Genomic DNA, 72,089 nt, shown 5'->3' with positions numbered 1-72,089 from the left:
ACTGTCAGTCTGGAGCAGACACACCACCACTCCGCACTTGCAGCTTTAACACTATCCTAACCACTGGTCCTTGTCTGTACCCAGACCCGTGATTAAAGGCTGGCTTGGATAAAGAAGCATATCAATTTTCACTGAAGTTTAAAGTGCCCTAAGCATTTTTAAACTCCAGGTACTGAACGTGACTGATGAGAAATTTCACTTTAAGATGGAGTGAAAACAAACAGATGAGAGGAAATTTGCCATGAATCTTTTGTCCGTATAAATTATCCCCAAATTTCCCTGTTGGCTGGGAAGGTGACACAGTTTAGGATTTTCCATTGTCATTGAAAACACTTCAGAACTGATCAGGACCCGAAGAAAGGTCTTGGCCTGAAACGTCGACTGTTTATTCATTCCTACAGATGCTGAGTTCCTTCAGCATTTTGTGTGTCTTGCTCAGGATTTCCATCATCTTGCGTTTATGATAATATACCCAATTCTGATTCTGTGCAGTTTTTACATTTGGTATGGAGAAAAGAAGGGCAAATTCCACTTAGAACACAAAGAAAGCAAGTGAGAATATAAGAATCCAGGCCTGATTAAAACTTCTTAAATGAAAATTCTGCTGTGGTTTTCAGTTTCATTGCCAAAATGAGGTGTGGCTAATTAGTGAGGCTAATTCCCTGTAAACTTCACGTTGCCTCAGCTGGATTGAATTGTTCAAATTTAATCAAAGCATAATTTTGGGGCACAAATTGGCACTAATCCCTCTCTACACCTGACGATCCTTCCTTCTCTGCCCCAAGGAAGGCTCTGTCGCTTCAGCACGAGGCACCCTGCCCAGCGCTCCAGCTGGGCGAGGAGCCAGACGTCCTCATGTGAGGTTGGAGGATTTTACGTGCGAGACGGCATGGGGATCTCAGGACCACAGGGGTGTGAAGTGAATACTCTGACTGCTATGTGTTGACTTGTATTATCTAGTTCTCTCTGCCATGCCAAAATAGACCCACAAAGCAGCCGTCATTGAATTCCCTCAGGTAACAATCAGACGGGTTTCAAACAGTAATTAAATGCTTACATTTTTGCAAGCAAATATAAGTAATTCCCAGCACTGCATTTCTGTAAAATACTTCTTTCTTAATGTAAGATATTTTGACATAATTTAATTACCATCAGCAACAGAAACTTGGTCTGTTTGATTCAATGAGTAGGAAATTTTAAAGGATTTTCGTCTTTGAGGACATAACTGGCAGGATAGACAAAGGGGCCTCAGTGGATGTTGCTTATTTGGATTTTCAGAAGGCCTCTGACAAGGTATTGTACATAAGGCTGCTGAACAAATTCTTCCTCATCTCTTTTCTGAAGGTTGAGTTGCTGCTGAGAAAGGCAAATTAAATGTTAGCATTCATTTACTTGCTGGAGTTCAGAAGAATGAGGGGAAGACCTCACTGAAATTTATCAACTATTGAAATTATCAAATAGAGTGGACGTGGAGAGGATGTTTCCTATAGTGGGGGCATCTAGCAACAGAAGACACAGCTGCAGAATACAAGGACCTCCCTTTAGAACAGAGATGAGGAGGAATTTCTTTAGCCAGAGGGAGGTGAATATGAGGAATTCTTTGCCACAGCTGGCTGCGGAAGCCATTGGGTATATTTAAACTGGAGGTAGACAGGTTCTTGACCAATAAGAGCTGAAAAATAAATCTTGCATAGCGCAGGGCGTTCAATTCCTGGTGTCCAAGCCACATGGGTCATGTACCTGCTTAAATTCTCCATCTGTTTTTTGGAATATAGCCTTGTGGTCACAATATTTTAAGTGCATGGCCATTTTTCAGTTTTCTCATGTCACAGAATGAAGCTATTCACTCCATTGATTCCATGTAACACACAAAATGCTGGAGGAACTCAGCAGCATCTATGGAAATGAATAAACAGATGATGTTTTGACACTTGTATGTCCTCAGAGCAACCATTTCCCCACGTAATTCCCTTAAGCCACCCTCACATGCCCATTTATGCTGTCCTAATTATCCTACACTCAAACCACACCAGGGCAATTGGCAACCAATTAATCTGCTAACCAGCATACCTTCTATAAAGAGTGCTACCAAAAGAAAGCAGCATCCATCATTAAAGACCCCCACCATCCAGGCCACGCTCTCTTCTCGCAGAAGGTACAGGAGCCACAGGTTCTTACACCTCAGCCACCAGGCTCTTGACCCAGTCAATCACAACACTCAGCTGATCGTTGAACACAACCTACCGACTCACTTTAAAAGATTCTGTGATCCGTGTTGTCAGAATTATTTATTTACTTATTATTTTTATTTGTTTTTTTTTAAATCTGCAGGGTTTATCTTCTTTTGCTCCATGGTTGCTAGTCTGCCTTTGTTTCTGTGTAGCTTTTCAGTGATTCCATTGTATTTCTTTGTTCTCCTGTGAATGCCTGCAGGAAAATGAATTTTGGGGTAGTATATGGTGACATTGGATATAAAGGAACTTTGAAGTTTGTGATGCGGAAGGAAACGTGGTCGCAGGAAAACCACGCGGAGGTGGCATTGATCAGGCTGGCATCCGGGGGGCTGCGGGCACAAGGATGGCAAATGCTGGGACCTGGAGCTTCAGTACATCGACAGTTCCTTACCTCTCACAGATCTTGCTTGACCACTGTGTTTTTCTTGTAGAGCACACTTGGAATATTAAAATTAATTTATTATTTAGAGACACAGTGCAGAAAAGCCCTTCCTGCCTAGCAAGTCGTGCCACCCAACAACCCATCTATTTAACCCTTAGTCACAGGCCAATTTATAATGGCCGGTTAACCTACTAACCGGAAAGTCTTTGGGATGTAGAGGAAACAGGAGTACCCAAAGGAGACCCACATGTTCACAGGGAGAAATGTAGAAACTCCTATAGATGGCATCATAAATGCACTCTGAACTCCAATACTAATTCCAATTTTAAGGTGATTCCTCTTGAAGTCATCACCCTTCCTGGGGCACAGGCCGCTAAGAGCAGCTCACCGGAGTCTTCATTCCTGGGCCGATCAGTCGATCAGTCCTGTAGCTTCCACTTTCACAGTTGACTTCGTACGTCCTCTAGGCCGAGATCCTCCTCCTCCCAGAGGTGAGGTGGTTGGAGCTTTCTGTAGCTCTGGGCTTTTATGCAATGGGATTGCAAGCCTCATGTGCAATGCTCCTCCTTTCAAAGCCAGGCCTGGGACTCTCTATGCTGGAGTTAATTTTAAAGTGGTTGGGGGAAAGTATAGAGGGGTTGTGAGAGGTAAGTTCTTTACACAGGGTTTGATGAGTGCATGAAACTTGCTGCTAGGGTTGAGGTATTGAAGAGATCCTTAGACAGGTACGTGGATGACTGGGGTATGGAGGAGGGAAGGGTTAGATTGATCTTAGAATAGATTAAAGGGTTGGCACAACACTGTGGGCTGAAGGGCCTGTACTGTGCTGTAATGTTTTATGTTCTATAAATCCAGGTGGCTGGGAACACAAGACCTTAAATACTGGACTCCAGAGAAACAGAACATCTGCTGGAGCCTAGACACAGGGTCTTGACCTGAAACCTCGACAATTCCTTTCCTCTCACAGATGATGCTCTACCCATTGAGTTTTCCTGGCAGACTGTTTGTGTCCAGTAAGCTGGAGCTGTGAGTTAGTAGCTTCTGGGCAGCCATTTCAAGCCTGTTTTAAGTGAGATTCGGCTTTCTGCATGTTCCATGTTTTAAAGCAATGAGATCCTGTCTTCTGGGCTGAACAAGGCCATTTTGCTGCACGTGCTTTCTTAGGATGCCAAGAATACAGGTAGACTTGAAAGGAGAAACCGAAGAAAATACAAGTTGTACAACGCATGAAATAGAAACATTAGGGATGATTTTCGGGACCAGATGGGGGAGTTAAAGGTCAGTTTAAGGTTAATGGACAATGTTGTGGGGGAGCTGGAGGTCAGGCCAGAGTCTAGGCGTCTGATCCACTCTTGGCGTCTCATACTCAAGGGACAGTGACGTGGAAAAAGGTCATCCATGGTCGGATGTTGGGCCAACAGATCAGCAAGGATGAGGATGAGGACTGGTGCTCCCTCTCACCTCCCACCAGTCTGTGAGTCATTGGTGGGTTCCAGGTTTGGAATTCTGTGCAGGCAGGAGAAAGGAGGTGGACGATCCCCTGGGTATATGAGTTACACCTACATGGAGTGCTTTCACTGGAAGGCAGCATCCATCATCAGGGACTCCACCAGCCAGGACATGCTCTCTTCTTGCTGCTGCCGTCAGGAAGGAGGTACAGGAGCCTCAGGTCCCACACCACCAGGTTCAGGAACAGTTATTAACCCTCAACCATCAGGCTTCTGAACCAAAGAGATTAACTTACTCATCCCGTCACTGAAATGTTCCCACAACCTATGGACTCTCTTTCAATGACTCTTCATCTCATGTTCTCGATATTTATTGCTTATTTATTTATTACAATTCTTTTTTCTGGTTTTATTCTTTTTGTATTTGCGCAGTTTGTTGTTTTTTTCACACTGGTTGTCGCCTTGTTGGTGTGGTCTTTCATTAGAACATAAGGACATAAGAAATAGGAGCAGGAGTCGGCCATCCGGCCCATCGAGCCTGCCCTGCCATTCAATAGGATCATGGTTGATATGTCTGTAACCTCAGCTCCATCTACCTGCCTTTTCCCCCATAACCCTTAATTCCCCTTAATTCATTGATTCTATTATTGAGAATACCTGCAAGAAAATAAGTCTCAGGGTTCAATATGGTGACACACTGTCTATGTACTTTGATAATAAATTTACATTGAACTTTGAATATTGTTCCGAGTAGAATGTATAAAGGCAATCCAGATGTACCTGTGAATAAGAGAACAATTTAAACCATTTATAATAGGTTTATGATTGTTTTTTAAGCAAAGCTTATTAAGGGAGACAGAACCAAACATGCTGAATGTTTGAAATAAGTTCCTTTTTCAACTGTCCTCTACTTTCAGAAAAATCAATTCTGTGTGCACCAGATTTCAAAGTTCAAAATAAATTTGTTACCAAACTACATTTGGATGAAAAGTCCCTGAAAGTGAGTCCATAGGTTGTGGAATCAGTTCAGTGTTGGGGCAAGTGAAGTTCAGTGAATTTTTCCCCTCTGGGTCAAGAGCCTGATGGTTGAGGGGTAATAACTGTTGCCAATGGAAGATTAATTTGTTACATGACCAGAGTTAAAAAAGGATCTAATGCTTTCTTGGTGTAACTGACGAATAAACACTTCTAGGGCTTCCTGCCAGTTACAGGTAGCAGCTTTAACCAACATTTCAATGACAAACTCTGCCATCTTCATCAGGAATGATGTCTGGGAGTGTCTAGTCCGATGGTGTTTATACCCCTGTAGTCCATCCTTCCTGATTGGTTAGTCATCATCCAATCAGGATTCTGCTGTCCCACCTTGCTTACAATTGAATTCCTGTTCTTACTTAGAGTGAGACCTTTGCCTTTGTTAAAATTATTTTCCACTAGTTTTATTTCAATGGCTTCCTTCAACCAGCAGTCCCAAAAGCCATTGGTGTGCCATTGAAGTCAATCCCATGGCCATTTGCGAATGCAATGTTCTACTACTGCTGGTTTTTCTGGATAACCCAAATGGATACAGGTCCTGTGCTCCTTGATGCGGGTTTCCACTGTGTGCCCCATCCAGTGGATATGTACTGCTCCACATTCACAGGGAATCCTGTAAACACCGGCCATCCTGAGTCCCAGGTCTCGCTCGAAGTAAGAACAAGATGGAACAGTGGAATCCTGATCAAGGATCCTAACAAATCAGGAGGGATGGACAATGGGGATATAAACACCACCGGACTAGACACGCCCAGGCATCATCCCTGATGAAGATGGCAGGGTTTGTCATTGAAACATCTGTTAAAATTGATATGTACCCAGTTGGAAGCCCAAGAAAAGTTTATTCATGAAGAGAGTTGTTATTAGCTGTTGGGGCCTTGGAAAATGTGATTATTATGTAAATGGACTGCAGTAGCTTTCAGTCAGATGAACAGGAAAGTAGCACTTCTTCAGAATCTGCACCTGTTTCTGGTCGTGGAATCCTACTGCCCTTCTCTTTCCCTTCCCTGCCCTCATCATCTGCCCATCGCCTCCCTCTAGTTCCCTCTCCTTCCCTTTATTCCAACTGTCCTCTCCTATTGGATTTCTTCTTCTTCTCGTGGTCGTGCTCTGTTAACGCCGGTTGTGTGGCAACCATTGTGGGCTATCCCCAGCACATCTTCAGGCTGTGTTGGTTGTTGACACAATTGATGCATTCACTTTGATGTGCGTGTGATCAATAAATGTACCTAAAGCAGCCCTTTGCCATTTCCACCTACCCCTCCCAGGTGTTTACCTTATCCTCCCTCCCCCATCATCACCTTCCCCCTCACCTGGTCTCACCTATCATCTGCCAGCTTGTACTCACTCCCCTCCCTCTACCTTCTTATTCTGGCTTTTTCCTCCTGCCTTTTCAGTCCTGATGATGGATCTGGTTTGAACCATCGGCTGTTTAGTTATTTCCACAGACGCTGCCTGACCTGTTGAGTTCCTCCAGCATTTTGTGTGTGTTGCTCCAGTATCCGGTGTGTGTGGTCGGAATGTTAGTCAGCAGGTCGAGTTTCTCTAGCAGACTGTGTGTTGCTCCAGTATCTGGTGTGTGTGGTCAGTTGAGTTCCCACTGCACAGGTTTAACATGGGAAGTAATACATAATCTGATTTGGTGATGTCTGCCACACTAAATGTTGGTCAGATTATTGAGGGCAATGTCCTTGCTGTTCTTTGTTGTTATGAAAATTTTACCTCCACCTGACGAATAGATACAATCCGTTAATGAGAATAGACATGATCTGTTTAACGTTTCATCCAAACGACTGCATATGTGAGCATATACTTGATCCTGCATGGTAACGTCGCCAGAACACTTGTCCACAGATTCCTTTTAGGGACTTCAAGTTCAAGTTTATTGTCATCTGACTACATGTGTACAACCAAACAAAACGATATTTCTCCTGACCATGGTGCACCCACTAAACATAGCAGCACATAAAACAAAAATATTATCACAAATAAGATAATAAAATATATTTCAAAGTGCATATAGTGCACAGCACAGATAAACAGTAAACAGTAAACATCTTGCTGTCCTGACGAGACCTTGGTGGTGGCAGAGTAGTCATTAATTTCACAAACTGAGGGAAGAAGCTGTTTCCCTGTCTGTTTGTCCTAGTCCTGATGCTCCTGTACCTCCTCCCTGATGGTTGTGAGTCGAGGAGATTGTGGGAAGGGTGGTAGAGATCCTCAACAGTGTGCTGGGCCCTTTGTTGACAATGCTCCTGGCAAATGTCACAAATGGGTGGTCCTCTTGGCTATTTGTATTTTTCACTGAACTCCCATTTCTCTCAGACTGAGCCACAATGGATGACCAAGAACTACCGTGAGGTCTAGGACAGGGTAGAGGAGAATGCTTTTATACCAGGTATTGCCAAGGATAAGAAATGTGCAGAAGGTACCACCTGTAGGGGAGATCATGTGGTGTGGCCCCTGAAACGTAAAGATGTCTGGGTTAGGGTTAGTAAATTCTGGGCATGCTATAGTGACGTCAGAAGCATGGTGACGCTTGTGGGCTGCCCCCAGCGCATCCTCGGACTGTGTTAATCATTGACATATACAACATGTGTATGGTTCAATGTGCAAGTGACAAATAAAGCTAATCTTTCATTCCATTGTTTTTGCAAGCAAATGCATGTGCTTAGATTATGTAAGAAAAACAAGAGTATGATTTGAGTCCATCAAGAAGGGCTCACATCACCCAGGACATTTCCTCATTTCTACCATTAGGGAAGAGGTACAGAGAGCTGAAGACACACCCTCAACATCTTAGGAACATGTTCTTCCCCTCTGCCATCGGATTTCTGAGCAGACGATGAAGCCATGTACGCTACCTTACTATTTTCGTTCTCTTTGTGCACGACTTACTTAATTATACAAATAAAGTTGTTAGCTCATGTAGGAGAAGGAAAACTCCGATATCAAACCTCTGCTGCCTTAAGGCCATACCCATTCATTGGGAAGGCCTTGGGAGTAAACAGCGAGGACAAATTCAGAGCTGGAGCCCTAAGGCAGTCAATGAGTTCATTGAGTTCAATGCTGACTGACTGACCGGTGCCAATCTGTATGGGTGTCTGCTGTTCCTTTGGACTCGTCAGCTGTATGGAGAGGGGGAGCCTGCTACACTGGGGAACAGATCAGATTGCTCTCCATATCGTACTGCCCAGGCTTGCATATCACGTAGACAGCAGGGACACAACATTAATGGTTGATCTCGACCAATGGAGGCCTCATTTTATATATATATTTCTATACTGTGCAAAGTCTTAGGCTCTGTGCCTAAATTTTTGCACAGTATGGATATTTGCTATTGCCATTTATGTTATATTTTATATGTTACACTGTACTGTTGCTGCAAAAAAACCCAAATTTTATGATGTGTCAATGATAATGAACCTGATTCTGATTGTGAGTCAAGGTAACTTTTGAGCCAAGTGTGAAAGAGCCTGCAATCCTGGTTTGGTTCTGGTATTGTTCAGCAAAGCGGCGTCTCTGGCACGTTGAGGTGGCATTGACCTATTGAACAGGGTCCCATTAGGGCTGTAAGGCACATCATTTCATTAGAAGAGGATTTCAGAGCGGTGTCTCTGGGGTGTGGGAGGGGGAGGGGAGAGGAGAATTGCTTTATGATGGACTGATTACCCTTGTGGGTCAATCCACTTTTATTTTTCCTCAGCTGATGGAGAGATTATAAGTAAACACCCAGACAAGACTTTGAAAATAGTCTGCGAGCCGTGTGCCGTGCTTTCGGTTGCCAAAGATTTCCACTGTAGAAATAATTCACAGTGCGTTACGAAAGAGTGATAAGTTTCGTGTCATCAGGCTGATGCTGAACAATGTGCAAATAATGAGTTGCCAGCACGTTAATAGATCTAAAGCTGAATTAAAGCTTACAACACGAATAAACCTAAGTTAAATTATGCAAGATGCTTTTTCTTTTTGGTAGAAGAAACCAGGGAATCTTCGTTTTAAATAGTCACCATAACAGGAATTTTTAGAAATAATGCCAAGGCGTTATTAAACATTTAGTGCCTCTCTGTCTCTTTTTCTTCCTCTCCCTTTCTTCCTCCATCTCTTCCCCCACCCTCTCTCTCTCTTACCCTTCCACCCCTCTCTGACACATTTCTCCAGCTGCAGTTCACTTGTAACACTTGAGGTGATAACTGCGGGATGGATGAGGATGAAATCAAAAAGTTAGTATCTGTCTGTTTCTCTGTCTCCCTCCTTCTCCATCTCTCTATCTCTCACTCTGTCTCTCAGTCATCCTCTGTCTGTCTCTCTCCCCTTCTCCCTCTGTGTCTCTTTCCCTTCCACCCACTCCCTCTTTATCTCTTTCTGTCTCTCCCTCCTTCTCCCATCTGCCTTTTTCTGTCTCTCTCTGTCCTTCTCCCATCTCTGTCTGTCTCTCTCACTTCATCTCCCTCTCTCTGTCTTTCTCCCTCTGTTTTTCTATCTATCCGTCTGTCTGTCTCTTTCCCTCCCACTTCCTCTGTCTCTCTCTCTTTCCTTCCTTCTCCCTCTCTGTCTCTCTCTCTTTCTCTTACACACACTCATGCAGACACACACACACTTGTGCACACACGTGAGCATCACAAACAGTACATGCGTCTTTCTGACTTGGTGCTCAGGCCCTTTTGAGGAGGTGTACACCAGATTGGGTCAATTCAATATTGCTTCCTCACTGGAGAATCAGCTCCAGGATTGTGTTAAAAACCTCCGGGTTGTAACAGGCACTTTTCTCCAATTGCAGTTTACTTGTAACCGGGAAGTGAAAACAAATCTCTGCGTGATGGGTGAAATCAAAAAGTTGGGCTCTCCCTTAGAGGACCTGCATCAAAAGGCTATAGGAAATCCCCACGCAGAGTGGATGTCGTGCACACAGCCCGAGTGTCAGGCGCTGCCTTTTGTTTGTTTAGATAAGAAAGGGTTTTCTCTTTTCTCTGCAACTGAGCAATTTCAAAATCAGTTTCCAACAGGGTTTTTCTAGCTGCCAATGCACCATGCCTCAGGTTCTAGGAAAAGGGAAACAAAATTACCTTTCTCTTGCTCGCTCTTCTGTAGAATAAAATTGAAAATAATCTTCCCTGGACAGTGATATCAGTGCTGTAATACACTCAGTGGTCACTCTAAGTGTGGACTTCTTGCTGCTGTGGCCCTGTGGCCCATCAACTTCAAGGTTCGATGTGTTGTGCGTTCAGAGATGCTCTTCTGCACATCACTGTTCTAACACCTGGTTATTTGAGTTACTGTCGCCTTCCTGTCAGCTTGAACCACTCCGGCCATTCTCCTCTGACCTCTCTCATTAACAAGGTGTTTTCACCCACAGAACTGCCACTCACTGGATTTTTTTTTGTTTTTCACACCATTCTCTGTAAACTCTAGAGAGTGTTGTGTGGTTGTGTGTGAAAATCCCAGGAGATCAGCAGTTTCTGAGATACTCAAACCACCCCGTGTGGCACCAACAATCATTCCGCTGTCAAAGTCACCGATCACACTTCTTCCTCATTCTGATGTTTGATCTGAACAACGACTGAACCTTCTGATGTTTCGGCATGTTTTTATGCACTGAGTTTCTGCCACATGATTGGCTGATTAGATATTCGCATTAATGAGCTGCTATACCGGTGTACCTAATAAAGTGGCCACCGAGTGTAATGACGTGCAAACCAAATTTTAATGCATGAAAACAATAATAACTCTTGACAGAAGAAAGTCTGCAGATGCTGGAAATCCAGAGTAAAACACACAAAATACTGGAGGAGCACAGCTGGTCGGGCAGCGTCCATGGAAAAGAGTAAACATTCAAAGTTTTGGGTTGAGACTCTTCTTCAGGATTGCTACAAAAACACTGGGAAGGTTTAATAAAAACGGGGTTGGATAGGGGTTCCCAAACTTTTTTATGCCTTAGACCCCATTAAGCAAGGGGTGTGTGGACTCCAGGTTGGGAACCCCTGGGTGTGGGGATCACAAGGCCTTTTCCTGTCCTGTCTTCACCTGCCTAGCTCTGAGCACAGCAAACATGGAGAACAAATGTGATCCAAGTGACTTCGACCATGGAATCATTGACGGTGCCAGACGGGGTGGTTTGAGTAGCTCAGGAACTGCTGATCTCCTGCGATTTTTGCACACAGCAGTCTCTAAAGCAGTCTCTACAGAGAATGATGCAAAAAACAGAAGCAATCCAGTGAGTGGCAGTGTGGTGGGCAAAAATGCCTTGCTACTGAGAGAGGCCAGAGGAGAATGGCCAAACTGGTTCAAACTGACGGGAAGGTTGCAGCAACTTAGGCAAACATGTGTTACAACAGTGGTATGTAGAAGAGCACAGTCGTTGCTATTTCTCTCTGGGAGTGTTAGCTTTCATATAACCCCCCATTTGCTTGCCTCGGTCCTGATTGGCTAACCCAAAGGGGTAAATTAATTGAAGCCATTGTGTTTCTTTCATATACTGTGAATGCTCACAAGAAAATGAATCTCAGGGTTGTAAAAGGTGACATATATGTATTTCAATAATACCTTTACTTTGAACTGTGAACTTTTGATATGAGAATTGGAGTGAAGTGTATGTTAACATCTGTAGTCAAATGGAACAAAATTCTTGTTCTAGTTGTAATTGGGACAATGATGATGAAACTGTTACTTTACAGTTCATTCTTTTGAAAAGCCCTTCAGGAGCAATCTTTATAAAGCTGCTTACTCTTTATGTAACTCCTTCTGAGGAGACAGTGTCTTTTTAAAGCACTTTGTGTTCATAACAAAACACAACCACCTCTATTATCCATTTGTACAGAATCTCCCTTGATCAACTGCAGAGATAATTTTAATGATCTAATACAATTACGGCTCAGCTGATGACAATACTGGAATGGGAATGCATTGCCTTTCATTCAACGAGAAGCAAATATCACATTTCACAAGAGCAGTCTTTTTAACTCGAGTGTGTGAATCATTGTATTGGAACGGCAAAAATTATCCAAGTATCTTTGGAGCTATTGCTCAAAGATAATTACACTCAGTGGCCAGTTTATTACGTACACCTGTCATTAATGCAAATATCTAATCAGCCAATCATGTGGCAGCAACTCAATGCACAAAAGCATGCAGATATGGTCAAGATGCTTTTAAATTGTGGAGTCCAGCAAGCAAGCACCAAAATTGGCTGATAATTCTGACCAATTTACATGGGAAGGCAAGTAAATCCCGAATTTGATGGCATGTTGTTTGTTAACCTATAAAATTCAACCTGTAGGCTCATCAAGGACTCTACAACTCTGTATTATTTATTTACTTTTAAAATTATTTGCATGATTTGTCTTCTTTTGCACATTGTTGTTTTTCATAAATTATATTGCATTTCTTTATTTTCCTCTGAATGCCTGCAAGAACACAGATCTCAAATGGTATATGGTATCAAAAACCTGCTTCGATAATAATTATACTTTAAACTTTGTACTGTTTTCCTTTAACTGAGTGCCAATGCTACAACTACCAGTGGGGGCAGTAATGAGCTACAAAGCCTCTTGCACTTAGCTGAGGCACGTTATTGGTATGTTCTAATGTGTTATATGTTTTCAAGGTCAAAATACATTTAATATTCTGACAAAATGAGCCAGCACACACCAATGAAAATAATAAATTCTGCTTAATTACACTCAGTGGCCACTTTATTCTGTATCTCCCGTTCCTAATAAAGTGGCCACTGCGTGTATGTTCATGGTCTTCTGCTGCTATAGCCCATCCAGTTCAAGGTTTGATATGTTATGCATTCAGAGATGCTCTTCTGCACACCATTGTTGTAACAAGTTACTGTCACTTTCCTGTCAGCTTGAACCAGTTTGACCAGTCTCCTCTGGCCTCTCTCAGTAGCAAGGCATTTTTGCTCACAGAACAGCCACTTACTGGATTGATTTTGTTTTATTGCATCATTCTCTGTAAACTTTAAAGACTGTTGTACGTGAAAATCCCAGATCAGCAGTTTCTGAGATACTGAAACCACCCTGTCTGGCACCATCAATGATTCCATGGTCAAAGTCGTTCAGATCACATTTCTTTCTCATTCTGATGTTGCTGCCGCGTGATTGGTTGATTAGTGAGCAGATGTTCAGGGGTACCTAATAAAGTGGCCACTGAGTGTATTGAAGCCATTTTCAGTGATTTAAAATCAGGTTCCACACAGGTGGTTGACTGGATTATTAAGGATGTTTAATCTTTGCAATAAATCTACTTGCAGCTGTAATAATAAGGCTGCTCCAGGTTACATTTTATAATATAATCAATGAATCTCTTTAAGTGCCTGGGAAAGATGAAAAAAATCACATTGCTCTGCTTTTTAGGAGATTTTACACATGATTATGTAAATAATTTTTTGGCAGAATCTTGAACCACTCACTTTGGAAAATCGGTACAACTTCGATTAGAATTTGTGAATAGGTTGCCAATTGTATCCAAAGAGAAAACTACCTTGTGTTGAGTCACACAGTGGCTTGCAGCTCTGCCAAACAATGCTTTGTCATACCAGCAGAGTCTGCAGTATTTTATATAATTATTTATAATCGTTGAATGTTTTTTATTGCATGTAGCGCCAACACACCACAGTAAATTCCTGACGCATGTCAATGTAAATGGTGAATAAGGTTGATCCTTGATCCCATGGGCAATAAGATTTATATTTTTTATTTGTCTAAAGAGTGTGTGGAACAGGCCCTTCCAGTTCAATGAGCCACACTGTCCAACAACCCACCGACTGAACTCTAGCCTATTCACAGGACAATTTATAGTCACCAATTACCCCGCAGACTAGTAAGCCTTTGGACTGTGGGAGGAAACTGGAGCACCTGGAGGAAACACACATGGTCACAGGGAAAATGTACAAATTCCTTCCAGCTGTCACTGGAATTGAACCCCGAACTCCACCTCCCAAGTTGTAATAGCATCATACTAAATGCTACACTACCGTGGCTGGCCTATTACTTCCTCAGCTGTGTAACAGACAGTCCTGTAAATAACTAAATAACTACCACTGATACACCTCTCCAGCATTCAGAAGGAAAACTGAGCAATGCTTGTGGTGCCAGTCAGGCAAGTTTTTGGGTCTTTGTAACGTGACAGTTTTGATAAACCTGCTTGATCAAGGTCCAAGGCAATGTCAACTTAATATCAAAATATGTATATCTCACCATTTACTGCCCTGAGATTCATTTTCTTGCAGGCATTCACAGATGAACAAATAAACACAATAGAATCAATTAAAAAAACTGCACACAAACCCAGAAAGACAAACTGTGCAAACAGAGAGAAAAAAATTAGTAAAAAAATGTTGTAGAGTCATTGAAAGTGAGTCCGTAGGTTGTGGAATCAGTTCAGTGTTGAGTTGAGTGAAGTTATCTCCACTGGTTCAGGAGACTGATGATTGAGGGGTAGTGACTGTTCTCGAATCGGGTGGTGTAGGACTTCCTTCCAGGGGACCCTTGCTGATGGGTGCTGTTCTCTTCCAGCAGTGCTTCTTGTGGATATGGCCAGTTGTGGGGACTGCTTTTCCTGTGATAGGCTGGGCAGTGTCCACTACTTCTCCGTTCTTGGACATTGAGCTGCTGGGTGTTGTCCTACAATGAAAGCAAAAAAAAACCCAAATACCTTATCAGGTTTCTTTAAAAAGTTAAAATTTCGAAGTTCAAATTACACTTATTGTCAGAGTATGTATACCATATACAAGCTTGAGCTTCATCTGCTTGCAGGCAGCCACAGGGAAACAAAGAAACACAACAGGATCTGCAAAAAACACACACAATAAAGACTGACAAACACCCAATGAGCAAAAAAAAAGAACAAATTGTGCAAACAGTAAAAAAGTAAACAAATAACACAGAGCATAAACATCCCTGAGCAAGTCCACGTCCGCAGAAATGGAGCCAGTTCAGCACTGAAGCCGGTCCAGGAGCCCAGTGACTACAGGCCACGGCTGTGGACCCCGTCATTCAATGCTGAGGCGGGTGAAGATGGTCCAGGAGCCCGATGGCTGTAGGATAACAACTGCTCTTGATCCTGGTGATTGGGCCCAGGACTCCACCATCTCCTGCCCAAGAAGCGAGGGAGATGGGTCAAACACAGGCAGATGGATTACCAGCAAATAACGTTCAAAGAGATGGAAAAAAATTACCTAACCTAGTCAGGACCAGAATTGGAATCAGATAAAGTTTATTATCACTGATAGATATCATGTAATTGGTTGTTTTGTGGCAGCAGAACAGTGCAGAATGTAAGAAATCACTATAATTGTCTCCAGTTCATATATATGAGACACTCTGGTTTCCTTGGCAGCGTAACTGTGTGAGATTGAGGTGCGAGCCCACCCCAACCCTCTGCTTGTGTGGATGCTGTGTGATTCGTTACCCTGTTACAAATGAGTGCCACGAAATTACGGACAGTACTCCACATACAATTAAGCGATTTAGCTTTATAATTCTTAATTTGACTAAAAGGTTAGAAAAGAAAGAACAAAAAGAAAAGGCCCATTTTAATGAAACAGTCTGATCTGCACAAATTGGAGCTCACAGATTCCCCTTCACTGATCCTCCATTGATCACCCCGGCTTCCTTGAGTTACGGACCCACTCTGGGTCCAATCCTACGACCTGTTCTCTCTGGCGTCTTCTCTCTTCATCTCTCTCTCTAACAAAATCCCCAAGCCCAACCTTAGTGTCCCTCACCAGAGAAATCTCCCCTCAATCTGACCATCTGGATGGTAGACAATTCCCCACTCTCTTATCCTCAACAGTAACCCAAACAGCAGTGGAAAACCAGCAGCTTACACAGAACAGCACAAAATGAAATCCAGAACAGCTGAAAAGTAAAAAAGTATGAACGAGGGCATTACATATACTTTCTATATTCTGTGTTCCAAGTTATAATACGAAATACAGTAGATTATAAATAAGTAGTGCAAAAAGAGAGAAAGATGATGAGGTCGTGGACCATCCAGAAATGCAACGGCCCCTTCTGAATTAGTCCATTTGAACTGGTGATTTATTTATCAGTAACATCGAGATGAGTGCCCATGAGGAGTAATTTCAAACCGAGACTAACTATACATATATGTAACGACAAAGAGGATGGAAGTGATGGGAAGAAAGCTGAGGTTGGCCTATAAACCTCTCAAGCTATACATACTGCACCACTGAAAGCAGCATTGTACGGCGTACGTTCTCCTCATCACTGAACGTAGTTTCCTACAGTCTACATTCGCTGCATCACCAAACATAGTTTTGTACAGTCTACATTCACCACATCACTGAACATAGATATGTACAGTCTACATTGATTGTATCACTGAACGTAGTATTGTACACTGTACATTCAACACATCTCTGAACGCAGTTTTGTACAGCATTCATTCAGTCAGGTTTTCTCTGAAGTTTGTTAATTGTCTGTGGTTAGAATCACTGATGTTGTGAAATTTGCTTTTTTGCTGCTCTTTGTAACGGCACTTGGTACTGTCAGCACCAAAGCAAAATGACATGCAAATGCAAGGCAGTGGATCTGGCAGCTTCAGCATTTTGAGGGAATAAGTGACAAAGTTATTAAACAGAGAAATAATCAATTTGTTAATTGTGCTGGTGTATAGGAAAGCAGTCTGACCGTGGAAATCAGGGCCAAATTAAAAACTACCCTTGCCTGACCAAAGCCATGCTCATGAATGCATATGTTAAGAGTGAGACGTACTGTATAGGAGTTATGCTGTTTGTGCAATTTGTCCTTTTTTTGCATGTTGAGTGTTTGATGTTTTCTTTGTACAGTTTCCATGGTGGGTTTTTGTTTTGTGTCTGTCTGTGGGAAGACGAATCTGAGGGTTGTATACTGCATACATTCTTTGATAAAAATGTACGTTGAATATCTGGATTTCCCTCTGATTATTCCCTCACTAACCTAAAACCTCAGCCAAAATATTTATGAACAGGGCTGTGAGGAAGAGCCTCTTCCCCACCGCCATCAGATTTCTGAATGGACGATGAATTCATGTACACTACCTCGCTTGTTTTTCTTTTTTTCCTCTCTTTTTGCATTACTTATGGAATTAAATTTTTAATACAAGTATTTCTTGTCATAATTTATAGTTTTTTAAATTATGTACTGCAAACAACAAGTTTCACGACAACACACACAAAATGCCGGAGGAACTCAACAGGTCAAGCTGCATCTATGGAAATGAATGAACAGACAACGTTTCAGGGTGAGGCCCTTCGCCAGGACTGAGAAGGAAGGGGAAGACACCAAAATTGAAAAAGTGGAGGGAGGGGAAGGAAGAGAGCTGGAAGGTGAAGCCAGGTGGATTGAAAATTTAAAGGGCTAGAGAGGGGACCCAGGGAGAGTGATAGGCAGCTGAGAAGAGGTAAGATAGCCAAGTGTGGAATAGAAAAAGATGGGAGGGGGTGGGAATATTTTTTTACCTGAAGGACAAATCATAGTCATGCCATCAGATGGAATATGAGGTGTTGATCCTATGGCAAAAGCGGAGGCCATGGACCAACAAATTTTAGGATGTATACCGGTGATAATAAGCCTGATTCTGATTCTGATTCTGACATGACAGAATGGGAATGGAAAATGGAAATAAAATGTTTGGCCATTGGGAAGTCCCACTTTTGGCAGATGGAGTGGAAGTGCTCGACGAAATGGTCCACCAATTTACGATGGGTCTCACCAATGTAGAGGAGGCCGCATCGGGAGCACCAGATATAGCAGATTTGCAGGTGAAGTGTTGACTCACCTGGGAGGACTGTTTGGGAACCTGAATGGAAGAGGTGAATGGGCAGGTGTAGAACTTCGGCCACTTGCAGTGATAAGTGCCATGAGGGAGATTAGTGGGGAGGGACGAATGGACAAGGGAATCACGGAGGGAGCGATCCCTGCAGAAAGTGTAGTGTGGCGGAGGGAGGTAAAGATGTGTTTGGAAGCAGGATCCCTTGGAGATGGTGAAATTTACAGAAAATGATACGTTGGATATGGAGGCTTATAGGGTGGTAGGTAAGGATAAGAGGAACTCTATACCATTAAGGTGGTGGGAAGGTGGAGTGATGATGGATGTCCAAGAAATGGAGATGCAGGTGAAGGCAGCATCGATGGTGGAATAAGGGAAACCCCGTTCTCTGAAGAAGGAGGACATCTCTGGTGTCCTGGAAAGGAAAGCTGCATCCTAGGAACAGATATGGTGGAAACGAAGGAACTGAGAAAGGGAATAACATTTTGACAGGAGACAGGGTAGGGAGAGGTATAGTATAGTCAAGATAGCCGTGGGAATTGGTAGGTTTATAAAAAATGTTGGTTGACAGTTTGACTCCAGAAATGGAGACCAAGAGATCAGGAAAGGGGAGGAAGGTGTTGGAGATGGACCAAGTGAATTTAAGGGCAGGATGAAAGTTGGAGGAAAAGTTGATAAAATTGGCGAGCTCAGTAAGGGTGCATGAAGCAGCATCAATGCAATTATCAGTGTAGCGTAGGAAGAGTTGGGGATCATTACCGGGGAAGCTTTGAACATAGACTGTAGTACATAACCAACAAAAAGGCAGGTGTAGCTTGGGCCTACGCGAGTGCTGATGGCAACCCCTCAAGTCTAGAGAAAGTGGGAGGAACTGAAGGAGAAATTTTTATGGTGGGGACCAGTTCTGACAGACAGAAGAGGCTTGTGGCAGAGGGGACTGGTTGATTCTCCTATTGGGAAAGAAGTGGAAAGTGTTACATCCTGAAGACAGCGTCAGCCTGAAATGTCAACTATCTATTCATTTCCATAGATGCTGTCTGACCTGCTGAGTTCCTCCAGCATTTTGTGTGGGAGAGCTTTATGGCTTTCCTGATGAGGGATAGAAGTGTATAGGGACTGGACGTCCATGGTGAAACTGAGGTTTCAGTGCCAGGAATTGAAAGGTGGTAAGGAGAATGGGAGCTTGGGAAGTGTCATGGATGTAGGTGGGAAGGGACTGAACCAACAGGGATCAAATAGAGTTGAGGTATAGGGACACGAGTTCCATAGGGCATGTGCAGGCAGAGACAAAGGGCCTACCTGGACAGTCAGAGACAATGGGCCTACCTGGATAGTCAGAGACAATGGGCCTACCTGGACAGTCAGAGACAATGGGCCTACCTGGACAGTCAGAGACAAAGGGTCTACCTGGACAGTCAGAGACAATGTACCTGGATAGTCAGAGACAATGGGCCTACCTGGACAGTCAGAGACAAAGGGCCTACCTGGACAGTCAGACTTGTGACTATGAAGCTTAATTTGAAATTTGTTATTTCACGACACAAGGCAGTGATTCTGAATTCATTTAATCGATCAAAGATGTGATATTTGGAAGTGTATGCCTTATCATAGTGATGTGTGCAAGGGAAGCTGTGATACATTCTTTACAGTAGAAACCAATAAACTGTGGAAGATTCCTGCAGCCAGCAGATGCTTCTTGCTTAGAAGTTGACTTTTCACGTCATTTCTGGCTAGGAGATTGTGTCAAGAAAATGAAACCCGTTGTCTCCTGTTGTCCACAGCCTTCTCTTATTAGATTCATTCTTCTTCATTTCTTTGCCTCTTCCACCTATCAACTTCCAGCTTCTTACCTTAACCCCCGCCCCTCCCCCACCCACCTAGCTTTCCCCTCACCTGTCACCTTCTAGCTGTATTCCCTCCTGTCCCCCCACCTTCTTATTCACCTTCTCCCTTCCTTTCCAGTCCTCATGAAGGGTCTTGGCCCATAACATCAACTGTTCGTTTAACACAGAGCCATGGACCACTGCACACAGAAACAGGTCCTTTGGCCCATCTATCCATGCCGAACCATTGCTCTGCCTAGTCATCGCCCGGTACTCAGACCACAGTCTTCCAGACACCTCTCATCCATGTACCAATCCAAATTTATCTTAAATATTGAAATCAATCTTGGGTGCACCACTTCTGTAGGCTGCTCATTTCACGTGCTCACGACCCTCTGAGTGAAGAAGATTCCGCTTAAACATTTCACCTTTCACCCCTAACCCATGACTTCTAGTTCTGGTCTCACCCAACCCCAGCGGAAAACGTCTGCTTGCATTTCACCTATCTATGCCCCTCGTAATCTTGTACACCTAAACAGACAAGGACTGACAACAACCCATGTGCAAAAGAAGACAAATAAAAATAATAGTGAGAACATGAATTCTGATAGTGAACCTGTGGGTCAGAGAATTGGTTCAGAGTAATGGTGAGCGAGGTTATCCACATTGGTTCAAGAACTCGATGGTTGTCAGATAATAACTGTTCCTGAACCCGGTGCTGTGGAAACTGTTCCAGAACCCCATGTGGTGTGGGAACTGTTCCTGAACCCTGTGATGCGGGAACTGTTCCTGAACCCGATGCTGTGGGAACTGTTCTTGAACCCTGTGTTGTGGGAACTGTTCTTGAACCCCGTGTGGTGTGGGAACTGTTCGTGAACCCGATGCTGTGGGAACTGTTCCTGAACCCTGTGGCATGAGAACTGTTAGTCATAGTCATAGTCATACTTTATTGATCCTGGGGGAAATTGGTTTTCGTGACAGTTGCACCATAAATAATAAATAGTGATAGAAATAGTAATGGTAATATTACTATTAGTAAATAGTAAATAGTAATATTACTATTAGTAAATAGTAATAGTCATAGAAATAATAAATAGTAATAGAATAGTAATAGAAAATAGTAGTAAATAGTTAAATAGTAATATGTAAATTATGCTAGTTCCTGAACCGTGTGGTGCGGGAACTGTTCCAGAACCCGGTTGGTGTGTGAACTGTTCCTGAACCCGGTGGTGTGGGAACTGTTTCTGGACAAAGTGGGGTGGGAACTGTTCCTGAACCTTGTGGTGTGGAAACTTTTTCAGAACCCCATGTGGTGTAGGAACTGTTCCTGAACCCTGTGATGCGGGAACTGTTCCAGAAACCCTGTGGTGTGGGAACTGTTCTTGAACCCTGTGACGTGAGAACTGTTCCTGAACTGCGTGTGGTGTGGGAACTGTTCTTGAACCCTGTGGCGTGAGAACTGTTCCTGAACCGTGTGGTGTGGGAACTGTTCCAGAACCCGGTTGGTGTGGGAACTGTTCTTGAACCCTGTGGCGCGGGAACTGTTCCTGAACCCTGTGGTGTGGGAACTGTTTCTGGACCCGGTGGTGTGGGAATTGTTTCTGGACCCAGTGGGGAGGGAACTGTTCCTGAATCCGGTGGTGTGTGAACTGTTTCTGGACCCAGTGGGGTGGGAACTGTTCCTGAACCCTGTGGTGTGGGAACTGTTCTTGAACCCTGTGGTGTGAGAACTGTTCCTAAACCATGTGGTGCGGGAACTGTTCCAGAACCCGATTGGTGTGGGAACTGTTCTTGAACCCTGTGGTGCTGGAACTGTTCCTGAACCCTGTGGTGTGGGAACTGTTTCTGGACCCGGTGGTGTGGGAATTGTTTCTGGACCCAGTGGGGTGGGAACTGTTCCTGAACCCGGTGGTGTGGAAACTGTTCCTGAACCCGGTTGGTATGGGAACTGCTCCTGAACTCGGTAGTGTGGAAACTGTTCCTGAACACGGTTGGTATGGGAACTGTTCCTGAACCCAGGTGGTATGGGAACTATTCCTGAGCCCTGTGGGGTGGGAACTGTTCCTGGACCTTGTGTGGTGTGGGAACTGTTCCTGAACCTGGTGGTGTGGGAACTGTTCCTGAACCTGATGCTGTGGGAACTGTTCCTGAACCCTGTGGTGTGGGAACTGTTCCTGAACCTGGTGGTGTGGGAACTGTTCCTGAACCCGGTGGTGTGGGAACTGTTCCTGAACCCGGTGTTGTGGGAACTGTTCCAGAACCCGGTGGTGTGGGAACTGTTCCTGAACCTGTAATATTAAAGGAAAAGCATGAATAATATCCAAGAAGAAAGGTGTGGTAACACAACACTTTAGAGTACCAGTGACCTGGTTTCAGTTCCTGTGGCTGTCTGTAAGGAGTTTGTACATTCTCCCCGTGACCACGTGGGTTTCTACCACATGCCGCAGTTTCCTTTCACAGTACAAAGACATATTAGCTGTAAGTTAATTGGTCAGTGTAAACTGTCCCCTGATTAGGCTTGGATTAAATCGATGGTTGATGGGTTGCATGGCTCGAAGGGCTGGAAGGGTCGATTTCACACCGTATCTCAATAAACAATAAATAAATAAACAAATACACATTTAGCCGTCAGTTGGTGTCATTGCATCAGCATCGGCCTTCGAGGCGAGTGCTCCCAGGTTCGAATCTGACTGGCTCCTCGCACGCTTTCCATCCGTGCTGAGCAGAGCATCGAGCTAGCACCTCAGCCTCATAAAAAACACACAAAATACTGGTTAAATTTAGGGAGAGGGATGTAGGGGAGTTGGCGGTCAGGCTACAGACTAAGCCTCCGGTGATAATGAAGGAATATCCTTCTTCTCCCTCAGACATATATAGCCATACCTCAAGCGATTAACTTAATTTGACCTGGCTATATTTTCCAAAAGTGCTTATTTTCCAAAGAATCCCTGACACACTTTCTTGAGACACATGAGATTCTGCAGATGCTGCTAATCTTGAGCAACATACACAAAATGCTGGAGGAACTCAGCAGGTCAGGCAGTACCTGTGAAGGGAAAGGAATTGTCAAGTCAATTTACATAACACCTTGCCACAGAATGTTCCAAGGTGCTTTGTCTCAAAGTAATCACTTTTGACATCTGATGACTGCTGCATGTTCTCCACAGTGTAATAACAGACCAATCCATCAATGGTATTGAATCATATTTACCTGCAGAGTAATCTGAAACTGATTATCAGACAGTACCTCCGACAACATACCCTTTACTATACATTACATTGATGGATTCCTTCACATTTTAGTTCTTTAGTTAGAGAGACAACTCAGTAATGGGCCCTTCTGTCTGAATGAGCCCAGGCCAACCAATTCCACCGTGTGACCAATTAACCCACAAACCCCGCGTCTCGTTGAAAGGTGGGAGGACACCAGAGGGTGGACATTGGGGAAAACGTGCAGACTCCTCACAGACAGCATCAGGAGTCGAATCTGGACCGCTGGTGCTGTAATGGCGTTACACTAGCGGCGATGGTACCAGCACTGCAACGTTGCAGTGAGCCTAACTTCATTACAGTGCTCCGTTTCTATAAAGTATCAGATCAAGAACTACAAAGAACAGAAAAAGGAACATTGGAAAGGAACCTGATGGCATGAACATTGACTTCTCTAACTTCCGCTAGGCCCCACCTCCCCCTCGTACCCCATCTGTTACTCATTTTTATGCACACATTCTTTCTCTCACTCTCCTTTTTCTCCTTCTGTCCCTCTGAATATACCTCTTGCCCATCCTCTGGGTCACCCCCCCCCTTGTCTTTCTTCCCGGACCTCCTGTCCCATGATCCTCTTGTATCCCCTTTTGCCTATCACCTGTCCAGCTCTTGGCTCTATCCCTCCCCCTCCTGTCTTCTCCTATCATTTTGGATCTCCCCCTCCAACTTTCAAATCCCTTACTCACTCTTCCTTCAGTTAGTCCTGACGAAGGGTCTTGGCCTGAAATGTCGACTGCGCCTCTTCCTATAGATGCTGCTTGGCCTGCTGCGTTCACCAGCAACTTTGATGTATGTTACATTGGAAACTAATTTTGTTTTCAGATTCAGAATATTTCAATTATTAACTGAAAAAGAAAGCAGAGCCACCACCTGGGTGAGAGTGAAAGACGGGCTAAAAGCTGATACCATGTCTATCTGTGAAGACTCAAACAAAAGATATTTCGATGCCGAGGCTGGCGACGGGGAGGGTGGGGTCTGTGTCTGGAGAGTGTCAGTGTTTGTCATTTGCAATGACAATGTAACAAGTCAGTTAACAAACATGGATTGCTGTTTACACCAGCACGGTGTTTCTAATGTCTGACTCCCGGTCACTGATTTGGGAAATTAGCCTCACAGTAATTAGTGCATGGATATCAGACACAAAATGCTGGAGGAACAAAGCAGATCAGGGACCGTCTCTGGCCATGAATAATTGTGGCTGAATGGTAGCTTGGTGCCACTTGGAAGATTCAGGATTGAAGATTGTTTATTGTCATTCTTCAATATACAAGTGTAAAAAGAACAAAATGATTGTTACTCTGGATCCAATGCACAATAAGTGTAACTAGAACACAGAACAGCACACGAACCGGCCTTTTGGCACACAATACAGTGAAAAACCAATTAGATTGGTAACCAAATGGCCAACTAAACTAATCCCTTCTGCTTACACATGTGCCTAAACATCTCTTAAAAATCTATTGTATCTGTCTTGACCACCAGCCCAGGCAGCACATTCTGGGCACCCTACACGTTCTGTGTAAAGATCATAAGACAATAAGATATAGGAGCAGAATTAGGCCATTTGGCCCATCAAGTCTGCTCTGCCATTTCATTATGGCCAATTCAATTTTCCTCTCAGCCCCAGTCTCCTGCCTTCTCTCCGTATCCCTTCGTGCCCTGACCAATCAAGAATCGATCAACATCTGTCTTGAATATACATAGAGACTTGGCCTCCACAGCTGCCTGTGCCAAAGATTCCACAGATTCACCACTTTCTGGCTAAAAAAAAATCCTCTTCAAATCTATTCTAAAAGGACGTCCCACTATTCTGAGGCTGCGTCCGCTAGTCTTAGATTCCCCCACCATAGGAAGCATCCTCTCCACATCCACTCTATCAAGACTTTTCACTATTCAGTAGGTTTCAGTGAGGTCACCCTTCATTCTTCTGAATTCTCGTGAATACAGGCCAAGAGCCATCAAACACTCCTCATATGACAAGCCATTCAATCCTGGAATAATTTTTGTGGATCTCCTTTGAACTCTCTCCAGTTTCAGCACAACCTTTCAAAGATAAGGGGCCCAAAACAGCTCACAATACTCCAAGTGAGGCCTCACCAGTGTTTTATCAAGTCTCAGCATTACATCCATGCTTTTATATCCTAGTCCGCTTGAAATGAATGCTAACATTGCATTTGCCTGCCTCACCACAGACTCAATCTACAAATTAACCTTTAGGGATCCTGCCCAAGGGCTCCTAAGTTCTTTTGCATCTCAGGTTTTTGTATTTTTCTCTCCATTTAGAAATTAGTCAACCCTTTAATTTCTTCTACCAAAGTGCATGACCATACACTTCCCAACACTATATTCCACCTGCCACTTCTTTGCCCATCCTCCTAATCTGCCTGCCCTTTTGTAGCCTCTCTACTTCCTCAAGACTACTTGCTCCTACACCTGTCTTCATATCATCTGCAAACTTTGTGACAAAGCCATCAATTCCGCCATCCAAATCATTAACACATGATGTAAAAAGAATCGGTCCCAACACAGACCCCTGTGAAAAACTACTAGTGACCGGCAGCCAACCAGAAAAAGGCTTCCTTTATTTCCACTCTTTGCCTCCTGCCAATCAGCCACTGCTTTATCCATGCTAGAATCTTTCCTGTAATAGCATGGAGCCTAGCTTGTTAAGCAGCCTCATGTGTGACACTTGTCAAAGGCCTTCTGAAAATCCAAGTACACAACATCATCCAATTCTCCTGCTTTTCAAAGAGTTCCAACAGATTTATCAGGCAAGATTTTCCCTTGAGGAGACCATACTGATTATGGCCTATTTTATCATGAGCCTTTATGTACCCTGAGACCTCATCCTTAATAATCGACTCCAACACCTTCTCAACCACTGAGGTCAGACTAGCTGGCCGATAGTTTCCTTTCTTTTGCCTCTCTCACTTCTTGAAGAGTGGATTGACATTTGCAATTTTCTAGTCTTCCGGAGCCATTCCAGAATATAGTGATTCTTGCAAGATCATTATTAATGCCTCCATAATCTCCTCAGCCACCTCTTTCAGAACCCTGGGCTATACACCATCTGGTCCAGGCGACTTATTTACCTTCAGACCTTTCAGTTTCCCAAGAAACTTCTCTCTAGTTATAGTAACTTCGCACATTTCATGCCCTTGATACCTGCATCTTCCACCATACTGCTGGTGTCTTCCACAGTGAAGACTGATGTAAAATACTTATTCATTTCATCTGCTATTTTGTTGTCCCCCATTACTACCTTTCCAGCATTGTTTTCCAGTGGTATGATATCCTCTTTCATATCTTTTACACTTCTTCCTCTTTGGAATATATATATCCTGTGTCTTCCGAATTGTGTCTAGAAATTGCAGCCATTGCTGCTCTGCCGTCATCCCTGCCAGTGTTCTTTACCAATGAATACAGGCCAGCTCCTCTCTCAAGCCTCTGTAATTTCCTTTACTCCACTGCAATACTGATACATCTGAATTTAGCTTCTCCTTCTCAAATTTCGGGGTGAATTCGATCGTATTATGATCACTTGCTCTTAAGGATTATTTTACCTTAAGCTCTCTAATCAATTCTCGTTCATTGCACAACACCCAATTCAGAATAGCTGATCCCCTAGTGGGCTCAACCACAAGCAGCTCTAAAAAAAACTCCAGAAATTCCCCTCCTGGAATCCAGCACCAACCTGATTTTCCCAATCTACCTGCATATTGAAATCCCCCATGACTATAGTAAAATTGCCCTTTTGGCATGGATTTTCTATCTTTCATTGTAATTTGCGGACCACATCCTTACTACTGTTCGGGGATCTGTATATAATTCCTATCAGGGTCTTTTTACCCTTGCAGTTCCTTAGCCCTATCCACAATGAGTCAACACCTTCCTACCCAATGTCACCTCTTTCTGATTTGATTTCATTTTTTAAACCAACAGAGCAATACCATCCCCTCTGCCTTCCTGCTTGTCCTTTTGATACAATGTGTATCCTTGGACATTAAGCTTCCAGCCATAATCTTTCAGCCATGATTCAGTGATGCCTATAACATCATGCCTGTCAATCTGCAACTGTGCTGCAAGTTCATCTACCTTATTCCATATAGGAGAGGGAAGGGGAAGAGTCAGGTACTGGAGAGTACTGCTGTGACTGTATCCCTTGACAATAAGTACTCCTGCTTGAGTACTGTTGGGGAGTACAGCCTGCCTGGGGGAAGCAACAGTGGCCGTGCTTCTGGCACGGAGTCCGGCCCTGTGGCTCAGAAGGGTAGGGAAAGGAAGAAGGCGGCAGTAGTGATAGGGGACTCTATAGTTAGGGGGTCAGACAGGTGATTCTGTGGACGCAGGAAAGAAACTTGGATGGTAGTTTGCCTCCCAGGTGCCAGGGTCCGGGATGTTTCAGATCGCGTCCAAGATATCCTGCAGTGGGAGGGAGAACAGCCAGAGGTCATGGTACATATTGGTACCAATGACATAGGTAGGAAAAGGGAAGAGGTCCTGAAAACAGACTACAGGGAGTTAGGAAGGAAGTTGAGAAGCAGGACCACAAAGGTAGTAATCTCGGGATTACTGTCTGTGCCACACGACAGTGAGTATGGGAATAGAGTGAGGTGGAGGATAAATACGTGGCTGAGGGATTGGAGCAGGGGGCAGGGATTCAGATTTCTGGATCATTGGGACCTCTTTTGGGGCAGGAGTGACCTGTACAAAAAGGACAGGTTGCACTTGGATCCCAGGGGGACCAATATCCTGGTGGGGAGGTTTGCTAAGGCTATTGGGGAGAGTTTAAACTAGAATTGCTGGGGGGTGGGAACCAAACTGAAGAGACGGAGGAAAGGGAGGTTGGCTCACAAATAGAGAAAACTTGAAGACAGTGTGTGAGGGAAGATAGGCAGTTGATAGAGAAGGGATGTGCTCAGACGGACGGTTTGAGATGTGTCTATTTTAACGCAAGGAGTATTGTTAACAAAGTGGATGAGTTTAGAGTGTGGATCAGTACTTGGAGCTATGATGTTGTGGCCATTACAGAGACTTGGATGGCTCAGGGGCAGGAATGGTTACTTCAAGTGCCGGGTTTTAGATGTTTCAGAAAGGACAGGGAGGGAGGCAAAAGAGGTGGGGGCGTGGCACTGTTGATCAGAGATAGGGTCATGGCTGCAGAAAAGGTGGACGTCATGGAGGGATTGTCTATGGAGTCTCTGTGGGTGGGAGCTAGGAACAGGAAGGGGTCAATAACTCTACTGGGTGTTTTTTATAGGCTGCCCAATAGTAACAGGGACATCGAGGAGCAGATAGGGAAACAGATCCTGGAAAGGTGTAATAATAACAGGGTTGACATGATGGGAGATTTTAATTTCCAAATATCGATTGGCATCTCCCTAGAGCAAGGGGTATAGATGGGGTGAAGTTTGTTAGGTGTGTTCAGGAAGATTTCTTGACACAATATGTAGATAAGCCTACAAGAGGAGAGACTGTACATGATCTGGTATTGGGAAATGAACCTGGTCAGGTGTCAGATCTCTCAGTGGAAGAGCATTTTGAATTTAGTGATCACAATTCTATCTCCTTTACGATAGCATTGGAGAGGGATAGGAACAGACAGGTTAGAAAAGTGTAAGGGGAATTATGAATTATGGTAGGGTATAGGAACCGTGGTATACAAAGGGTGTAATAAATCTAGTCAAGAAGAAAAGAAAAGCTTACAAAAGGTTCAGAGATCTAGGTAATGTTAGAGATCTAGAAGATTGTAAGGCTAACAGGAAGGAGCTTAAAAAGGAAATTAGGAGAGCCAGAAGCGGCCATGAGAAGGCTTTGGCGGGCAGGATTAAGGAAAACCCCAAGGCATTCTACAAGTATGTGAAGAGCAAGAGGGTAAGACGTGAAAGAATAGGACCTATCAAGTGTGACAGTGGGAAAGTCTGTATGGAACCGTAGGAAATAGCAGAGGTACTTAATGAATACTTCAGTATTCACTATGGAAAAGGATCTTGGTGATTGTCGTGATGACTTACAGCGGACTGAAAAGCTTGAGCATGTAGATATTAAGAAAGAGGATGTGCTGGAGCTTTTGGAAAGCATCAAGTTGGAAAAGTCGCCGGGATAGGATGAAATGTACCCTCGTCTACTGTGGGAAGCGAGGGAAGAGATTGCTGAGCCTCTGGCAATGATCTTTGCATCATCAATGGGGATGGGAGAGGTTGCAGAGGATTGGAGAGTTGCAGATGTAGTTCCTATATTCAAGAAAGGGAGTAGAGATAGCCCAGGAAATTATAGACCAGTGAATCTTACTTCAGTGGTTGGTAAGCTGATGGAGAAGATCCTGAGAGGCAGGATTTATGAACATCTGGAGAGGCATAATATGATTAGGAATAGTAAGCATGGCTTTGTTAAGGACAGGTCGTGCCTTACGAGCCCGACTAAATTTTTTGAGGATGTGACTAAACACGTTGATGAAGGATGTGGTACCCCATGCAAGGCTTATTGAGAAAGTAAGGAGGCATGGGATCCAAGGGGACATTGCATTGTGAATCCAGAACTGGCTTGCCCACAGAAGGCAAAGAGTGGTTGTAGACGGGTCATATTCTGCATGGAGATCTGTGACCAGTGGTGTGCCTCAGGGATCTGTTCTGTTCTGGGACCCTTACTCTTCGTGATTTTTATAAATGACCAGAATGAGGAAGTGGAGGGATGGGTTTGCATGTTTGCTGATGACACAAAGGTTGGAGGTGTTGTGGATAGTGTGAAGGGCTGTCAGACATTACAGCGGGACATTGATAGGATGGAAAACTGGGCTGAGAAGTGGCAGATGGAGTTCAACCCAGATAAGCGTGAAGTGGTTCATTTTAGTAGGTCAAATATGATGGCAGAATATAGTATTAATGGTAAGACTCTTGGCAATGTGGAGGATCAGAGGGATCTTGGGGTCTGAGTCCATAGGACGCTCAAAGCAGCTGCGCAGGTTGACTCTGTGGTTAAGAAGGCATACGGTGTATTGGCCTTCATCAATCATGGGATTGAGTTTAGGACCTGAGAGGTAATGTTGCAGCTATATAGGACCCTGGTCAGACCCACTTGGAGCACTGTGCTCAGTTCTGGACACCTCACTACAGGAAGGATGTGGAAACCACAGAAAGGGTGTAGAGGAGATTTACACGGATGTTGTCTGGATTGGGGAGCATGCCTTATGAGAATAGGTTGAGTGAACTCGGCCTTTTCTCCTTGGAGCGATGGATGATAAGAGGTGACCTGATAGAGGAGTATAAGATGATGAGAGGCATTGATCGTGTGGATAGTCAGAGGCTTCTTCCCAGGGCTGAAATAGTTGTCACAAGAGGACACATGTTTAAGTTGCTGGGGAGTAGGTACAGAGGAGATGTCAGGGGTAATTTTTTTATGCACAGAGTGGTGAGTGCGTCGAATGGGCTGCTGGCAATGGTGGTGGAGGCGGATACAATAGGCTCTTTTAAGAGACTTTTGGATAGGTACATGGAGCTAGAAAAATAGAGGGCTATGGGTAAGCCTAGTAATTTCTAAGGTCGGCAGAAGTTTGTGGGCCGAAGGGCCTGTATTGTGCTGTAGGTTTTCTGTTTCTGTGTTTCTATACTGTGCACCTTTAGTCCTGTATTCACCCTTTTTGATTTTGTTTGCCTTTTACATTGCATCTCATGTTATTGACTGCAATTTTGCCCTATCAACAGCCTCTCCTCACTACACATTGCCTCTGTTTGTAAACCAGCTACCTCATCTTCAGCACTATTATCTGCTTTTCCCACGATACTTCTTCTATTTAAGTATATGCAGGTCAGGACACTAGTCGCACCATACTCAACCTTTTGATTCCTGACTTTATCTGAGGTCTTACCAACATCTGCCTTCACAACCTCTTCCCCAACTGTTCTGGTACCCTGGTTCCCAACCCCCTGCAACTCTAGTTTAAACCCCACCGTGCAGTATTAACAACCCTTCCCGCTAGGATTTTAGTCCCCTCCAGTTCAGGTATAAACGTTCCTTCTGTACATGTCCCACCTTCCCTGGAAGAGAGACCAATGATCCAAAAAGCTTATGCCCTCCCTCCTGCACCATCTCCTTACCCACATATTAAACTGTATAATCTTCCTAGTTCTGGCCTCACCAGCACGTGGAACGGGTAGCAATCCTGAAATCACAACCCTGGAGGTCCTGCCCTTTAACTTAGCACCTAACTTCCTGAACTCCCTATGCGGAACCACATCACTCATCCTACCTACATGGACCACGACTTCTGGCTGTTCACCATCTCACTTCAGAATGCTGAGGACTCAATCCCTCAGAACTTGCCCCTCACATCTCCTTTGAAGTTACCACCTCTCAGCTTAAATGCATGCCCTCTGGTATTAGATATTTCAATCCTGTGAAAACGATACGGTCTATATCTGACTGAGTAGTGTCACTACATCCTCTCACTCAAAGTCAGCTGGACCAAGGAGCTGATTATTGACCTCAGGAGGAGGAAGCTGAAGGTCCAGGAGCTTCCCACAGTTGCTGTTTGCACAACCAGTGGATTCACTTTCAAAGACTCTTCATCCCACGTTCTCGATATTTGTTGTTTATTTATTTATTATTATTGTTTTATTTTGTTTTGTACTTGCACAGTTTTGCACAGTCTTTTGTGCATCGGTTGTGTGTCCGCTCTGTTGGGGGTGCTCTTTCACTGATTATATTGCGTTTCTTACTACGTACTGTGAATGCCCACACGAAAATGAATTTCAGGCACATATGTACTTTGATAATAAAGTTACTTTGAACTTTTGAACACGGTGATGCAGCTGGTTCAATGCTCTCTAATGCAAAACAATAGAAATAACATTTAATTATTTCTTTAAAAATCCCACGAGGCACAAACTTTTGATTTGTCATGTGCAGCGGGAAACCACTTAATCTGATCACTTATTATATCGCTCATCCATTCCAGCCTTCCACTCAGTTTGTGCTTGGCTGTTTGTTGACCACATTCTGAATGACATCATTAAACAGCTAGCGGCTGTTCCTGAACCAAGCTGACTTCCTTGTGACAACACCATTGCAATCTGTCTGTTTTGCTAAACTAATACATTACTTTCTGTGTCGTTTAGAGTCAGTAGTTTCTTTGGATTATATTTTATTAAGCAATGTTAGAGAAAATCTTATGATGTCACCATGATTGTTACCATGACAACTTCCACAGGTATACATTCAAATGATGCATATTAAAAGATACTTGCATGCTTTATACTCTTAAATTTATGTGCTACTTGACAATAACACACAGTTCACAGGATGCATTTAGTACCTCAGTGACAACTGCTTTAGTCTTGAGTTCAGTCTCCCCTTTTTAGTGCAATATTTTTGCAATAATTTTGTGTTCTTCAATGACATATTTATTTTCAATTTCTTGTTTAATGCTGAAGAGAAAGGTTTCATGATTGTTTCCTTTCCTGGATTTTATACATTTTTCCAGAGAGTTCCTTTTTTAACGATGGCAACATGTTACATTCCCAATTTCTTCTTTCTCCAGAGCTGTTAACCATTGCTGATGTACGATTAGAATGATGCCGCCATAGAAAACTACAGCACAGAAGGGTCCTCAGTCCCATCTACTCTGTATCAAACTATAACCTGTCTATTCATCGACCTGCACCTGACCAGAGCCCTCCGTACCCCTCCTGTGTCTCTCTGTTATTGATGGTAAAACTATCTCATTGAGGCCAATATTCTCATTCAGCAACTGTGCAAGTATCACTTACAAGGATTCGAACTTGATTCTGGGGATGAAAGGGTTAACATATGAGGAGTGTTTTTTGGCTCTGGGAATGCAGAGGAATGGCGGGGGGTGGGGTGGGGTGCAGAATCTCATTGAAACCGATCATATTTTGAAAGGCCTTGATAGAGTAGATGTAGAGAGAATGCTTCCTAGGGCCGGAGGGGACAGAGGGTGGTGAAATGGTGGAATTTATTGTCACAGATGGCAGTGGAGGCCATGTCACAGAGTATATTTAAAGCAGAGGTCGATAGGCTCTTGATATTAGTCAGGGTGTCAAAAGTTATGGAGAGAAGGCAGAAGAATGGGGTTGAGAGGGGTAATAAATCAGCCATGATGGAATGGGGAAACAGACTTGATGGGCTGAAAAGCTTAAAGTGCGATGCTGCCGAGCTAACCCCCAGAACAATAGTGCTTATTAAGACCATAAGACCATAAGATATAGGAGCAGAAGTAGGCCATTCGGCCCATCAAGTCTGCTTCCCCATTCCATCATGGTCTGATCCAATTCTTTCAGTCATCCCCACTCCCCAGCTTTCTCGCCATACCTTTTGATGCCCTGGCTAATCAAGGATCTATCTATCTCTGCCTTAAATACACCCAATGACTTGGCCTCCACAGTCGCTCATAGCAACAAATTCCATAGATTTACCACTCTCTCACTAAAGTAATTTCTCCGCATCTCTGTTCTGAATGGACATCCTTCAATCCTGAAGTCATGCCTTCTTGTCCTAGACTCCCCTACCATGGTAAATAACCTTGCCATATCTAATGTGTCAGTCCTTTTAACATTCGGAATGTTTCAATGAGATCCCCCCTTATTCTCCTGAAACCCATGGAATACAGCCCAAGAGCTGCCAGACGTTCCTCATACGGTAACCCTTTCATTCCTGGATTCATTCTTGTGAACCTTCTCTGAATCCCCTCCAATGTCAGTGTACCCTTTCGAAAATAAGGAGCCCAAAACTGCACACAATACTCCCAAGTGTGGTCTCATGAGTGCCTTATAGAGCCTCAACATAACATCCCTGCTCTTATATTCTATACTTCTAAGAATGAATCTCAACATTGCATTCACTTTCTGCACCTTGTATTATTGAAATATCTGCAAGGATCTCCAGGATCCTGAGGAAATTCCAGATTAATACCACCCAGAAACCCATAAGGAAGGTCAAAGCTGGAGGTTCATGGCAGGGAGTTTCTCCCTTTGCTGCCTGCTATCGGGGACTCGGGAGTTGATCGATTCGGGACTTTGAGACTTTTTTTTTACCGTTCCCCTGGTCTGTTCTTTATCAAATTACAGTATTGCTTTGCACTGTTGTAACTATATGTTATAATTATGTGGATCTGTCAGTGTTAGTCTTTGGTTTGTCCTGTTTTCTGTGATATCACTCTGGAGGAACATTGTATCATTTCTTAATGCATGCATGCATTTTTAAATGACAATAAACGAGGACTGAGTGTTCTCATAATCTAAAAAATCGCAGCATATGCGGGTCAAATATGACCTGGGACTCAAGTCGGTGATTGTTTACAGGATTCCCTGTGAATGCGGGTAGCGTTAATCGGCCATACAGGATGCACAGTGGAAACCCGCATCAAGGAGCACAGGAAGTGTATTCATTTGGGTTACACAGAGAAATCAGCAGAAGTGGAATATTGCATACGCAATGACCAAAGGTTGACTTCGATGGCACAAAACCATTGTGCCGCGCCAATGGCTTTTGGGACTGCCTGGTAAAGGAGCCATTGAAATAAAACTGGAAGAAAAGAATTTTGAAGAAAGACAAAGGTCTCGCTCTCAGTAAGAACAGGAATTTGATTGTAAACAAGGTGGGACAGTGGAAATCTTATTGGATGAGGACTGAGCAATCAGGAGGGCAGATGACAGGGGTACATATGCCACACTACTGGATGTCTAGGCATCAGCCCTGATGAAGATGGCAGAGTTTGTCATCGAAACATCCGAATGGTGCTCATTGTTGTGATCAAAGCTGCCTTGTGATACACACTCAGTGGCCATTTTATCGGGCATACTGTATACCTGCTCATTAATGCAAATAACTAATTAGCCAACACGTAGCAGGAACTCAATGCAGAAAAGCATGCAGACATGGTCAAGAGGTTCAGGTGTTCAGATCAAAAGTGTGATCTAAGTGACTCTGACTGTGGAAAGTTTGTTGGTGCCAAACAGGTCGTGATGAAAGGTCTCAGCCTGAAACATCAACTGTTTACTCTGGTCCAATAGGTGCTGCCTGGCCTTCCGAGTTCCTCCAGCATTTTGTGTGTGTTGCTCTGATTTCCAGCAATCAGCAGATTTTCTTTTGTTGGAGGTGCCAAGCAGAGTGGTTTGAGTGTCTCAGAAATTGAATTTCATGCACAACAGTCTCTAGAGTTTACAGAGAATGGTGCACAAAACACGAACACCCAGTTAGTGGCAGTTCTGTGGCTGAAAATACCTTGTTAATGAGAGAAGTCAGAGGAGGATAGCCAGACTGATTCAAGCTGACAGGAAGGTGACAGTAACTCAAATAACCACACATTACGACAGTGGTGTGCAGAAGAGCATCTCTGAATGCACAACACATCAAACCTTGAAGTGGGTGGGCTACGGCAACAGAAGACCAGGAACATATACTCTATTACATACAGGAGTTACTGAATAAAGTCGCCTGAATTTAAGTACTCATTTTTTTTTTGTGAAAGCATAAGTTGAGAAATCTTTGTCTGATTCATTTCACTGTGCTTCAGTGATCTTGATAGCAGCTGAATTTGCAGAGAACTGCAATGCCTACATGGTACAGAGATCACCTGAATGACACAGCAGGCAATGTATTTTGCCATCTTTATTCTGGCTAATTTCACTCTCTTCCTTTCAGTTATCTTTTCTTCCTTGCCTTGCATGCGAAAAACATTTTCCAGTCTTTCTTGAGTTGTTTTTTTTTAATCTACTTTGATCTCTGTGAAGATGTTTTGAGTTCCACATATTACAATGGTGCATTCATCTGTTCAACAGTAGTTTTGTTTTCTTTCTACATCTGACCGCCCTCTGAATATTAACAAACCCATTTCACCATCCACTCCTCCTTGAAAATCAATTGCTGTAAAACTCTCTTTTGTTTCAATAACGATCTCGGTGAGATGGGTGGGGTGGGGGAAATGTGTATTGTGCAGAAGGTACAGAGGACAGTAGGATTTTACAGGCTGAATCTTGGAAGATTGCTGAGATCCTCACTGTGTGGGTCCAAATCAGAATAGAAAACACCAGATCCTCACTGTGTGGGCCCAAATCAGCATAGAAAACACCAGATCCTCACTGTGTGGGCCCAAATCAGAATAGAAAACACCAGATCCTCACTGTGTGAGTTCAAATCAGAATAGAAAACACTAGATCCTACTGTGTGGGTCCAAAACAGAATAGAAAACACCAGATCCTCATTGTGTGGGCCCAAATCACAACAGAAAACACTAGTTCGCTCTTGCTCTACAGTATCAGCAATCAGGGTTTGACTCCTGCGTCTCTCCGTAAGGAGCTTGTACACTTATTTGAGGGCCGAGACTCAGAATATAAGGACATCCCTTTAGAATAGAGGTGAGGAGGAATTTCTTTAGCCAGAAGGTGGTGAGTATATCGAACTCATTGCCAAAACCGGCTGTGGAGAGCAAGTCATTGGGTATATTTAGAGTGGAGGTTGATAGGTACTTGATTAGTTAGGGTTGTCAAAGGATGCAGGGAGAAGGCAGGAGAGTGGGGTTGAGAAGGATAATGAGTCAGGATGAGGGAATGCGGAGGAGACTCGATGGGCCGAAATGCCTAATTCTGCTTATATGAGTCCATAAGTCTTATATTTAAGATAGATTATTTATTGTGGCGTGATTTTGACTGCTTTTAATTTTACTATAGAAACTAGCAAATTAACTATCTCAGACTGAAAAGATAATTTTACCTTCATGTAAGGCAGAGAAACATATCAAAGGTTTTAGAGACTATACTATTCAGACTGTTAGAACTCCATTTATTCATATATATTCTAATGGTCTGTGCAGTTATTCATTCATGTTGCTTTTGATTTTATCAGTTTTTTGTTTCATTATATTCTTACATCGTTTTGCCTTCATCAAAGGTGAAAGATGTTAAAAGACTGAGCTCCCTTCCTCTGCTCTGGCAAGTGAAAGCCAAGCACAGTGCATTATGTAGTTCCCTGGACTCACCCCAGAAGTGTTCCTTGGAGGACCCCACAAAGCACCAATGTGCCTTTCTCTCCCCTCATTTCCCACACCAGCCACCCTGTGGCCTCACGGAATGAGCAGACCAATTAGGGACAGTTTTGTGCTGTAGGCACCGTGCCGATTAGAAAGTGGATTGAGACTGCCCAAACTTATTTCACGCAAGGGCCTTTCCAATGAGCAGGCACACAGGAGACTTTCATCCTATCAATCTAGGCTGGATTTGAACTCAGTTCCCAGAGGTGAAAGGCAAACGTATCCCCATCACTGCAGTATTTTAATTCATCTCCATCATGCAGGCAGGCTGATACACTCCTCCCAGCTGGAAAGCTATTCAAATGAGCTGACCTTCTCTTATCGGCAGGGTCACCTCATCTGTGCACTGGTGCACTGACTGCCTGAGCTGGGACGGCAGAGAGACCATCTTAGTGGCCTCACAGTTAAAACAAATATATTCAGACAGAATAAGACAACTTTCGTAGATTTCTTTTGTAATTGCTATCAGATTTCCCCTGCTGTTTTAACGTGATGGAAGTATTATAATGTGCTTTCCATGCACCGGTACTGTGTGTGAACAGAGGGAGAGAGAACTCAATGTTTCTCTGCTATTGAACTCAGTTGGAAAATGAGGGTTAGTGGGTGAGAAAGGTAATGGTTGTGAGAACTGTCTCTCCATACAGCTTCCCCTTGACCAAGCTAACAAATTCCCCTTCAACCTAACAGTATTACCCTTCAGCCACCAGCCTCCTGAACCAGCAGAGACAATTTCACTGAAATTGAACTATTGAACACCAAACTATTCCACAACCTACGGACTCACTTTCAAGCCCTCCCCTCCATTGAATACATCTACATTGAGAGCTGTCGCAGGAAAGCAGCAGCCACAGAAGTTCAAAGTAAATTTATATTACCAAAATACATCTGTCACAGTATAAATCCGGAAATTTGTTTACTTGCAGGCATACTCAATAAATTCATAGTAGAATAATAATAATAATAGAATCAAAGAAAGACTACGTTAACCAGAGTGCAAAAGACATCAAACTGTGCAAAGACACAAAGAAAGAATTAATAATAATAAATAACTAAGTAGTAAATGTCAGGGCTTCCAATCTGTGCCTTGTAAGGCAAGGCCTCGCATGGTCTGAGTCGACGTTCCCCCCCCAAATGTCGAGAGCATGATATGAAGAGTGCTTGGAAGTGAATCCATTGGTTGTGGGAATACTTCAGTGATGGGGCAAGTGAAATTGAGTTGAGTTTCAAGAGCCTGATCATTGAGGGGTAATAGCTGTTCCTGAACCAGGTAGTGTGAGTCCTGAGGCTCTTGCACCTTCTTCCTGATGGCAACAGCAAGAAGAGAGCACCACCTGGGTGGTGGGTGTCTCTGTTGATGGATGCTGTTTCCTGTGACAGTGCTTCATGTCAATGTGCTGAATGGTGGGGAGAGCTTTACCTGTGATGGTCTATCATCAAGGACCCCATCAGGGCATTCCCTCTTCTTGCTCCTGCCATCAGGAAGGAGATACAGGAGCTGCAGGATTCACAGCACCAGGTTCAGGAACAGTTATTACCCCTCAATCATCAGGCTGTTGAATCAAAAGGGATAACTTCACTCAATTTCACTGAAATGTTCCCACCACCTACGGACTCACTTTCAAGGACTCTGCAACTCATGTTTTCAGTATTATTTATTTGCTATTTATTTATTGTTATTAATTGATATTTTTTCTGTAATTCCACAGTTTGTCTTCCTTTGCACGTTGGTTGTTTGCCTGTCTTTGTGTGTAAGTTTTTTATTCAGCTCTTGTATTTCTTTGTTATACTATGAATGCCTGCAAGAAAATAACTCTCAAGGTTATATATGGTGACATGTATGTACTTCGCTGATAAATTTAGTTTGAACTTTGATGTCATTCTCTCTAGTATTTACAGGTGCACATTGCTGAGGTGTCAAATAAGCGTTTCACACAGCTAGGAAAGATCTGAAGCCATCTTGCCGATGAACTAAGATGTTGTTATGGAGGCAGTATGATTTACACTAATTTTGCTAGAATGCTTTTGTGGAAATGGAACAAAAATGATTTTATTTTCTCCCACCATGCACTGACACTGAAATAAAATGATACAGTCTGTAGTAAATTAGATATGGATAAAATAGGAGAATGGCTGAAGAAGATACAATTATGTCAGGATGGCATTTATAATGTATTCTTTGTGTAAATCAGCACAGAAGCCTTGTGAAGAAGTATTGAATAACAATTATTATACTCATTCTTAGCTGCTTAAGTATTGGATCTTTGCACCGGAGGGTGCCATAGTGTTCGTGTGACTCAGGGCATTCTGGCATCCACAGTTCAGCTCCAGTGCCGTCTCTGAGGAGTTTGCACGTTCTCTGTGACCACGTGGGTTTCCTCCAGGAGCTCTGGTTTCCTCCCACACTCCAACACTGTACTGGTTAGTAGGTTACTTGGTCAGTGTAAATTGTCCTGTGAGTGGACTAGGATGCTCACTTGTCCTGTGAGTGGACCGAGGCGGGTGCTGGGTGGTGTCACTCGTTAGGCCGGAAGGCACTGTTCTGTGCTGTATCTTCAAATAGATAAATTAAATAAACTAAGAACCGTTGATTGATAGAACCAAAAGTTTCACAAGTTCTCCAAGCTAGCTGGTAAATACTTCTGACCCTGCTTCCCGCGATTTTCCTCAGAATCAGGCATACGTCGTGCAATTTGTTAACTTTGCGGCAGCAGTACAGTGTAATATATGATAAATAAACAGAAATACTGAATTACAGTAAGTATATATGTACTAGATAGTTAATTTAAGATAGGTAGTGCAAAAAACTCATTTAAAAAATAGTGAGGTTGTATGTATGGTTCTTTGTCCATTCAGGAATTGACTAGCGGAGGGGAAGAAGCGGTTCCTGAAACGCTGAGTTTGTGTCTTCAGGCTTCTGTACCTCCTTCCTGACGGTAAACTGTGAGAAGAGAGCACTGGGTGGTGGGGGCCCTTGATGATGGAAGCCGCTTTTCTGAGGCACCGCTCCTTGAAGATATCTTGGATATTACAGAGTCCTGACAACTTTATGGAAATCCCTGGGCTTAAATTGCCTGTCAATGCCTGTCAATGCCCAGTGTTTTTCTTTAATGCATCAGCTTTTTATTGTCGTAGCTGGATAATTGAGGACACCCTCAAAAGACAGCATCCATTATTAAGGACCCCCACCAACCAGGACATGCCCTCTCCTCATTGCTACCATCAAGGAGGAAGTGTAGGAGTCTGAAGACACATACTTAACATTTCAGGAACAGCTTCTTCCCCTCTGCCATCAGATTTCTGAATGGACAATGAACCCACGTATAATACCTCACTAATTTTTTTCTTTTTTTGCTCTCTTTTTGCACTATTTATTTTAGATATACACACAATATACTTCTTATTGTAATTTATGTATTGCAATGAACAACAAATTTCATGACTAATGCCAGTGATATTAAAACTGATTCTGAATTTCTGATTGCAGACTTGTTAATGATTTGAACATGTCACTGAACCATCTAACAATTTATGAATTTGCTGATGTTATTCATTCTCATTCACAATGGTATCTGCACTTATTTAACCGACGAATAAACAGAACATAGCCCTTTCTCACAACTGTGCTTATGTGCATTAAAACTTAACTGCCTTTTGTGACCCACAAAGTCTTCGTTCTCCATCATTCCATGAAATGGCAGGAATAGCATCTACTGTGATATGTCTGAGTGAACAAGAAGATTGATTAGCCTCCCGTCCTCCACAGGCTCCCTGAACCCCAGGAACTATAATTCTTCTAGTGCTTTGTCAAGCTGTGGTACCCTGCTGTGATGCTAGAGACCGTATAACTTCAGCTGCAGGGCTGAGGGCTAAATCTACTGATCAGGCCTCTGTAAACCATGAAGGGTATCAGAAGTTAAAATTCTGCACAAATTCAGCAGGAAGGAAGCAAAGTTCTAAACCACGTGTCACCAGGTGACAATAAAAAGTCGCCCCAACATATTTTTTGTAGACAACTCAATTTTGATGGATAATCCTGGGAAAATATGCTATTTCTCTCTTCTCAGCAAATATGTTTTCTAACACAAACAGCCTGAAAGGCTCAGGAACATAACATGTAAACAAGTGCTGTATTATGTTATCCCCTTTCTGTTGTATTTTTGGATTGGGAAAATAAATTTTTGGAATTCATCAAACCATCTGTCAAAAACTCTCGTGGTTTTCATATCAAGCAGGATATAAGAAAGGATTATCTTTTCATATTTCTGCGAACATACAAAATGAGAAAATACTGAAATGCAGAAAGTTATATTGGTGCTGTGAAGACCAAAATCTTAAACTTTCTGGGCTTTGCCCATGCTAATCACATCAGGTGAGTGTCAACACTGACAGGTAGATCCAAAATTATAGCTGTCACTATACTTTGAAGTTTGAAGAAAATTTATTATCAAAATACGTACTGCATGTGTAACCACATACTACCCTGAGATTCATTTTCTTGCAGGCATTCACAGTAGAATGAAGAAATAGAATAGAATCATTAACAAGCTACACACGAAGTCCCGCAGCCACTGTGCAAAAGAAGCCAAACTGTGCAGTACAAAACATAACAATAATAAAAACAAATATAAGCCTGGTTCAGGATTAGAATTAAAGTCCTACACATTATATTTTGACCTATCCATTAGTACAGACAGGATCATCCATAATAACTGTCCGGATATCATAATACAAGATAAACAAGCAAGAACAACTTACTTAATAGACATAGCCATTCCAAGCACACATAACATACAGAAATCAATCGGTGAAAAATCACAGAAATATGATGAATTAAAAGAGGAAACTGAAAGACTTTGGAACATGAACAGGGTATACATTGTCACGATAGTAAAATATACAACTAGTGTCATCCCAAAGGCACTTCACAATAGTATTAAACAATTAGGCCTACACAGTAATATCTATGTAAATCTTCAGAAAGCCATAGTACTAAACAGCAGGAGAATAGACTGAAAGTTCCTAGAAGTTATATGAGTGTGCTTGGCTATACCCATACCTCAGGTGTTATCAGCTTGAGCTGAGATAAATAAATCAATCAATCAATAGAGAGAGGTTGATAAATGAATAAATAAATAATTCAGAGAACATGAGTCATAGAGTCCTTAAAAGTGAGTCCATAGGTTTTGTTCAGTGACCAGTTCAGGTTGTGGTGAGTGAAGTTATCCATGCTGGTTCAGGAGCCTGATGATTGAAGGGTAATAATTGGTCCTAAACCTGGGGGTGTGGGACCTAAGGCTCTGTACCTCCTTCCTGATGGTAAGAACGAAGATAGAGCATGACCTGGATGGTGGTGTGGTTGATAGCACTTTGTTTTCTACTTAGTATATAGATGCACTTTGAAAGAGACAGAAATAATTCTTTATATTTTTTCTTAATTAGCAACAAATTTGTGCAACTTTTGAAGACTTTTGATAAGGCATCTGTACCTTTTGTGTGTAGAATGCACGGACTGTTTTATGTGGTGTGGCCAGAACACTTGAGAAAAGTAACTGCGTATTTAAAATATTACATGTCATTTCTGATGTTAATGTACTGTAAATGCACAGGCATTGTCAGCAATGTCTCTGCTACTGAAAATCGACAGCCTTCCTTTGAGATGTTTGCAACTCAGCCTTCGATTATCTGTTCATTTAGAAAAGAATGTCTTGCATTCGTATAAATCTATCTAATGACTCTAAGGCATTCCAAAGTACATTATAGCTAATAAATACTTTTGCAGTTTTGTCACTCTGGTGATATAGAGAAGTCTCTGGCTAATTTTCTCAAAAACAAATCTGATAAAGAACTGTGATAGAAATGACCCAATCTGTTCTAGTCATCAGATTTAATGGATAAATAAATACTGGGGTGTACATCTTCATGTTGGGTGGAGATATGTCTCCACCAAAGGAGGTGTAAGGTGCTCTTTCCCTCCACTAGCCTGCAGCCTGCAGGTCACCCTTGGGCAAAGTGTAGCAGCTGCTTCGCCCCCTCCCCACCCGATCATGGTCATGTTAAGCCATGAGAGCAGCTGGTGCAGATCACAAGTTCTGGTTATGCAACTACTGACACCAGGCGGACAACCTTTGAAGATACTGATAATGGCTGGGTCACCCGTCTTGTAAAGACACTGCCCAGAAGGAGGTGATGTCAAACTACTTCTGTGCGAAGAGCAATCATGGTCAAAGACCATGATCAGCAATTTCATATGACATGGCACATAATGATGATGTCATATGACACAACACATAATGATGATGATGACACCCTCATGATCTTCAGGTGAAGCTATGGAATACTTTTAGACATGTCTTAGAGGGAAAAGAGACCTTGTTTTAGATTCAGATTCAGATTTATTCATTTACCACAACAACCTTTAAGAAAGGCTCTAAAGATAAGCAGGGAAATTATAGGCTGGTGAGCTGGACATCAGTCATGTTAAAATTATTGGAAAGTATTCTAAGGGACTGGATATATAAGTATTTAGATAGACAGGAACTGATTAAGGATAGTCAACATGGATTTGTGAGTGGTAGGATATGCGTAACCAATCTTATAGCATTTTTTGAGGAAGCTAGCAGGTAGGTTGATGAAGGCAAGGCAGTGAATTTGGTTTATATGGATTTCAGCAAGGCCTTTGACAAGGTCCTTATGGGAGGTTCATCAAGAAAGTTCAGCCACTTGACATTCAGGATGAGGTAGTAAATTGGATTAGACATTGGCTTTGTGGAAGAAGCCAGAGAGAGGTAGTAGATGATTGCCTCTCTGACTGGAGGCCTGTGACTAGTGTTGTGCCACATTGGTCCCGGTTCCGCTGTTGTTTGTCATTGATGCCAATGATCTAGATGATCATGTAGTAAATTGGATCTGCAAATTTGCAGATGACACCAAGATTGGAGGTGTAGTGGACAGCGAGGAAGACTATCACAAAGCTTGCAGCAGGATTCGGACCATCTGGAAATATGGGCTGCAAAATGGCAGATGGACTTTAATATAAACAAGTGTGAGGCATTGCACTTTGGTAGGACCAACTGGGGTAGAACTTACACAGTGAGCAGTAGAGTACTGAGGAGTGAGGTAGAACAAAGAGGTCTGGGAATACAGGTCCATAATTCCTTGAAGGTGGTGTCACAGGTAGATAGGGTCATTAGGAGAGCTTTCGGCATATTGGCCTTCATAAATCAAAGTATCAAGTACAGGAGTTGGGATGATATATTGGAGTTATATAAGATGTTGGTGAAGCCTAATTTGGAGTATTGTATGCAGTTTTGGTCACTTCCCCACAGGAAAGATAACAATAAGATGAAAAAGTGCGGAGAAAATTTACAATGATGTTGCCAGGACTTGTGAACTTGAGTTATAGGGAAGTGTTGAATAGGTTAGGACTTTATTTGCTAGAATGTAGAAGATTTGGAGGAGATTTGATAGAGGTATGCACAAACTTTTGAGAGGTATAGGTCAGGGTAAATGCAAGCAGGCTTTTTCCACTGAGATTGGATGAGACTAGAAGTAGAAGTCATTGGTTAAGGGTGAAAGTTGAAATGTTGAAGGAAAACATAAGGGGGAACTTCTTCACTCAGAGAGTGGTGAGAGTATGGAATGAGCTGTTGGAAGAAGTAGTGGATTTAAGTTCAAGTTGATTGCCATCTGACTGTACATGTATGCAACCAAACAAAGCAAAGTTCCTCTGGACCACAGTGCACCCACAAGACATATATCACACACTGCACATAAAACAAGATATTACCATAAATAAGTTAATAAAATACAATTCAAAATGCATGCATAAACTGTGAATAGTAAACTGCAAGCAACTCGCTATCCTAGAGGCAAAATCTTGATGGTGGCAGGGTATTTCATCAGTCTCACAGCCTGAGGGAAGAATATAGAACATAGAACATAGAACATAGAATAGTACAGCGCAGTACAGACCCTTCGGCCCACAATGTTGTGCCGACCCTCAAATCCCGCCTCCCATATAAGCCCCCACCTTAGATTCCTCCATATACCTGTCTAGTAGTCTCTTAAACTTCACTAGTGTATCTGCCTCCACCACTGACTCAGGCAGTGCATTCCACGCACCAACCACTCTCTGAGTAAAAAACCTTCCTCTAATATCCCCCTTGAACTTCCCACCCCTTACCTTAAAGCCATGTCCTCTTGTATTGAGCAGTGGTGCCCTGGGGAAGAGGCACTGGCTATCCACTCTATCTATTCCTCTTATTATCTTGTACACCTCTATCATGTCTCCTCTCATCCTCCTTCTCTCCAAAGAGTAAAGCCCTATCTCCCCTAATCTCTGATCATAATGCATACTTTCTAAACCAGGCAGCATCCTGGTAAATCTCCTCTGTACCCTTTCCAATACTTCCACATCCTTCCTATAGTGAGGCGACAGAACTGAACACAGTACTCCAAGTGTGGCCGAACCAGAGTTTTATAGAGCTGCATCATTACATCGCGACTACACAATCAAAGAGGTTGTGAGATGGGTGGTAGGGATCATCAACAATGCTTTGGGCCCTTTGTCTACGATGCTCCTGCTAAATAGGAGGGAGGGAGACCCTGGTGGTCTTCTTGGCAGTTTTTACTGTCCTCTGTAGAGTCTTGCGGTGCGATGCCTTACAGCTTCCGTCTCACACAACGATGTGGCCAGACTGGATGCTCTTGATGGTGCTCCTGTAGAAAGTTGTTAGAGTAGGAGTGGGGAGCCTTGCACGCCTCAGTGTTCTCTGGAGGTGTAGATGCTGCTGTGCCTTCTTGACTAGTGAGGAAGTGTTGTGGGTCCCAGTTCGATTCCCCATTATGTGCACGCCAAAGAACTTTGTGCTCTTCCCTCTCGCCACAGCAGATCCATTGATGGTCAACCTGTGACTTCCTGAAGTCCGCAACTGGGTTCACAGGAGTCTACACCTTTATCTCGTCAACGTTGTCACAGGATTCAGGGTTGATTTCAACAGCTAAGAGAAGTTTGGATTGGTACATAGAGGGGAGGGGTATGGAGGGCTGTGTTCTGGTGCAGGTCGATGGGTGTAGGCAGATAAATAGTTTGGCACAGACAAGATGGGCCAAAGTGTCCTATGACTCTGATGGCAGCCTGCAAGTGTTGCCACAAATTCCAGCACCAACATAACATGCCCACAATGCTTGGCAGAACAACACAGAACACAGAAAACCAGAACATGACAGGTAACAAAACAATACCAGAAAAACAAGCACCTTACCTCCCATACAGATAGTCCTTCAAGTCCAGGTCAGATCCCTTGGCCTCCAAGCCCAGCACAGGCCTCCGGGTCTCCAAGCCCAGGACAGGCCCCTGGGCCTCCAGTCTCCAGTCTATAAGATTCAACTTCTGGACGTGTGACGAACCTTTGGGCTTCGATCTTTGTATGGAACACGTGAGCAATCAATGACAGAATCCCGAACTCCAGACCTCAAACTCCACGCTTACTGACGCACCACCCCTCGTGCCTCCTGCATGCATGGACATCCGGTCCCGAGCAGCAGCCTTCAGCCGGAACAGCAGCACCATTGAGGGTATTCTAAGCAGCTGGTCCAGGAATTGCAAGGCTTCTGACTGCAAGACCCTAGAAAGGGTTGCGAGGGCTGCTCAGAGGAACATCAGGGTCTTTCCTCCACCCATCCGAGACGTCTATCAGGAGGGCCCTTAGCATGGTCAATGATCCCTTCCATCCATCCCACCATCTCTCTGACCCCCTACCATCAGGCAGGAGGTACTGTAGCATTAGGACAAGGACTGTTAGGATGGGAAACAGCTTCTTTCCCCAGGCCGTGTGATTACTGAACCCCCTGTCACCTCCCATGCTTCATCATGTATGAAGAGTGTTATCCTGTTTACTTTTTAACTTGTGTCTTAAATGCACTTTATGGTAAATGTAAACGTTCTGGAATATTGTAGTTGCGCTGATACTCTATGAGTGAAAACAAGACACTGACTCGGGCAGGGTCGGGTTGAACCGTTTACTGTTTGAATTAGCGTGCGCTTAAGTACCCGCTCCTGGCAACCCCCCCTCTCTGTGGGGTGGAAGCGACGTTGGCCTCTGGGGCGAGGTCTGCCCCGCACTCAGATTCCTCTCGGTTGCCGCTGGCTGTGGGTTCATCGGCGACTGCTGGAGCCGGTTCGCTTGCTGCGTGGGTGAGCCACCACAATATATTTTATTATTTGTTCATTTATTTTTGTTAATAGTACTTCATATGTTGTGTGTGAGTTACATGTACTGCGTTGTGCACCTTGGTCTGGAGGAACATTGCTTCATTTGGTGATATACATGTGTAGGGATGAAAGGCAATAAACTTGAACTTGAACCCAAGATCTTCTGGGTGACTGAGAAGCGTATACGATGCATAACAACGTCAGCAGGTATTCTCATAAACGGTGGTTAAGAAACAATAGACAAACAAGACCAATCACCCTCTCTTGGTCTCCTCTGTCGCTGCCCAGCTTCTCACTTCACCTCTCCTCCCCCACCCCCTCACCTGGTCTCACCTATCACCTTCTAGCTTGTCCTCCTTCCCCTCTACCCATCGTCTTCTTCTGGCTTTGCCCCTTCCTTTCCAGTCCTGAGGAAGGGTCTTAGCCCAAAATGTCAACTGTTTTTTTTTCTCTCCATAGATGCCATTTGACCTGCTGAGTTCCTGTTAAAGTAGAGAAGAATAAACAATTGATGTTTCAGACTGAGACCCTTCACTTGCCCATCACCACTCTCTGGTTCCCCTCTTCCCATGGTCCATTCACTTCTCATATCGGATTCCTTCTTCTCCAGCCATCTCACAGCTTCTTATTTCATCCCCCGACCCACCCACCTGGTATCACCCATCACCTTCCAGCTCGTCCTTCTTCCCCTCCCCCATCTTTTTATTTTGGCATCTTCCTTCTTCCTTTCTAGTCCAGATGAAGGGTGTCAGGCCTGAAATGTTGACTATCTATTCATTTTCATAGACACTACCTGACCTGTTGAGTTCCCCTGGTATTTTGTGTGTGTTGCTCAAGATTTCGAACATCTGCAGAATGTCCCAAGTCTAATCTTATGCCTATAGAATTCAAAAGGTCAACTAAAGGGGTAGCTGATCAGGACTGAGGCAAGTGAATGGGGGCCTATAGAAAAGCAAGCACTCCCAGAGAGAAACACCAACGACAGCGCACTGAGGATGTCACCTCGAAAGGTGATGAAACCTCTGCAAGCTGATAGCCAAGCTCAGTGAACGCTGCTACATCAAACTGAATCTCAGTTATGGATTGCATGGACACTGACTGAACCAGTTCCTGCCGTAAACCGTTCTGTGTTCCGAACCAATCTCTTGTGGTAAACCATCTCGCGCTGTGAACCCGTTGCTGCAATAAACTGTCTTATGTTCTGAATTGGTGCCTGTGGTAAACTATCCTGTACTCTGAACCAGTCCCTGTGGTAAATCGTTCTGTGCTCTGAACCGATCTCTCATAGTAAACCATTCTGTGCCATGAACTAATCACTGCAATAAACTGTCTTGTGCACTGAACCAGTCCCTGTGCTCTGAATCGATCTCTCACGGTAAACCATTCTGTGCTCTTAACCAGTGCCTGTGGTAAACTATTCTGTGCTCTGAACCAATCTCTTTCAGTAAAAATTTCTGTGCTCTGAATCGATCTCTCGTGGTAAAGCATTCTGTGCTCTGAACCAGTTTCTCGCAGTAAACCATTCTGTGCTCTGAATTGATCTCCCACAGTAAACTGTTCTGTGCTCTGACCCAATTTCTCACAGTAAACCGTTCTGTGCTGTGAATCATTCACTATAGTAAATGGTCTGGTGCTCTGAACCGGTCCCTGTAGTAAACCATCCCACGTTCTGAATTTGCCTCTGTGTTAAACCATCCCACGTTCTGAATTTGCCTCTGTGTTAAACCATCCCACGTTCTGAATTTGCCTCTGTGTTAAACCATCCCACGTTCTGAATTTGCCTCTGTGTTAAACCATCCCACGTTCTGAATTTGCCTCTGTGTTAAACCATCCCACGTTCTGAATAGTCTCTGTGGTAAACCATCCCACGTTCTGAATTTGTCTCAGTGGTAAACCATCCCACATTCCAAATTTGTCTCAGTGGTAAACCATCCCATGTTCTGAATTTGTCTCTGTGGTAAACCATCCCATGTTCTGAACCAGTCTCTCTGGTGAACCATCCTGTATTCTGAACTGTATTCTCTGTGGTAAACCATCCCGTTCTCTATAAAACCATCTGCATTAGTCCAACCTCTCCTCACCCTCTTCATGACAGCTTTAAATAATGACTTCTGGTCACTGACATCCCAACTCAAGGAAATCGGTATTTTTCTCTCTACTCAATCAGAACTTTCATAATTTAAAAAAAAGCATCATTAAATTTCCATTCAGTTTTCCCTGCTTCAGTATTTTAAGTGTTTCCTTCTAATTACATTTTTTTTTCTTTCTGGGATGAATATCGAATTTTCATTTCAGTAAAAAAAATTCTCCCCCCTTCTCTTTTCCTGTTCCCTGCTCTGGCCTCATACCTCTTCTCGTTCGCCTATCACCTCCCCCCCCCCCGCCCCTGGGTCCCTTCTCCTTCCCTTTCTCCTGTAATCCTATTACATTCATTCCTCTCCAGCTTTTTATCTTTCCCACCCATGAGGCTTCACCTTCTGGCTATCCTCCTTGACCCTCCCCCCACCTTTTTATTCTGCCATCTTCCCCCTTCCTTTTCAGTCCCGAAGAAGGGTCTCGACCCGAAATGTTGACGGTTCATTCATTTCCATAGATTCTGCCTGACCTGCTGAGTTCCTCTGGCATTTTGTGTGAGTGGTAATTATTCTATTTGATTACCGCCTATTAAATTTTTAATAATTGGTCGATAATCAAAAAATATAAGTTTTAAACACTAGAGATTCTGCAGATGCTGGAAATCCAGAGCAACACACACACAAAATACTGGAGGAACTCAGCAGGTCAGTCCTAATTATTCACTATGAATAAACAGTCAACGTTTTGGGCCGAGACCCTTCATCAATAACTTACGTTACCTTTTCCAAGTTCTGTCCTTTGTAATTGAGAAATTATATATAATTTTTCTGTTCAATATTTCACAAATTTGCTATTATCTACAGACCTTTTCTGAAGTAAGGTGTCACGATAGGGGTGCTGGTAGTGGACCCAAGTGCAAGACACAGACACTCAAGTACAAGGAACAGGACTTGATTAGAGTAGGGACGTGACAGGATACAGACAAGGAGCAGGGACAAGTATGCAGACTTGGGCTTGGACCCCGAGCCAGAGACTGGACAAGGACCCAGAACCTGGGACTTGCCTCGGGCTCAGGCCCCAGAACCAGGCAAGGAAATGACATGACTACAGGACTGGAGGCTGGGGTCTTGAGGCTTGAGCTTGGAGGCAGGCTGGGGTCTTGAGGCTTGAGGCTAGAGTCTTGGCTCTTGAGACTTGAGGTTGATAACTCGGAGGCTGGAGCTCAGAGACAGACTGGGAACTGAACATCCACATAGAGCCCAGACTCATCTTTAATCCGACACCAACATGAGACAGGACAGTACATAGACATAGAGCTGCGACTTATACTTAGACAAGCCGAGACTCAACTTCTTCTCCACACCAAGGTGGGACAGGTCCATCCGTCAGGTAATGGCAGAACGGCCGGACTTACCCGACAGAGGCAAAGACAAGACAAGACAGGACCCCCTGCAGGGCAATGGCAGAACGGCCTGACTTACCCCACGGAGGCAAGGACAAGAAGAGACAAACACCGAAAAAACGACAGACAGTTCCATCTCTGCATCGGGGTTGCTCCGAGTCGCAGTTACGGCCAGTAACCTCGGCTGGCTATGGAAACAGCCGGATCTCTACCTAGCTCAGAGTGGCTGACGGCCACTCAGCTGGCCCAGGAAACAGCCGAATCCATACCGCAAAGACAGCTCCGACTACCAACAGCAAGGCTCCATGAAGCGATGGTTGTCCAACATGGCCTAAAGATGGGAAGTAGCCGCTCTAGCCTTCCACCGGCAGGTTGCTCCCAGGGGATCTTGACAAGACAAACCAGCAGCCCACACTCAACCCCAAGGCCTCTTATATTCCAAGCCCCAAGGTGGGAATCAGGTGCTAATGATTAACTCAACCAAAACGAGGGACAGCTAGGGAGTCCTGAGTCCACGGGACCGGACCGTGAACCGGAATGCGGACTTCATGGACCGGACCATGACATAAGGTTAAATCTATTAGTATCATTGTATCAAAGAGGGTGATGAATCAGCAAGGAGGGAGATTGAGAACTTGGCTAAGTAGTGTAATAACAACAACCTCTCACTCAATGTCAACAAGACCAAGGAACTGATTGTCAACTTCGTGAAAAAGAAACCAGAGGCCCGCGAGCCAGCATTCATTGGAGAGTCGGAGGTGGGAGGGTCAGTAACTTTAAATTTCTGTGTGTCTCAGAGGACCTGTTCTGGACCCATCATATAAATATAATTGTGTAGAAAGCACAACAGCACCTCAGGAGTTTGCGGAAGTTTGGCATGGCATCAAAAACCTTGGCAAACTTCTATAGATATATGGTGGACTGGCTGCATTACGGCCTGGCATGGGAACATCCATGCCTTTAAATGAAAAATCCCTCAAAGGTAGTGGATTCAGCCCAGTACTTCACGGGTAAAACCCTCACAACCATTCAGTACATGAAACGTTGCCATAGAAAAGCAGCATCCATCATCAATGATCCTCACCACCCAGACCAAGCTCTTTCCTCACTGCTGCCACCAGAGAAAAGGTACAAGAGCCTCAGGACTCACAAATCCAGGTTCAATAACAGTTACTACCCCGAAACCATCAAGTTCTTCAACAAAAGTGGATAACTACACTCACTTAAGGATTCTGTTATATTGTTATTTCATGCTCATTATTTATTGCTATTTATTTATATCTGCATTTGCACAGTTTCTTTACAGTTTGCAGTTCCTGATGTTTACAGTTTACAGTTACTATTCTATAGATTTGCTAAGTATGCCTGTAGAAAAGAATATGGTGACAGGTATGTACTCTGATTATAAATTTTACTTTGAACTTTGAACTTAGTTCAATTGGTAAAGAAAGGACTCTTCATGAACATATTTTTAACATTTTAATACACTTGCTCTGTAGATAATAATGAGTTTACATTATGTTGTGCCAAGACTCTTCTAAGTATTAAAGTTCAAAGTAAACTTATTATCATAGCATGATTAGGTACACCTGTACACCTGCTCGTTAATGCAAAATCTGATCAGCCAATTGCATGGCAGCAACTCAATGCATAAAAGCATGCAGACATGGTCAAGAGGTTCAGAACAAACATCAGAATGGGGAAGAAATGTGATCTAAGTGACTTTGACAGTGGAATGATTGTTGGTGCCAGACGGGGTGGTTTGAGTATCTCAGAAACTGCTGATCTCCATAAAAGCACGCGTACAATTAGGCTATTTGGTGCTTCGAGTCTGCAGCACCATTTCATCGTGGCTGATCCTCTTTCTCTTTCAGCCCCAATCTCCTGCCAACTCCCCATATCCCTTCCTGCCCTGACCAATCAAGAATCTATTGATCTCTGCCTTAAATATACCCAATGACTTGGCCTCCCTGGATTTTCCCACACAGCAGTTTTCAGAGAATGGTGCGAGAAACCAAAAAACACGCAGTGAGGAGTGGTTCCATCAGAAAAGACACGTTGTTAATGAGAGAGGTCAGAGAATAGCCAGACTGGTTCAAGCTGGTGGTAACCACGTGTTACAACAAAAGTGTGTGGAAGAGTATCTTCGAGAGCACAGCACATCGAACGTGAAGTGGATGGGCTGCAGAAGCAGAAGACCATGAACATATTTCTTGTACCTAATTAAGGGGCACTGAATGTATGCATTGGTGTTGTGGAGTCTTGTACACATAGAAACATATAGAAACATAGAAAATAGGTGCAGGAGTAGGCCATTTGGCCCTTTGAGCATGCACCGGCATTCAATATGATCATGGCTGATCATCCAACTCAGAACCCTGTACCAGCCTTCCCTCCATACCCCCTAATCCCTTTAGCCACAAGGGCCATATCTAACTCCCTCTTAAATATAGCCAATGAACTGGCCTCAACTGTTTCCTATGGCAGAGAATTCCACAGATTCACCACTTTCTGTGTGAAGAAGTTTTTCCTCATCTTGGTCTGAAAAGGCTTCCCTTTTATCCTCAAACTGTGACCCCTTGTTCTGGACTTCCCCAACATCGGGAATAATCTTCCTGCATCTAGCCTGTCCAATCCCTTTAGGATTTTATATGTTTCAATAAGATCTCCCCTCAATCTTCTAAATTCCACCGAGTATAAGCCTAGTCGATCCAGTCCTTCATCATATGAAAGTCCTGCCTTCCCAGGAATCAATCTGGTGAACCTCCTTTATACTTCCTCTATGGCAAGGATGTCTTTCCTCAGATTATGGGACCAAAACTGCACACAATACTCCAGGTGTGGTCTCACCAAGGCCTTGTACAACTGCAGTAGTACCTCCCTGCTCCTGTACTCGAATTCTCTTGCTATAAATGCCAGCATACCATTCGCCTTTTTCACCGCCTGCTGTACCTGCTGTACCAGCCTGATACTCACAGATCTAATTGTAATGATTGGTTGATAATCAAAAGAGATATGATGGTAGGTGCATTGCTAAAAATGAGCAAAGTAAACTGAAAAGGAAAAGAATGGGAAGCTTTGGCAAAAGATACAAAATGCAGGAGGACTTCTTGGTCTCCAGGTCAACCAGCATTAACGGAGGGGAATAACCAGTTGGCTGAGACCCTTCATCAGGACTGGAAAGGAATTGGGCGGAAGCCAGAGTAAGAAGGTGAGGGGCAGGAAGGAGTACAAGCTGGCAGGTGATGTGTGAGACCTGATGAGGGGTAAGGTGGGTGGATAGTGGAGGGAGGATGAAGAAAGAAGCTGGAAAGTGACAGGTGAGACCAGGTGAGTGGAAAGTGGGTGGGTGGGGGAAGGGGGATGAAGTAAGAGTCTGTGAGGTGATAGGTGGAAGAAAAATGGATCTGTTAGGACAGGACAGTGGACCATGGGAGAAAGGGAAGGAGGAAGGGAACCAGAGGGAGGTGATGGGCATATGAGGATGAGAGAAGGGGTGAGAGCAGAGCTAGAATGTGGAATGGGAAAAGAGTGAAACGAAAGAGGAGGAAGGAGAAATTACCAGAAGTTGGGGAAGTCAATGTTCATGTCATCAGGCTGGAGACTACCCAGATGGAATATGGTGTTGCTCCTCCAAGCTGAGATTAGCCTCATCATGGCAGTACAGGAGTCCATGGACCGACATGTTGGAATGGGAATGGGAAGTAGAATTAAAATGTGTGGCCACTGGGAAATCTGGATTTTCATGGTAGATGGACTGAAGGTGTCCAGAAAATTTAGCTGTTTCTCTGTCATTTTACAAGAGTAATAATAGAGGCAGTAAATCAAAAATAGCTATATCAGTATCTAATAAAAGCAAAATCACCACAATGTTGTAAAATAATTTCAAAGCAGGTTTATACTTGTTCGTAATGCAAGTATCTAATCAGCAAATCATGTGGAAGCAAGTCAATGCATAAAAGCATGCAGGCATAGTCAAGGGGTTCAGTTGTTGTTCAGACCAAACATCAGAATGAGGAAGAAATGTGATCTAAGTGACTTTGACCATGGAATGATTGTTGGTGCCAGACAGGGTGGTTTGAGTATCTGAGAAACTGATGATCTGGGATTTTCACACGCAACAGTCTTGTGACTTTACAGGGAATGGTGTGAAAAACAAAAAAACTTTCAGTGAGTGTCAGTTCTCTGAGCGAAAATGCCTTGTTAATGAGAGAGGTCAGAGGAGAATAGCCAGATAGCTTCAAGCTGACAGGAAGGTGAAGGTAACTCAAACAACCACATGTGCCAAACCTTGAAGTAGATGGGCTATCAGCATAAATCCACGAACATACACTCAGTGGCCACTTTATTAAGTACAAGTGGTACCTAATAAAGTGGCCATTGAGTGCATTTACTTTCCATCATCCCGTTTAGAATATAATATTCTCTCTTCTTACTGGGGCAACTGTACCATTCAGCACCTCCAAGCAAGGGTTTGAGATGCGCGTATCTGTTTGATCCCAAGGTTAAATGACTAGTCTAACATTTAACCCCAGTGGCACAGATGAGGTCTGTAGCTCGCCGTTGGGAAAACCACGGACCTGAACCAGAGTCATCTCCCTCCATGACTCAGCTCATTAGCACTGGCACGGAACAGCTGAAGTTTCCTTTGTTAGGCAAATATAATCAGTGTATGCGCTGAAAACTCGAGGACACGGTTTCAGGCTAAATAAGTCACAGTGGCTTTGAGATAACTTAACAATTTTTTTGTTCCGCCTTCTGCTGATAATTACAGAAATGTTCCTTTCAACCTTATTTAAGCAGCAGCCACAATAGAAAATACAATTCCAACATTTGATCATTGTGTACAGTATAATTACATGGTGCTCTGGAATATCTAACAATTCAGAAATAATACGGAGTAACCCTTATAAATGTTGCCTTTGTTATAAGATTAAGCACAATGACAACATTTTATAAATTGTGTTCCAATCTGTTTTGCAAAACAGTGTGGAGTTCTGTGCCAGAGAGCATCAGAAAGACAGCATTCTAATTACACTACCATCAGGAGAGTCTGTGGAGATCTTTGTTTGGGTGTGAGCAATTACTCGTCTTTCCGATTTGTTATTTTATTTATGTTGTTCCTGATGTCCTTCATTAGGTGGTCCCTTGGGCTCGGCCTCTCCAGCTCTCATTGTCTGCGGAACGCCCGCTGCTCGGCTTGTAACAGCGCTCTGTCCTTTCATGTTTTGTGGTCAGAGCCCCGAGCCCCGAGCCCCGGGATGTCAGCAGGCTTGCTGCTGCTTTCCCGGGCCACTGGAGCAGTTGGCAAGCCCTGGCTCTCTATGGGGAACACTGGACTGGAAAGTGAAGGCAGTCGAGCGTAGTGCAATTTACATCTGATTGATGAAGGCTTGAACAGCACAGAGACAATTAATTTACGCCGGGGTTCCTGTGGACCTCAACTCTGAGGATGTTATTTCCTCCTCACCAGCCCACCTTTCGATACCTCGGTTTCTCTTTTGATCGCAGGCTGCCTGAGATGGAGATTAATCAGATTATTCAGGTACAAGAGATCCTGCAGATGCTGGAAATCCGGAGCAACACTCGCAAAAAGCTGGAGGAACCCAGCAGGTCAGGTGGCATTTACGGAGAGGAATGACAGTCGATGTTTCAGTCTGCGACATGATTCAGACCCAGTGAAGAATCTCAGCCCCGAAACATCAACTGCTCATTTCAAAGACAAAGATAAACTTTATTTGCTTTACGTGTACATACCTCCAGTAAAATGTGTCAGTGACCAACACAATCAGACTATGTGCTGGGAGCAGCCTGCAAGTGTCACTGTGCATTGAGTGCCAGCATTGAGTGCCAGTATAGCGTGCCCACAACTTACAAACCCTAACCCATATGTCTTTTAGAATGTGGTAGGAAACTGGATTACCCCGAGCAAACCAAGGTGGTACAGAAAGAACGTACAAAGTCCTTACAGACAGGGGCAGGAATTGAACCCTGATCTTACAGCTGGGACCAACCAAAATGCTAAATGCTAACATGTCGCCATAGATGCTGTCCCAGTTCCTCGAGGATTTTGTGCATGTCAAATCATTTACACTGGCTTTTTGACTTGTGTTTAATACAAAAATTGGTGTTTTATGTATGAATGCTGAATTCAAGGCCATTCCAACATTTTGAAAACTTAAGCTTACTTAAGCTCGCAAAGAATGTGCTTGCCCACAGGAATGATTGTATATCAGATTAACTTGTGAGTTTCTCTGTTAGCATGTCGATTTCTGCATGTTCAGTATGGAACAATTCTGTTCCTTTGCCAAAAATTCCTTGAAACTGACATCACAGGTAGATAGGGTCAGAAAGAAAATGTTTGGCCTTCATAAGGCAAAGTACTGAGTACAGGAGATGGGATGTTATGTTGAAGTTGTATTAGCTGTTGATGAGGCCTAAATTTAAATGTTCAAAGGTACAATTTAATGTTAGAGAAATGTATACAATATACATCCTGAAATGCTTTTTCTTTGCAAAACATCCACGAAAACAGTGAAGTGCCCCAAAGAATGAACGACAGTTAAACGTGAGAACCCCAAAGTCGCCCCCCAGCTCCCTCCTCCCGTATGCAAGCTTCCCTTCCTCCCCCGGCAATAAGAAAGTGCATCGGTACTGTCATCGAGCCCAAACGTGCGTGCTAAGCAATAGCACAGACGCAGACCAAAGTTACCCCAAAGGCTTCGCATTTCATCCGACATTCGACAAACCACAGGTTTGCTCTCTCCCTGGCAAGAGATCCGAAGATCGCAAAGACCTTGGGTCTTCGGGCCCACAGAGAAAGATTTTTCAGCCTCCCCAACGACACACGTCTCCTGCCGTGACACTGACCCTCGATCCGCCCGTCCCCAGGGCCCCGAAATCTTAGGCTTGTGAACACGGGCGAGACTCTTCGGCCAAACCCTTGGCATGTCGAATAACGGCCAATCGTGGAACCCTGAGAACGGGTCCTATTCCCTCAAAGAACCGAGGCCTGCGTGTAACTCCAGGTTAGGGTCTTCAAAATAACCCTGAAAGGGAAAAATAAAAATATTAAAGGCGGAAATAGCGCTGTTTCCAAAGATGCAAGCAAAGGAGTTGCCGATAGGCGCCATTATCCCCCCTAAGCTCTGCCTTGGAATGTCATGTGCAGTTCTGGTCACCTACTCACAGGAAAGATAGAAATAGTATTGAAACAGTGCAGAGAAAATTGACAAGGATGTTGCCAGGATTTGAGGACCTGAGTTATAAGAAAATGTTGAGTAGGTTAGAATTTTTTTCTTGGAGCGTAGGAGAATGAGGGGAGATTCGATAGAGTTCTACAAAATTATGAGGAGTATAAATAAGGTAAAAGCAAGAGGACCTTTTCCACTGAGGTTGGGTGAGACTAGAACTAGAGGTCATAGGTTAAGGGTGAAAGATGAAATGTTTAAGTGGTACATGAGGGGGAATGTCTTCACTCAGAGGGCGGTAAGAGTGTGGAATGAGCTGCCGGCAGAAGTTGTGGAAGTGGGTTCGATTGCAACTTTAGAGAGAAGTTTGGATATGTACATGGATGAGAGGGATTGGAGGGCTATGGTCCAGGTCCTGGTCAATGGGACTAGGCAAATTAATGGTTGGACATGGACTAGAAGGGCTGACAGGCCTGTTTCTGTGCTTGAATGTTCTGTGACTCTATGTCTAAGTACAATAGAACTCTGACGATCGAGCATCCATTTGTTGGGAAACTGTGATGGTCTGGCATCTGACTTATACATGGATCAGCAATGGGAGCTGGTAATCAGAGTGTAGGTTGGGTGTTTGGGCCATGCCAGTAGTCCAGAGTCTGGTCAGCATCAGGGTGCGGAACAGCGTGGGATAGGGTCAGAATCTGGAACTCCAGTTGTCAGGAACGTGGGCTGGTTTACAGATAGCGTCCTGACTGGTTGCATCACGGACTGGTATGGAAACACCAGTGCCCAGGAACAGGGCAGCCTACAGGAGTGGTAGATACAGGCAGAGCCCTACCTACCACCGAGCACATTTCCATGGAGTGCTGTCACAAGGAAGCAGTACCCAACATCAGAGACCCCATTCATCCAGGCCATGCCCTCTTCTCACTATCACCATTGCAGGAGGTACAGGAGCCTTATATCACATGTTACCAGATTCAGGATCAGTTCTTACCCTACAACCAGCCGGCTCCTGAACTGGCGTGGGTAACTTCACTCATCTCAACGCTGAACTGTCTCCACAACCTATAGACTCATTTTCAAAGACTCCATTACTCATGTTCTCAATAATACTTATACATTTTTTGTGTGCACATTTTGTCTTTTGTACATTGTTTGATTGGCAGACTTTGTTTATGGATAGTTGTTCAATTGTATTTCTTTATTTTTTTGTAAATACTTGTAAGAAAATAAATTTCAAGGTAGTATTTGTGACATATACTTTGATAATAAATTTACTGTGACTTTTGACTTTGGTCTGGATTGTTTGCATATTTGCAGCTCCCTATAAACTAACTCAGTTAATTGGTAAATCTCAGGAGGTGAGAGCAGTAGTGGAGGAGATGAGAGCCTGCAAGGCGGTGGGAATGAAGCAACAGTGAGCTTGGACAAGATGGGAGAATGCGGTTGAGAGGAAAGTGACCTGGGCTGATCCTTGGATAGCCGAACTACACCGCATCCAATTTCTCATCCAGACAGTGTACAATGTGCTTCCAAGCCCATCAAACCTGCACACATGGGGCAAGGCAGAGTCACCTGCGTGCCCACTGTGCTCCAAGCGAGGAACCCCGGGGCACATCCTCAGCGACTGTGCAAGGGCACTTGGTGAGGGACGGTACAGGTGGAGGCATGATCAGGTCCTGAAGACCATCGCTGAAGCCGTCAGCGCAGGAGTTGAGTGGGCGAAATGGTCCTGACCCTCCAAGCAGACCATTGCCTTTGTCAGAGCTGGGGAGCAGCCAGTACCTGCCAAAAGAACATCTGCAGGCATTCTGACCTCTGCAAGGGACTGGCAGCTGTTGGTAGACCTCGAAGGGCAGCTGAACTTCCCCAACCATATCGCAGCCACCACCCTGCGACCAGACATTGTCCTAGTGTCTGAGTCGACTAAGCAAGTGGTGCTGCTGGAGCTGACAGTCCCATGGGAAGATAGCTTGGAAGAGGCCTTTGAAAGGAAGATCTCCAAGTACGCAGGACTGGTCAGCAACTGTCCGCAGGCTGGATGGAGAGCGAGGTGTCTCCCAGTGGAGGTTGGTTGTAGGGGATTCGTAGCCCATTCTTTAGTTAGAGCCTTCAGCAATTTGGGCATCGAGGGAGAGAGGAAGAGGAGAGCCATCCGCAGTACCACCGATGCGGCAGAGAGGGCCTCAAGATGGCTGTGGCTCAAAAAAAGGGAGCCATGGAGTCATAAGTAGCTAGCCATCTGGACACAAGCTGGGGTCTGATCAGCCCCGGCTGGGTCACCTGGAGGAGGTTGTATGATGTTGAAAGACCCGAAACACCCGATGATTCCAGGAACATCACTGAAGATGTGTCCAGAAGCATCAGTAGATGTATGTACACAGTTCTCCACCACCCCTCCCATCGGGCAGATACAAGAGTCTAAAGTGCATACCACCAGGCTCGAGGACAGCTTCCACTGACATAAACCTATTAACTGCTCTTCTTGTATGATAGGACAGACTCGACCTCACAATCGTCATGGCCTCGTACCTGATTGTATCTTGCCCTGTACTTTCTCTGTAACTGTGACACTGCATTCCAGACTCTGTTACCGTTCGATCTTGTTCTACCTTGATGAGCTGATGTGTGAACTGATTTGCATGATGTTAATTCAAATCAAAAGTTAGTGCAACACAAAAGTTTAATACTTGTGACAATATTAAACCAATTACTAATTACTATATAACATGTAAAAACAAAGTGAAGTAAAGGACTATCTTCTAAATGGGGAGAAAATTCAGAAGTCAAAGGTGCAAAAAAACTTGTGTGTCCTTGTGCAGGATTCCCTGAAGGATAACTTGCAGGTTAAGTCTGTGGTGAGGAAGGCAAATGCAATGTTAGCATTCATTTTGAGAGGACTAGAATATAAAAGTAATGATATAATACTGAGACTTCATAAGGCACTGGTCAGACCGCACTTGAAGCATTGCAAGCAGTATTGGGCCCCTTATTTAAGAAAGAATGTGTTGGAATTGGAAAGAGTACAGAGGAGGATTAGAAAAATTATTCAGGGGATATAAAGGTTAATGTATGAGAAGTGTTTGATGAGTCTGGGCCTGTAATCACTGGAGTTTAGAAGAATGAGGGGAGATCTCATTGAAACCCATTGCACCCCAGATGGTGTACATCCCAAGGTTCTGAAAGAGGTGGCCGAAGAGAACGTGGAGACATTAGTAATGACCTCTCAAGATCACTAGATTCTGGGCTGGTTCCGGAAGATTGCAAAATTGCAAATGTGACTCCATTCTTCAAGAAGGGAGACAGGCAGAAGAAAGGAAATTATGGGCCAGTTAGTTTAACCTCAGTGGTTGAGAGTTGATTGTTAAGGATGTTTTTTCAGGGTACTTGGAAGCACATAATAAAATAGTCCAGAGTCAACATGGTTTCCTCAAGGGAAAATCTTGCCTGACAACCCTGTTAGAATTCTTTGAAGAAATAACAAGCAGGATAGACAAAGGAGAATTGGTTGATGTTGTGTGCTTGGATTTTCAGAAGGCTTTTGACAAAAAACGACAAATGAGACTCCTTAACAATCTATGAACCTATGGTATTACAGAAAAGATTCTAGCATGTGTAAAGCAGTGGCTGATCGGCAGGAGGCAAAGAGTGGGAATAAAGGGAACCTTTTCTGGCTGGCTTCTGATGCTGATTTCAAAGGGACTAGAACATAAAGGAGGTAATGTTGAAACTTTATAAAACACTGGTGAGGCCTCACTTGGAGTATCGAAAGCAGCTTTGGGCCCCTTATCTAAGAAAGGAGGTGCTGTAACTATGAATGGTTTAAAGAAGGTTCTCGAAAATGATTCCAGGATTAAACAGCTTGTCGTACAAAGAGTGTCTGATGGCTCTGGGTCTATATTCACTGGAATTCAGAAGAATGAAGGATGATCTGATTAAAAACCTATCAAACAGTGAAATGTCTTGATAGAGTGGATGTGGAGAGGATGTTTCTTATGGTGGGAGAGTCTAAGACCAGAGGACACAGCCTCAGAATAGAGGGAGTCCTGTTAGAATTGAGATGGGGAGTGATTTCTTTTGCCAGAGCGTGGTGTATCTGTGGAATTCTTTGCCACAATTAGCTGTGGAGGCCAAATCTTTAAGTATATTTAAGGCAGAGTTAGACAGATTCTTGATTGGTCAGGGCATGAAGGGATACAGGGAGAAGGCAGGAGATTGGGACCGAGAGGAAACATGGATCAACCTCGATGAAATGGTGAAGCAAACTGATGGGCCAAAATGGCCTAATTTTGCTCCTGTGTCTATTGTCTTCTGGTGTAAACATGGACACATTGCAATTGTTTGCTCCAAACGACTTAGATGGTTGGATATAGTGAGGGCATCAGAATCCCAGCGCAATTGGCACAAAAGTAAGTTGGCAATCCACTTTAATTCTTGCTTTCATGTGGAGGTTGAACTATCAAGATGCTTTGGCCAAAGGCTTGTAAAAACATCTTCAGTCATGATGGAATGATGGAGTAGACTCGATGGGCCGAATTGTATAATTCTGCTCCTATGTCTAATGATCTGAAAACATGCTAGCCAAGGCTCACAAAGGCCTCTGAGTCTCTGGGATTCTTTGGTACCTGTAGTGATGAGACCTGGGCCCGAATGGTCCTGGTGAAACAATAATTTTATTTACTTAGACGTACAGCACAGAACAGACCCGCCTGACCCAACGAGCCACACCACCAGTAATCCATCTATCCAACACTAACCTAATCACAGGGGAATTTACAGTGACCAATCAACCTACTTACCAGATTGTCGCTGGACTAGGAGAGGAAACTGAGCACCCGAGGAAACCCACATGTATTTCGGGGAGGATATATGAACTCCTTATGAAGGACGCAGGAATTGAACTCCAAACTCTGAGGCCCCGAGCTGAAATAACCACTGTGCCACTGTTGGAGCTGGTTATTGGTGACACTCTCAATGACACCATATCTCACTCTATTCTTCAACCAGTTAATCACGAAGGAAGCAAATGAGAGCCGCAGCCATTCTTCATTTACTGTATGGCACCCAAAACCACGGGCTGGTTTTATTTCCCTCTGGCCCAAGGTGGCTGAGCTCCTTTCACTTACATCACCTCATTCACGATCGAGAAGGGATTGAAACCAGGACTCCAGTCTGTTTGGATTAGCACTGGTGACTTTATTTTGATGGGCATGCTTACATATCTCCTCAGATGTAATACTTATGACTTGCCGTCTGATCTGAAGGCTGCAATCTACTCAGCACAGAATGGCGATCGATATATCCACTCGTGTGGTTGTCTGGGGAAATCCTGATGGACGTGCTGACAATATCTGTCTCCAGGCATTGTTATCATGTCCTGGAGGAAGGTTTCCCCTATCTGTTACACGCTGAATGTTACACCTGCTTATTACTGAAAATGTTTACCATTTTTCTCCAAATTGAATGCCGACAACATTTTTCTCTGTGTTTGTAGAACAAGTATTTCAACAGTGGCTCGTGTTTTCATTGATTTATCACTAAAATATCGGTGTGCCATTTACAGATGTTCATCTTATTCCTCTGTTAGTCACGGACTTCCATTTATAATGGTTGAAATGTACACTGTCTGCAGAAAAAACACATTGTGTGTGGCTTGCCTGTGTGGCCTAAGAAAATCAATTGCAACAATTCCTTTATTAAAATAAACATTCCCTGCTATTTTTGGCTAACGTATTGAGCCAGCAATGTCAGTGGCTGTTGGTATTTATAGAAAAACGGATGCTGTAAAGCCTAGATAGAGTGGATGTGGAGAGGGTGTTTCCTATATTGGGGAGTCGAGGACCAGAGGACACAGCATCATAACAGAGGGATGTCCATTTAGAACTGAGAGAATGTTTCCTGTAGTGGGTGAGTCTAGGACTAGAGGGCATGGTCTCGAAATAGAGGGACATCCATTTAGAACTGAGATTGGGAGGAATTTCTTTAGCCAGAGGGTGATGAATCTGTGGAATTTGTCACCACAGATGGCCGTGGAGGCCAAGACATTGAATATATTTAAAGACAAACACGAGAAAAACTGCAGATGCTGGAAATCCGAGCAACACACACAAGACGGTGGAGGAACTCAGCAGGCCAGGCATCATCTAGGAAAAGAGTAAAGCCGATGTTTCGGGCCAAAATCCTTCAGTAGGACACTGCTTTAGAGCAGAGGTTGATAGTTTCTTGATTCATCAGGACATCAAAGTTTACAGGGAGGAGGAAGGAGATTGGGGCTGAGAGCGAAAGTGAATCAGCCATGATGCAATGTTGGAACAGACTCAATGGGCTGAATGGCCCAGTTCTGTTCCTATGTCTTATGGTCTTATAACAGAAATGCTCCATCTACATTTTCGGCAGAATTCTCCTGCTTGAGTTGCTTTCAGATTTTGATGGTGTCAATTTGAAACTAAGTATCTGTCAACCCATTAATGACAGAAAAATATTTCAATATCGAAAACTACTGTAATTTTTATCTATTTATTTCTCAAAAAAGTAATAAAAATGAATGACTGGCTTAGAAACAATGCCAAAATACTGACTATATATGGAAAGTAAGATTCCAACCAGAAGTGAATTCACCTCAAAAAATTTAGTCCTATTTCACTTTGTCACACTGTAAATATCTCTTTTCTCATGACAAATATGTAAGGGCAACACCCAGCAGTAAGTCAGTTTGTGTGTTACCCAAACATTTTCTGAATGTGTCTGTGTGTGTGTATGTGTTCAATGTCTTTGTGTATGTTTGCAATAGACTTGAAGGTCTCCAGGTCAATTGACAGCATAAGTGTTTTATTGGATCCATTTAACGTTCCTCTGAGTTTCACCAGTCTACCTGCCATGAGCTGCTCCTTCCCCAGCAATCCTGCCTTCTGCATGCAAATAGCTAAATATAGAGCATTCCAGATAAAATAGCGAGCAGTATTTATAATCCTGGCCCCATTATATATAGCAATAACTCTGTTAAATAATAGAGGCTGCTTCAGCCCGTGGGGAATACTGATTCTCCCTGCATATTGGGCACAGTTATTTGTCACTTTTTATCATTACTTTGGCTGGATTTTGAAAAAAATAACTACAGGGCCAGGAGTCATATCAGACCAGCACATAAGAAGACACGACAGCACTTCTGCTTTCTTAGAAGTTTTCATAGACTTGGCATCCTCAAGGATTCAAAAATTCAGAGTACATTTATTATTAAAGTATGTGTGCAGTTTACAACCCTGAGACTCTAAAACTTTGTTTAGATATCAAAGTTATCTAAAACTTTGACAAGATTCTATAGATGCACAGTGGAGAGTATTTTGGCTGGTTGGTATTGACACAACAATGCCCAGCAACAGAAAAGTCTACAAAAAGTGGATGTGGCCCAGTCTGTCACAGAAACATCCCTCCCCATCATTCGGCATACTTACAAGGAGCACTGCCACAAGAAGGCAGCATCCAGAATCAAAGACAATCATCATTCATGCCATGCTTTCTTCTCGTTGCTGCAGTTGGAAAAAAGATACAGGAGCGTTAGATCCCACACCTGCTGGTTCAAGGACAGTTAATAGCCCTCAACTATCCGGCTTCTGAACCAGCGTGAATACCTTCATTCACTACAACTCTGAACTGGTTCACAACCAACTGACTTACTTATAAGGACTCTGCAAACGATCGTTCTCAGTTTTATTTATTTATTTGTTCGTCTCTCTCTTGGTCTGTTTTTTTGTCTAACTATCTATACACCTGCCTATTTATTTATTAATTACTTTCATGATTTGTCTTCTTTTGCACATTGGTTCTTTGTCAGTCTTTGCTTGTGTGTAGAATCATAGAGAAGTACAGCACAGAAACAGGCACCTTAACCAATCTAATCTATGCTGAACCTTTAAATTGCCTGCACCCATTGACCTACACTGGGACCATAGCCCTGCCATCCATCTACTTATCCAAACTTCTCTTAAATGTTGAAATTGAGCTCACATGAACCACTTGTGTTGACAGTTCACTCCACACTCCTACCACCCTCTGAGTGAAGAAGTTTCCTCTCATATGCCCCTTAAACTTTTCACCTTTCTCCCTTAACCCATGACCTCTAGTTGTAATCCCACTGACCTCAGTGGAAAAAAACCAGCTTGCATTTACCTTATCTATACCCCCAATAATTTTACATACCTCTAACAAATCTCCTCTCAATCTTCTACGTTCCAAGGAATAAAGTCCAAACCTATTCCATCTTTTCTTATAACTCAGGTCCTCCAGACCCGGCAACATCTTCATAAATTTTCTCTGCACTCTTTCCTGTAGGTAGGTGACCACAGTCCCACACATACTCCAAATTAGGCCTCACCAATGTCTTATTAGCAATCAGTGGTGTGCTGCAGGGGTCAGTGCTGGGCCCACAACTGTTCACGATACACATTAATGATCTGGAAGAGGGGACCAAGTGTAGTGTATCTAAGTTTGCTGATGAATCTAAACTGAGTGGACAAAACAAATTAAGCAGAAAATACAGAGAGTCTGTAGAGAGATATAGATTGGTTAAAGGAGTGGGCAAGGGTCTGGCAGAAGGAGTACAATGTTGGTAAATGCGAGGTCATCCACTTTGCAAGGAGAAATGAAAAAGCAGGTTATTATTTAAATGGTAGAAATTTGCAGTATGCTGCTGTGCAGAGGGACTTGGGAGTGCTTGTGCATGAATCACAAAAGGTTGGTTTGCAGGTGCAGCAGGCTATCAAGAAGGCAAATGGGATGTTGGCCTTCATTGCTAGAGGGATTGAATTTAAGAGCAGGGAGGTTATGCTACAACTGTACAGAGTACTGGTGAGGCCGCACCTGGAGTACTGCCTGCAGTTCTGGTCTCCTTACTTAAGGATGGGTATACTGGCTTTGGAGGCAGTGCAGAGGAGGTTCCCCAGGTTGATTCCAGAGATGAGGGGTTTAGAATATGAGGAGAGATTGAGTTGTCTGGGACTGTACTCACTGGCATTCACCGGAATAAGAGGAGATCTTATAGAAAGATATAAAATAATAAAAGGGATAGATAAGATAGAGGCAGGAAAGTTATTTCCACTGGTAGGTGAGACTAGAACTAGGGGACATAGCCTCAAGATTCAGGAGAGTAGATTTGGGATGAGATGAAGAGGAAATGCTTTTCCCAGAGAGTGGTGAATCTGTGGAATTCTCTGCCCAATGAAGCAGTGGAGGATACCTCAGTAAATATATTTAAGACAAGGTTGAATAGATTTTTGCATAGTAGGAGAATTAAGGGTTATGGGGAAAAGGCAGGTAGGTGGAGGTGAGTCCATGGCCAGATCAGCCATGATCTTATTGAATGGTGGGGTTGGCTCGATGGGCCAGAATGCCTACTCCTGTTCCTATTTCTTGTGTTCTTATACAACTTTCATAAATAGAATTTATGAAAAACTATAGTGTTACATACATTTTATTGTGTTTCCTTATTTTCCTGTGAATGCGTGCAAGAAAACGAATCTCAAGGTAGTATATAGTGACACCTGAAGTGTGCTCTTTGATAGTAAATTTACTTTGACCTTGACAGATGTGCCACACTGTTTAGAGACTCACGTGTGGCACTGTGATCAACTACACAATGATGTCCTTGTGTCACTAATTGCTCTCACCACTGAGGATTTCTGACGTTAATGCTGTGATTAAGGGCAGGCAAGCAGTAAGATCTGAAGACAGCACAAGTAAAGTATTTGGACCAATGGGTGAAGTGCCTCATGAAGTCTGAATGGCATTCAGCAGCATGAACTGATGTTTGTGTCTGCAGAAGCTTCATGTGTTCCAAAACAGAAATTTACATGGTGACACATTGGACCTGCCTGCCTATGGAGAGCATTCTAACTGTCTCGTATGGGGCAGGGAGGGGGCTACTGCACAGAATTGAAATAAGCTGCAGAAAGTTGTGAACTCAGTCAGTTCATCACGGTCACTAGTCTCCCCAGCATCCAGGACATCTTCAAGGAGTGATGCCTCAAAAAGGTGGCATTCATTGTTGAGAACCCCCATCACATAGGACATGCCCTCTTCTCATTGCTACCATCAGGGAGGTGGTACAGAAGTCTAAAGCACACACTCAGCGATTCAGGAACAGCTTTTTTCCCTCTGTCATCATGAGCACTACCTCCCTACTTTCTTTTTCTTTTTGCATTACTTACTTAATTTAATTTTTAAAAATATATATCGTCAAGATTATTGTTGATTATCTACTTACATGTAACCCATCAAACGAGACAATGTTTCTCCAGTCCAGTGTGTAAAGCACACACTTAAAACACGCAATAGCTTATGAAAGTAAGAGTACAATCTACAGATGAACTACTCATAAATAAACAAAGTGCATAAATTAAATATTGTAGGATACAGAACAGATTAACCGGTGATACTTGGAATGCAATGTGGCAGGGAGTTCAGAAGTCTAATGGCCTGAGGGAAGAAATTGTTTCCCCTCTGGACCATTCCTGTCTTTGTGCATCAGAGTTTCCTGGCTGATGGTAGAATGTCAAAGAGGATGCTGGATGGGTGGGTGTGATCCTTGATTATGTCAAGGGCAGTGCACCTGATAAATGTTCCCGATAGATAGATTCACGGAGTCAACACAAAAACAGGCCATTCGGCCCATTTAGTCCATGCCAAGACCATTTAATCTGCCCACTCCCATCGACCTGCACCGGGACCATAGCCCTCCATACTCCTACCATCCATGTACCCATCCAAACCTCTCTTAAACGTTGAAACCTCATGTTCTGGTTAACCTTTTCACCTTTCATCCTGAATGCATGACCCATGACCCACAATCCTCTTGGCTGTTCTCATAGTCCTTTGCAGGGACTTCTGGTCCGATGCTCAGCTGCTCCCAGACCAGACGGAGATGCAACTTGTCCGGATGCTCTCGACGATGCTTCTCTAGAATTCAGTGAAGATTGGGCAGGGGGAGCATTGCTTGCTTTCAATCTCCTTAGGAAGTGAAGGCGCTGCTGAACCTTGTTGTTCAGGGATAATGTCACTGGCATATGATGTGAAATTGTTGTTCTGTGACAGTGGTAACTATATGTAGTTTATGTATATTAAATCGTTCAGTTAAAGCAAGCAGTTCAAAAAAAGTAGTGAGGAAGTGTTCATGGGTGCAACGTCCATTTAGAAGTCAGATCTCAGAAGGGAAGATGCTGATTCTGAAACACCGAGTGTGTCTCTTCAGGCTTCTGTACCTCTTTCAATGAGAAGAGGGCATGTCCAGGGTGGTGGGAGGATTTAATGAGGCACCACTCCTTGCAGATGTTTCAGAAGCCAGTACCCATGATGAAGCTGACTAATATTTACAATTTTCTGCAACTTACTTTGACCTTGTGCTGTAGCTTCCCCCATATCAGACAGTAATGCAGCCAGTTGGAATATTCTCCATGATATACCTGTTGAAGTTTTCGAGTATTTCAGGTGACAAAACAAACCTCCTCAAACTCCTAATGAAATACAGCTACTGTTGTGCCTTCTTTATAACCTCTAGTATATATACACTTCTTACTGTAATTGACTATTATTATTATGTATTGCAATATACTGTTCCTGCAGAACAACAAATTTCACGACATATGCCAGTGATGTTAAACCTGATTCTGATTCTATAACTACTGAAGAGACTCGAAGCCAGGAGACAGACCAAAATGAAAGGTGAAATTAACCTGTATTCAGTAAAACCGTGGAACTATAAGAATCTCAAACCTCAACTGTACATCCCAAAGCACAAAAAATTACCTGAGGATATTCAAAATGTTGATGGGAACAATGACCAATAAGTGAAAGTCAGCCTGGGATTGGTTGTTATCTGACCAGTACGTGTTGGTTGATTTGGCTCGCTGTAACAAAATAGTTTTTCCTACCAGAAATGACTTTTTTATTAATGTACATACATGTCACCACATACAAACCTGAAGATTCATCTTCTTGCAGGCATGCCCAATAAATCCAATAATCATAATAGAATCAATGTAAAACCTCACCAACAGGGTAGACAACCAACATGCAAAAGACAACAAACTGTGCAAGAACAAAAGGGAAAAAAAGGAAGTAGCAATAAATAATTAAGCAGTACATATCGAGAACATGAAATGGCGGTCCTTAAAAGTGAGCCCATTGGTTGTGGGAACAGTTTAGTGATAGATGAGTGAGGTTGAGTGAAGTTATCCCCTCTGATTCAGCAGGGGTAGTAATTGTTCCTGATCTTGTGGTGTGGGCCTGGAGGCTCCTGTACCTTCTTCCTGATGGCAGCAGTGAGAAGAGAGTCTGACCTGGGAGGTGTCAGTCCCTGATGGTGGATGCTGCCTTCCTGGGCAACGCTCTGTATAGATGTGCTCAATAGTGGGGAGGGCTTTTCCTGTGATGGACTGAACTGTGTCCACTGCTTTTTGTAGGATTTTCTGTTCAAGTCCATTGGTCATATATACTCAGTGGCTACTTAATAGGGGCCATTGAACCTTCTGTACCTAATAAAGTGGCCACGAGTGTATCTTTATGGTCTTCTGCTGCTGTAACCCATCCAGTTCAACTATCAACTTGTTATTGTGCATTCAGAGATGCTCTTCTGCACACCACTGTTGTAATGGATGGTTATTTCAGTTACTGTTGTTTCCTGTTAGCTTGAATCAATCTGGCCATTCTCCTCTGACCACTCTCATTAATAATGTGTTCTTGCACACAGAACTGCTGCTCACTGGATTTTTTTTGTTTTTTGGACCATTCTCTGTAATCTCTAGAGATGGCTGTCTGTGAAAATCCTAGGAGATCAGCAGTTTCTGATATACTCAAGCCACCTCGTCTGGCACCAACAATCACTCCACAGTCAAAGTCACTTAGATCACATTTCTTCCCCATTCTGACATCTCGTCTGAATAACAACTGAAACTCTTGACCATGTCTGCATGCTTTTATGCATTGAGTTGCTGCCACATGACTGGTAGATTAATTATTTTGTTTTAACGAGCAAGTGTACAGGTGTACCTAATAAAGTGGCCACTGAATGTACGTTGACATTATTATGAACTTGCTGTGATATGTTGGTCAGGACGCACATGCAATAAAAAACAGCATTCAACAAGAAGTGCTGATGAAGCGTCTCGGCCTGGAACTGTTTACTCCTCTCCACAGACGCTGCTTGACCTGCAGACTTTCTCCAGCACTTCATGTGTTTTGCTTTAGATTTTCAGCATCTGCAGTATTTCTTGTGTTTAGCATACAAAAGTTATAAAGAGTAGAGAATTAGATTTTCAAAAAAAATGTAGAAGTCCGGACATGGATTAAAATGTACATAAACACATAAATGACAGCATGTATTTATAGTGTAAACAGTATTATAAGTAGCGTTTTAACATATTTACAGTGCAGCGATGGGCTAATAGATAGAGGGGGGTTGTGGGGGTCTAACTAGAATGGTTGGTCAGATTAACTGCCTGGGGGAAGAAACTTTTAAGATGGCGTGAAGTTTTTGTTTTAGTAGCCCTATAGTGCTATCCAGAAGGGAGCTTTTGGAAATGGCAGTTTGCAGGGTGGGTAGTGTCCACAGTGACTTTTCAGCCCATTTCTTTGTTCTGGACACATCCAAGTCCAGCGGTGATGGCCGACTGCAGACTCTGACCTTTTCTGCTGACCTGACAGTTCACTGTGGTTTTCGTACACTGTGAGAAGATGCTGCACCAAATCAGACAGTATGGGGTGAGGATACTCTCTATGATGGCGGTATAGAACTCCACCAGGATGTTCTGGGAAAGATGGAATTTTACCAGCTGCTGCAAGAAGTACATCTTTTGCTGAGTCTTTTTGTTAATGAAGGAGATATGCTTCTCCCATGAGGTCCTGTGAAATAACGATTGAAATGGTGCTATCTGCAGAGTTGTTGATGGTAGAGGAGTTGTTATTTTGCATCCTATGATACACTGCTCTTGTGAAAGGAATCAGTAGGAATCAATGTCTTTTACTTCTCAGACACCACTGGGGGCAGGACAGTAGCACGGGTGCTAATGAGGCTGCCTCTCATCTGCAGTGACCTGATTTTAACTTCTGGTGTTGATTGCGCAGGGTTGGCCCACTCTCCCTGTGACTGCCTGTACTCCCCCGGGCGCTCCCGTTTCCTCCCACATCTCCAAAAACAGGCTAGCTTTCTGATT

The sequence above is a fragment of the Mobula hypostoma genome, chromosome 2 (assembly GCF_963921235.1).
Source record: "Mobula hypostoma chromosome 2, sMobHyp1.1, whole genome shotgun sequence".
Taxonomy (NCBI): Eukaryota; Metazoa; Chordata; class Chondrichthyes; order Myliobatiformes; family Myliobatidae; genus Mobula; species Mobula hypostoma.
Note: the sequence above shows the minus strand (reverse complement) of the source record.